The sequence below is a fragment of the Lytechinus pictus genome, chromosome 3 (genome assembly GCF_037042905.1).
Source record: "Lytechinus pictus isolate F3 Inbred chromosome 3, Lp3.0, whole genome shotgun sequence".
Lineage (NCBI taxonomy): Eukaryota > Metazoa > Echinodermata > Echinoidea > Temnopleuroida > Toxopneustidae > Lytechinus > Lytechinus pictus.
Window position 1 is genome coordinate 78,260,558 of NC_087247.1, and position 72,089 is coordinate 78,332,646.

Consider the following 72,089-nt stretch of genomic DNA (forward strand, 5'->3'; position numbering starts at 1 on the left):
TTTTGTAGTTACTGGAGCAATATCATAAGCTTGACAACCATAATCGAAAATTGATCTAATAATTGCCCTGTAAACCATAAGTAAGGACTGAGATGAACTTCCCCATTTATTTCCTGTCAGACTTCGCAATATATTTAATTTCCTTTTACTTCTTGAAACTACATTCTCTATATGGGGATGCCAAGACAATTTACTATCAAATATCATCCCTAGAAAACGGTGATTATTTTTATACGTGAGTATACTTCCTTCCAATTTAACTGTTGGAGGGATAACGTTTGTAAGCTTAGTGAAAAACACCGGAACAGTCTTCTCAATAGAAAAATTGAAACCCCAGTCTTTAAACCAGGTACATAATACATCTAGATAAGTTTGTATCCTTAATCTAATATTCTCTACATTTTTTCCAGACAACCATATTGCACAATCATCAGCATATATAGGTATTGTCACTTCAGGATCAATTGGAATATCTCTCATCATGACATTATATAAAAGGGGACTCAGAACACTCCCCTGGGGGAGTCCATTATGGATTTGGAAAGTTCTGGATTCAGTATTTGTAACTCTTACCTGAAAGGTACGTTCTGTTAGACAATTTTCTAAAAAATGTAACATATTTCCTCCTATACCACATTGAGTGAGTTTGTACAGTAACCCATCAATCCAAAGACTGTCATAAGCCTTTACGACATCCAAAAATACTGCAAGAGTGTGCTCTCTGCAATTAATAGATTTTTGAATGTCATTTTCTAATAAAACAATATTGTCAGTAGTACTACGACCTTTTCTAAAACCGCTAATGAAATTAGGCAATAAGTTATTTTTATCTATGTACCATTGTAATCTATCTTTTATCATACGCTCTATAACTTTGGCAAAACAAGATGTAAGTGATATTGGTCTGTAGGAGATAACATTTTTTTAGTCCTTACCAGATTTCAAGATTGGCACTAAAATTGAGTGTTTTAGAGGACTCGGGATATCCCCCGAATCCCATATTCTATTAATAATGTTCAACATAATTTCTTTTGTACTTTTTGGCATATTTTCATATACAATGTATGGAATGTTATCTTTTCCCGGAGCAGCAAATTTAGTAGATTTAACTGATTTCTCAAATTCATTCATCGAGAAAGGTTCATTAATAACATGTTCATTTTGGTAGAAAGAATTTTGTACTTCCTTAGTTAATGTTTTATTAAAATCTTTATTTTTCTGTCCTACGGATTGGAAATAAGTTCCAAAAATCTCTACTCTCTCTGGTTAGGACGTAATGGCTTTACCTTTCTCAATCAAAATAGGCATATTTTGTGATTTTTTTTGACAGGTACGCCATTTAAACGTTTTATACATGACCATATCTTTGTCTGTGGCATGAATCTGTCTAATCTTCTGCAAAAAGTTTGCCAATATTGCTATACGTGTATATGGTACGGTACGGTATATGCAAATTAACCGGCCGCCAAACCGCCATCAATTTGAAAAATCTTCGCCGTTAGCACTGCACAGACTTTTATCGAGTGAGATAAAGAAGGCCGTTATAATAATTTAACAACTGAAATTGAAAACACATGGATCAGGTTTGGATAAAGACTTGAAAGCTAAGACATTCGCAGTAGGCTCAACAAGTAAGTTAACAATTTTCTATGATTTTCTTTTCGTACTTCTTTAAATGGCGGGGCTGGCAGGTAGCTGGAGAGTTCGTCGTCCTGCCTCATGCAGCCGGGAACACGGCGTGGTTGTGCGGCTGCCGTAGGCGTAGACGGCTGGCTATGCCGGTCCCTAAGTCTGCATGCGCACATATTGACCTTACGATTTGTGTTAAGATTAAAAATGAATTTCTTTTTATTTCACAAAATATTTCAGTTGATAATGATCCATATATTCTTATAAGTAAGTGTGCAAAGTAAATCTATTTAAGAAATAAGAGAGATACGTGATTGTGATCGAATGTGAAAATGATTTTCTTGGAAAAAATCTCGACCAGTCATGATTTTCAATTTCAGATTTAACAAAATTATATATATTGCCTTATTGGCAGTGGCCAGTGCCCCATGTCTGCCAACCAGTCACTTTACACACGATTGAGGATTTTGATGAGAATCACATGAAATGCAGAAAATCGAAATTCATTATTTTTTCCACCATTTTAAGAGTCAGATTTTTTCATGAATACATGTAAGTTAGCTGTTTATCACTTTGTGATTGTATTTCAGGAGAGAGGGAGACCCAAAACCACCTGGAGTCATACTGAGCCTCGAGGAGGAAATGAAGTCAGTGAACATGACCCGGGGTACCGGTAGTTTCCAGAATAAGGCCCAGCTCAGAACCGCCAGGAGTGGAGATCCGAATCCTTCGTTGCTGCCCTCCATGCAAGGAGGCAGTTATGGCGCGCTGTTTGACCAATAATTCAGATAAACACTGTTTATCGCCGATAAACAGTGTTTATCGCCGAAAAACACTGTTTATCGAGCGATAAACACTGTTTATCAAGCGATAAACACTGTTTATCGAGAGAAACTATGTTTATCGACTGAAAAACACAGTTTCTCTCGATAAACAGTGTTTATCGCCGAAAAACACTGTTTATCGCCGATAAACACTGTTTATCGAGAGAAACTGTGTTTATCGCTTGATAAACACTGTTTATCGCCGATAAACACTGTTTATCGCCGATAAACACTGTTTATCGAGAGAAACTGTGTTTATCGATAGAAACTGTGTTTTTCAGTCGATAAACATAGTTTCTCTCGATAAACAGTGTTTATCGGCGATAAACAGTGTTTTTCGGCGATAAACACTGTTTATCGAGAGAAACTGTGTTTTTCAGTCGATAAACATAGTTTCTCTCGATAAACAGTGTTTATTGCTTGATAAACACTGTTTATCGGCGATAAACAGTGTTTATCTGAATTATTGGTCAAACGGCGCGCCATAGGCAGTAGGTAATTTCGATGTCAAGTTTTCTTTGGGGTCCGTCCTTGCGTATCTTCTATTATGAGAATTATGGAAAATAGATTGCCATTTCATGGTTTTAAAGATGTAAAATATGAAATTCTAGCATTTTTTAGGCCTAATTATTAAAAAACAATTTTTTTTGAGGAGCGCGATATTTTTTAAACGTATTCCTCGGGCAAAGTTCGTGCAGGCTCCACTCCACTTCACTACCGCTACACTACACTCCACCTACCCGAACTTCGGGACGGTGAACTCGATCGGATATTCCGAGTCACAAAGGTGGGATGGAAATCATGTTTATTGTAAAATTAAAGAAAAAAATATAACAAGAAAGATAAATAACTTAATATCTTACTCTACACCCGTATTTCACTCCGTGTCCATCCTCCGGTTATCCTCAAAATAGGTGATTTTTGGCCAGTATCAATTTCCTCACATGTATTACGGCCGATTTCAAAACATCGCAATCATACTCACGGCCGATTTCAAAACATTGCATGCGATCGGTCGCCCCGATCGCATGCGATGTTTTGAAATCGGCTGTGAGTAATACGTGTGAGGAAATTGATACTGGCCCAAAATCACCAATTTTGAGGATAACCGGAGAATGGACACGGAGTGAAATACAAGTATAGAGTAAGATATTAAGTTATTCATCTTTCTCGTTATATATTTTTTCTTGAATTTTTACATTAAACATGATTTCCATTCCACCTTTGTGACTCGGAATATCCGATCGAGTTCACCGTCCCGAAGTTCGGGTAGGTGGTCAGAGCGTAGTGTAGCGGTAGTGAAGTGGAGTGGATTATGTACGAACTTCGCCCGAGGTAGTAAACGTAATGACCCAAGCCAAGCCAAGTTTCACCACAGATTAATTAATAGCTACACAGCACGTAGAAAAGTCTACAACAATTTAGCATTGTATAAAATTGAGTGTGTCTAGGAAAGCAAATTCTCAGGAGCTTGATTAAGCTCCTCAAAAAAATAAGGAGAGTCATTTATTGAGCTCCATGAAATTATAAACATCAAGTACTGATCTCTGTGACATCAATTTCAGAAGTATTCCCAAGACCAAGTGACCCGGGGGGGGCACTTCCATTGACGAGTGGATACCATGCGCGACCATGGGGTCTCAAGCACCCTAAACACGTATTTTCCTTATTCTGAAAATGCACCCCTTAACAAGTATTGGCGTGTGAAACCCTACCCTTAACAAAACGATACTCTTCGCAAGTATTCCCTGAAATGAACCCCTAAACAAGTACAGCGATATTTTATGTCACGGGTCCGTCGGTCGACGGTTTTACCTAATTTACACACCACTTGGTTTAGTAGGGCCCCACCTTCTACACCTCGCGCAAACCGGACTCTAAACACGTAGTGTTGGGGCAAAAAGGACATCCTTTCCTTTATTTTAATTTTGTTTTATAGTCCCCGCAAATTTGACCCTAAACACGTAGCTTTCCTAGCAAAATAGATACTCTTTTTCCATAATTTTAGTGTTTTGTAGTGAAAAAGACATCCTTTTTACGTGTTTTTTGGTCGCGCATGGTATCCACTCGTCGATGTAAGTGCCCCCCCCCCCCCCCGGGGGGGGGGGGCCCGGGCCAAGTGAACTTCACATTTTTTAAGAAATACATGTATGATAATGTGCTGTTTATCATTTATAGTTGAATCATTGATTCAATATCCCATGTATTTTTCTTCATGTGCAAATATAATTTTACAACACTCTGTAGTAACCCTTGCCCGCCTTAGGTATAGACATGTATTGTTATTCACTGTATAGACATGTATTTGTTATTCACTGTTGTTCACTGTACTGAATATTTTTCTCTCCATTGTTGTTTTAAAAAAAATATTCAGATACATCGCATCTACCAGCAAAGAACGTGTCCCAGTACAGGAAAATAATGTACCTGTCACACGTGAACTCTTCAGAGGCAGTGAGGACAACAAGATCTGCAAGCAAGTGATCCTTTTTGTAAGAAAATGTCCAAATTGTACATTTTATAATCATATTTTGTTAAGCCTTTGTACACATGTAGAGTATCAAGGCTTACAAAATGGAAAAATTTAATGTTTGCCCCAAAATCATTGTGGGAAAGATGGATTTCCTAGGGACATCCATCTTTGTTTACACAGTTGTATGGCCAACAATAAAGGAGGCTTGTCTAGGCTCCGTGATGAAAATACAATGTAAAAATTATAAAATTATCTTCATGGAGTCCTCTAGGCTAGCCAGTGAAATGGGCCCATGCCCATTAATTTTAATTCATGCTTTTGCATAACCAAATGGGGTGGAATGGGAACTGGAAGTATATTTCAGATTGACCTCAGAAATGAAACATGCACAATTACTAGTAGTCTGAACTACAATAACATTTCCTGATTTTTTTCTTAAATCTGGAGGCTGAGGTAAATTTTTTTGTCTTTGAAATTGAATTGGTTCTCGGACAATTTATTTTACCTCTGACTTACCAGTATGTGTGGGGGTACCGTAGGCATAGAATTAAAGGGATGCTCCAGGCTGGAAATATTTATATCTCAATAAATAGAGTAAAATTCACAGAGCAAAATGCTGAAAATTTGATCAAAATCGGATAACAAATAAAGTTATTGAATTTTAAAGATTTGCATTATTCCGGTGAAACAGTTCTAGGCATGTCTTTATGAATATTCATTAGGTGGGCTGATGATGTCATATCCCCGCTTGTCCTTTTGTATTTTATTATATGAGATTAGGTTTATTAAAAAATTTTCAACCAAGAACTAAGACAATTGGATTGACAACTGATTAGGTGCATTAGTTAGTTATTGACGCAACTTATTTCATTACAATGGAGACGTATCATTTACACATGTATGGAAAAAAAAATTCATGATTTCATCTAATAACATGAGAAAAACGAAAGTGGAGATGTGGCATCATCAGCCCACCTAATGGATATTCATGACGAAGTGCATACAACTGTTTTCACAAAATATTGATAAACTTTGAAATTCAATAACTTCGTTATTTATTATCCGATTGTGATGAAATTTTCAGTATTTTGCTCTGTGAATTTTACTCTATTTATTTAGATGTAAATATTTTCGGCCCGGACCATCCCTTTAACTCTCGGGTAGAATTTTGTATTTCAATTCTTTTTATAGCTTTTTCTTACGTATCTAAACATGTTCTGGGAACTGTTTCTTGAAAGTTGTCATCATTAACAAGTTGTCTTTTTCCGACAGTTACCATAGTAACAGTCAGAGGCCAGTGCTTCTCAGCCATCAAAAGCAATGATTTCTTCACTAAAATAGTCAGCACTGAAAATTTAGTCAGTTCTGACAACTTTAATGAAATACCCATCACATGTTAGCAGATAATGTGCAACATAGACTCCTAGATACATATATGCAAACATACTTAGTCTAAGTCTTTATTATTAAAATAAATATATAGGTATAAGGTCAGGGCAATTTTATAATTCTCTACGATGTCAATTTTAGAAGTATTCTCAAGACCATGTGAACTTACTCCACTTGTAATTAAAAATGATGATGTGCTGCCTATCATTTATAATTGAATCATTGAAATATGGAACTTGGAAGAAGTTTTACCATCCCATGTATTTTCTTTATGTGCAAATATAATTTTACACCACTGAAATTTAGTATTATTCACTGTACTTCCATTGTTTTTTTTTTCTTTCTTATCTTAGATACATAGCATCTACCAGCAAAGATCAAGTGCCACTACAGGAAAGGAAGGTACCTGTCTCACGTTGACTCTTCAGAGCCAGTGAGGGCCCCAAGATCTCAATAAATAATAAATCAAAACAGACTCCTTTATCATTTATATGAAAATAGTACATATTATTTATTGAAGGTAAATAATAGATGCATTATATTCAAATGTTGTCCCCAAGCTAGCTTGTAAAAATTGGATTGACGACATATTTACTGTGTAAGTTAATAATCGTAGTTGACACATGATACAAGAATAATACACAACATGTACAATAGTTAGTAACAATTTTGTTCATTAAATTCCTAGTTTTAATACCATACAGATATGTTTTTTGTGACTTTTGTCATTCTCTGATGTTATTTTTGTACACATTTCAAGAGACTGGGGGATTGAATTACTAGAGCAAGTTTACAGTCCAATCCTGTTATATTGTGCATGTGGAAATTAACAAGGTTTCAACACAATTCGACAAATTTTCCTTGATTCATTTCATCAGTCCAATGTGCAAGGATAATTATTTCACTTGTCCATGCACATTGTTACAACAGGAGTGGACATTCAATGTAAAGATAAATAATTCAAATAACAGGAGGGGGGTGTTGGTACCAATATTCTAATGTGTGTGTGCAAGGAAAACGAAAGAATGATTATACGAGAAGAGTTATACAAAAAGAGTGGAAGATCAGGAATGTACTTGTCCATGTGAATATGATTCATTTTTGTTTATGCTATACATTGCAGGGTGTTTCTAACTGGTACCACTTGACAATTTGTGTTTCCAACTGGTCCTTACTGGTGTTTCCAACTTGTCCTAACTGGCACCAGTTGACAAATGGTGTTTCCAACTGGTTCTAACTGGCACCAGTTGACAACTCATGTTTCCAACTGGTCCTAACTGGTACCAGTTGACAATTGGTATTCCTACTGGTACCAGTTGCCAACTGGTACCAGTTAGGACCAGTTGCCAACTGGTACCAGTTGCCAACTGGTACCAGTTGCCAACTGGTACCAGTTGCTAACTGGTACCAGTTAGGACCAGTTGCCAACTGGTATTTCAAACTGGTACCAGTTACAATTTGACAACTGGAATCAACTGGATTCCAGTATTGGAATCAACTGGATTCCAGTTGATTCCAGTATTCCAATTTCCATATTGAATCCAGTTCGCTTACTGGAATCAACTGGTACCAGTACCAGTTGGATGAACTGGTCCTTAACTGTTTTTTTTTGACCTGGGCTTGACTCCCACCTGCGGAAGAGCACTTCATTTTATATTTTCAGACTCCAATATACATTGAAAGTTAAAACTAAAAGTCTAACCTTGAACATTTATCGTTGCTCAACTGCCTAAGTGCCAGAACAATAACAAACCAAGCCCATTATCATTCAGGTCCATTTCTAGCTAGGTCGAGTCGCGTCAAGATAATCCTGCCAGTGCAGTGCGGCCAGCTGTACGCGCACTGTTATTTGACCCCGGCCCGGGGAAGTTTCGGCGCGGCCAGGCAGAAGATCAAGGTCTTGACTCTGGTGTTGGCTGGTATACATTTGTTATGGGCAGCAAAATTTAGCAGAAGAACGATAATACAATGTCACCAGACTATGTATTTTTATTGATGTGCAAGCTACAAGAATTATGATTACATCTTGTCTTACTTTTTATTACAAAATACATTAAGATTCAGAAAATAATATTTAACATTCATTCTTGGAGTTTTCATCATCCATAAAAAATAGTAAAATTGAACAAACGAAAAAAATATATATATATTGCCCTCTACGTTCGTCGGTGAAAAGGAAGGTGCAATACGCTGTGCTGGCTAAATTCGCAATGCAATTATGTGCGCTTGTGGGGTTTTTTTTTTCGCTTTCAATATTTTTGCTCCCTTTTCATAGATTACTGCAGGGAAAAACTATTGTTTTTTCGTATTTTCGCTAGATTCCAAGGCGTTGTACAACACAAATAGCGAATATTCTTATTCGTGCACTAGTGCGAGATTTCGCATTCGGTGAATGAAAGAGACGTTCTATTTAATTTGTGCCTGCTGTTAGAATCCGTTCCATGATGATTCAGCGTAGATCTGAGTCTATCAAGATCTAGAGACTAGACTAGATCTAAGATGAATTTAATTAGATCTAGGACTAGTTCTGTATACGGACTAGACCTATTACACCAAGGCTACTAAGCAAATTGGTATAACCTAAATTAACGTAAAGTTCTGAATTAACCAGTTCGAAGTTAACCATGACATTAGTCGGCATTAAATTAGACAGGTCCAGATTTGAGACAAAGTTAATGCGCTAGCATAAACTAGCCATAGCCTAGCATTTTGTCTTGTCATTAATGACAATTTGATAAGTGTTTAAGAATAAGATTTAGGTATAGATCTAAGCCTATAAGGCCTACGTAACTAATGTTTTTAAGGGTACCGGTAATTTGAGGGTGCTGATTCATTCGTGGCAACGTGAATGCTATACCACTGATGGGTTTAACTGCAGAACCTTTCAGACTGGCTGCCAGATATTCCATTGCCTCAGATTCTCCCCAGCGATTTACCACAATGCACGCCTGAAAATGGTTCAGGTAGTCTTCAACCGGAGTGCGGCCGTCGAACTGGTCTGGTACAATATTTGGATCATTTGATCGAACTTCGGGATAAACCGTATGATTTAACAGTATATTTCCTGATTCAGCTCTCATCTCAGGTGCTCGTCTATGTTGTGTACCTCAAGGCCAGTCCTGAAAAATTCCTGTTTCGGTTCGGTAGGTTGCGGTATTTGTGCTGCTCTGAAGTTGTCATTTAGTAAAGATCGGAAATGAACTCTCGGCCAATGACTACCGCACGCCTAACCGGTCCCCCATGATGGCGTCATCCCCATACTGGTCCGTATCTCCGCCATACTGCTCTCCAACTTCTCCATCACCACAGCCGGCGATACCGCACGCCCTCTTTGTCCTCGAACATCCATTTCTGCTGAACTTCTACAACAATCCCACTTCAGACACCACGTGCAACCGAACTGACTTTCTTTCCGGAGTCCTGACGAACTACTTCGCTTCGGCTGCAATATACAACCAGTTGGTGTAAAGTCCGTCTTTTTCAATTCTGATTCTTTGGCCCTTCTCAGTAAATTAGATTACATCTCATAGGTTTTAACATCTTCGTTATTCCGTACCTCCATTATCTCAGTCATTCCAGCATTCAGTATCTCCCTAATCTTAGTATTTAGGTATCTCAGTAATTTCAGTACATTAAGTATTCTCACTCATCTCGGTATTTTCAGTATTCTCAGTAATCTCATTATTTTCATTATCTCGGTAAATTCGGTATTTTCCGTATCTAAGTAAAGTCAGTATTCTCACTCCTTCTCGTCAGTATTTCCAACACTTTCGTACTTCTGCTTTTCCGACCATGCATTCTTGCAGCTCCGTACAACGAAATAAACGACAAGCATAAAAGCAAAGTATTAATTTCTTATAACTTTACTGAGGAAATCATGCTCATCCTGTCGCAGCAGGTTCCAATAAGAATTGGACAGTATTTCGTGCAGAAACCTCTTACAGCCAAGCATATTGCATGGCTCACAATCGAGCATAAAGCCCGATTGGGTGTGTGTGTGTGTGTGTATTTGAGTTTTGTCAGACGTGTATCAATCAGATATGATTATTTACGTCTGGGACCGACCTTTAACGTCACCATCCGAAAGCTGTGACCAGGGCTCGAACTTCGAACCTCTGCATCAATTTGTAACTTCCCCACAGCTTGGATTACAGGCGCACGCCACAGCGCCCAGTTGTGCTCAACGATTCGGGTCTCAATTTAATATTGTTTTAAAAACAGTTAAAGTCATTAAAAAAACATTTTAAGTAACGACATTGGTAACTGTCACTTCTTTTTATACCCTAACAGTGAAGAACAAGTACGGGTAATTTATAACATTATCATACAGTTGTAAACATCGTTATTTCTCAGCAAATAGTGCTTAAATACATTTTAAAGAAAATTCCTACATAATCGATTACAAACGATTACTGAATTTCGCTATACATCGATATACAATGGATTAAAAATTATTATACGCTCTTCAGCGCTCAAAAACCATGCTGATCATTAAATAAACCTTTCATTTTGTTACAATATATACATACATATGACTATATAAACACATATATATGGCTATCATAAAGTCTAATAATAGTACATCATAATAGTACTACCATATATTGATTATTGCTGCATCCCATGGTCCAATTTGAGCTCTTCGGCATTCGGGATACCTTGCATAAACTACACAAACAAATGACAAGAGTAGTTCTACAGAACGATATATTCACCTCAAGTACTAATTTTTTTCTAAGCTTAAGTGGGTGGATATGGAAAATTAAACGATGGCTATTTCAGAGAGCCAAAGTAATGTTTGACATCTTGAATGGTAATTTCTCACCCTATCTCCGTGATAACTATGTTTACTCAGTCTGCAAAGACACATCGGTATAGCACAAGAATATCTCGTAATTTTGGACTACAAGTTCCTAAAGTAAGAACTGAACATGGCAGAAGGGCCTTCTCTTTTGAAGGTGCCTTAGTCTGGAACAACCTACCAGCTGAAGTTCGGAACTCCCAAACCAAACAATCCTTCTGCTCTAGGTACATTAAGTTAATGTAAACACAAATAATAAGAAGAACACACTTAGTACTAGCATCAATTGTGGGTCGATACTTCTGTGCTCAATAAATGCCCTCTACTATCGATATTATTTTTTTTTTATTCCCCCTTTCTACCACGTAAATGTCTCTTATATCTAGTATTTGATCTCTGTCTTAACGTCAATAAAATTTTATCTGTCTCTCTCTCTCTCTCAACCTCTCTAAATATACTGTATATATTTTTACCGACTATGCTAGAAATGATAAAATTGATGACGACGTATTTTATGTTTTGACACTCTGTTGATAACTACTTTCCGAAATAGGATTACTTTACACTCCATTTAACCCTATCTAGGCCGGGGTATTATGGTAGTTATTATGGCCGGGGGGTGGGGGGGACACAAATAATAAGAAGAACACACTTAGTACTAGCATCAATTGTGGGTCGATACTCTGTGCTCAATAAATGCCCTCTACTATCGATATTTTTTTTTCATATTTAATTCCCCCTTTCTACCATTTGATCTCTGTCTTAAAGTCAATAAAATTGTATCTGTCTCTCTCTCTCTCTCTCTCTCTCTCCCTCTCTAAATATACTGTATATATTTTTACCGACTATGCTAGAAATGATAAAATTGATGACGACGTATTTTATGTTTTGACACTCTGTTTCCGAAATAGGATTAGTTTACACTCCATTTAACCCTATCTATTTCACATAATCATTTCATGGCTAAGCATAAAAAAAGTCATGACTGATCAAAATTTACAACGAGATGCAGAACAAAGACTACGCTTTTCTCCCGGGGGAGGAGGGGGGGCAGTCAAATATATTTCTGTACACACGCGTGACCAAAAAAAAAACGCGTTTAAAGGGGTGGTTTTTTTTTCACTTTTGGACGCGGTCCGCGCGTGGACTCGTTAAGGGTATCAAAAACACCGATTTTCAAGAAACAGGGTGGTTTTGAAAGACTGGTCAATGGTCAATCACGGGGTCAAACGTATTTAGGGTATGTTTTTTTCTCCCAAAGCTTTTTTTTTTAAAGACTAGCCAAACGTGTTTAAGGTATGTTTTTCCCCCAAACTTTTTCCCTGGGGTCATATTTTGGCGACAATTTGTTTAGGGGCCAAATTGTGTTAATAAAGCCTGCGAAAACCTTATTTAGGGGGTTATTTTGCACACAGAGAAAAACTCGTTTAGGGGTTGTTTGGAAATTCCTTGGTCACACGTGTGTACAGCAATATATTTGACTGCCCCCCCCCCCCCGGGGCTTTTCTTTATATATGATATACAACTCATGGGATTAATGACAACCAAGTTGGGAGTTTGACATTTCTAACATAGTTCACCTTCTCCTTTTTCAGTGCTGTTAATTTAGAATGTACAACAGGGGGGTGTGTGAGGGTGTGCGTTGCGTATTTACGTATTTTGCCTCCTACCTCAAATGATAACAAAATAGAGGTGAACTCGTGAGCGTTTTTCGCCAAAAAAGCATTTATTGAACTCGAATTTTCGACGGTCCTGTCACCGTCGGGAGTTTATGTGAGAAAATTTAACAAATGTACAACATCTCTAGCAATATTTGTTGTGCAATAAAGTTCCAGTTATTCCCATTTATTCCCAATAATTCTACAATTCATGTGGTGAGTCAGTAAAAATGACACCTAAAAAATCACCAATTTAAGTGTGTCATGAAGACATAATCATTTGATATGGGAAGGATAATATGGAATCATGATATAAAAAGGTAAACAAATTAATAAGTCTCATACACACTAGAAATCGATTTCATTTTTCATCATAGCTTAATTTTCAAATCGTTGCATTCAAATATATTTTCAGGATGGAATATCCAGTTTTAATGTTATTTTGATCTCTAAGTCCCATTTTCTGTTATATTGAATTTTCTGTTTAAAAAATTTACGGTATTTTTATTATTATTACAATTATTGCTCCAGACAACGTCACGGCATTGACCGATACAAGAGCGATTTAGTCGGCTTTATTATATGACAATAAATACAATCATTTTGAGGAGGTTTCTTTGTAAAAAAAAAAATGCAGGAAAAAACATACAGAATGTTAAGCAATGTGACGAAAATAAAACACGGATATACAATAAAAATATTGTCCCAGTATACAAAGGTCTTTCCAGATCTCAGGAAGTGAGCCTGAAATGTATAATCCAATCAGTTCGAAACTTATTGGTGTTTCTATTATTGATTTTTTTTTAAATATGAATAGTATTCGTCTTTTGGCGACCCTTTTCAACTTTCTTCTCTGTACTGTCAGATCAACTTGAAAATTTCACGCCCATTTATTCATATTTCCTTCATGGCATAAGGCAACCGCTTTTTGAAGCTGTTTCGTCTCTGATTTTCTCCACTGCCTGTGCGACTTTGAAGATAGTGATCTCATCATAGTGTCTACCAACCAACATGAGTCCGACTGGTAAGTTTCTTAGATACCCTGCGTTAACGCTAAGGGCAGGATGACCAGTTAAGTTAAATGGATGTGTGTTAATATTCACCTCAGAAGCTCGTCTGTGATATTCTACAAAGAAGAAATGTAGGTTGATACTGTTATTAATTTCTTTATATTTTATCCATGTAGGGAAAATATGATTGAAGATCACTTCAGCCTACTGATGATGATTATTTTACATGGAGACTTCTCCACCCATGGAAATATTAAAACCGATATCTCGATGCTGCACCTAAAACATAAGTATGAACTCAGCGAGGATAACCCGCTAAATGTGGTCGATTTATGTCTACCTCTTCACACTTTTGAATAGAACCGGGGAGCGTTTAATGAAAGGACTTGTCGGACGTTTTATCCGATCCATTTTATCCAACAGTTTCCATAGGAACATAGCTCCTTAGCTAGAAAGTCAAAATCATGGAAAGTTGTCAGATCTGACAACTTGTCGGACACGCTCCCCAGATCTGCATTATAGATATACACACCTACACCCACCATGCAGTAACTTTCATATTGTAGTCCATGATATAAGGGGTTCTCACAATAGGTCTTGCGACCGTTCGCGATCATTTGGTCACAATATAATGTATGTTGCACACAATCGCAACGGTTATAAGCAATCGCACCAATTGTGGAAGGAGCTTTAATGAGCACCGAAGGCGATAATAATGCTTATGATTTCCTGCTAAAACATATGTTCTTTGATTTTTATTTATAATCATTCGCAATTTTATATATCATCAAACTACAAGAAAGTGTACCTATATGAATAAAGATTATTAAATTCCTAACAATGGCGCATAGTTACCTGGAAGAGAATCATCTTTAGTTAAGAGTTTTGTCGGAGTAAACGGTATGGTTGGCATGGCAATGATGTTAACCTCTTCAAGAGATCTATCATAGGCCTTACGAAGCGTGATGGTTAGATTGCGCCCCTTAGCATACACTCGCCCATCATAATTTCTTTTCAAATATTCAGCTTTCATCAAGGCGAGCTGTAAAAGAATGTAACAAATGTTAATCTACCAGCTTGATTACCGGGCCTTTAACGTATCAACGACTGCGGATAAAATAAATTTATGACAGAACTTTGATGTTACACCGTAGATGAAACAAGACATTTGTGAGAAGGAAAAAAATAGGAAACAAAGAAAAAACGAGTTTTAAAATTTTTGGACAAGGAATACAACAGTTTTTTACGTTAAGAAATTTTGACCCTGAGCCTATGCAAAACTTAAGTCAGCAATCTGTTGACTCAATTGTGGCAAGTGGTAGCGACAACTCTTTCTTTCGTCAAGCTCGTCATCTATCCAATTATCAGAAATGTGTGTTTTTTCCGAAACATAACTTCGCTTGGGGCATCAATCAAAATATTGAAATATCTATAGGATATTGTTGTAGGTCATGATTAAATATATACATAAGCACAAAATATAAGATAATTATATATAGGGGTAATTGTCGAGAATGAATTAGGTATGAAATCCCATGTTAACAATATTTGTAGGGCTGCTGCAATTGGGTTACACAAAATTGGGAAAATTAGAAAATATCTTGATAGGAAAACAACAGAAAAGTTAGTACATGCCTTCATATAAGTCACTTAGATAATAATAATAGTTTACTATTCGGAATACAGGAATCGCTTCTTGATAAATTGCAACACATCCAAAATTCTGCTGCAAGACTTATAACTCGAAAAGGAAAATTTGAACACATCACCCCTATCTTATCTGACCTTCACTGGCTACCCATTCGATCAAGGATCAAATATAAACTTCTCATATTAACATTAAAATGTATTCATGGTATTGCCCCTGCTTATCTTCAAGAACTTGTCCAGATTCATAAACCCAAGCGTAATCTCCGTTCTGGCTCACAAAATCTTCTCTCTGAAATTACTGTCAAGACCAAATCATATGGGGATCGGGCTTTCCAGAAAGCTGCACCAGCACTATGAAATTCTCTACCACCGACAATAAGAAATATTACCCAGCTTGAGAAATTCAAAGTTCAATTAAAAACCCACCTCTTAGTCGATTTGTCATTTTCCGAACCTAGAAATGTTCTTTCCGATTAAGTTTTTTTCTTGATTCGTGTTCCTATGGGATCCTAGAACAAATTCAGCTTGGTTGCCCAAAGTTGCCGTTTGGGCAATTTTGCTAATTTGCATAAATCCAAAATGGCCGCCAGATGCCATCTTAAAAACTTAACTTTTGAACCCCTTGCCCTAAAATGATGATTAATGACTCTTTTTAGGGGTTTAGGAGTGTGTAGAATCCATTTCTATAATCATTGTTGCAATATAACGTCATCTTCAGGTCAAATCCAAGATGGCCGCCAGATGCCGTCTTGAAAAATTGACTTTTGATCCCCTTGCCCCAGAATGACGAGTAATACCTCTGTTTAGGGGTTTTGGGGTGTGTAGAATCTCTTTCTGCTATCTATTTTGCAATATACGGTCATCTTCAGGTCAAATCCAAGATGGCCGCCAGATGACGCCATCTTGAAATATTAACTTTTGAACCCTTTGCCCCAGAATCATGAATAATAACTTTATTCGTGAGTCATTTGGTATGTTGATTAAATTTCTGATGTAATTTTGCTATAAAGGATAATCTTCAGATCAAATCCAAGCTGGCCGCAAAGCGCCATCTTGAAAAATTACTTTTCGAGGCTTACAGTGTAAGAGCTTATGTAAGGGGATTTCAGTAAGAATACTAATTTCTTTTATTACTTCTCAATTTTTTGTTCAAGGGGAAGTCAGATCTGAGATGTCAGGCGTTCGACATTTACTGCTCACCTAAAAGAGATCCTCTTTAGGTTTCGGCTATGATCAATTTTGTATTTGTATTTCTTTAAATGTCCATCCGTACTTTTGTACTGAAGAGGGTTTAAAGTTTTATTTGAATTTGAAAGTGTTTTTCCATATTTTTTATAAATCAAAGTGTCCAATGATAGGTAGGCATCAGTACGTCTCAAAAGACGATGGTGTAGCGCGCTAGGTATTACATCTTCGAGAGTGGCTGTAGAGCTCCGCTCTAGAGTGGCAGTCTCTAAAGCAAATTGTGTACAGATGGAGGAGGATGGCGCTGAGACAGGTTCAGATAGAGATGCTGCCCTAGCCTTCCTCCTTGGTCTTTGGCCTGCCAATGTAGCATTCCGATTATTTTCTGACGTCTTGACCCCTGTACTTAGTAGCTCTCCATAGATGGCGACTATCATCTACATCTTCACAAGTGTTAGTGTTTATGCCGGCAAGTTTTATGTCACGTTTGCAGGTGTGTTTATAACGGAGGTGATCTATCTGGGGACTAATCACACAGCTCACCTTAAATTGGCGAATCCCTTCTAGGATTTGCCAAAGTTTCATCCGGCGAACATGAATCACCTAAGGAGCAAAAATAAGCTGGGGATGCCAGCATGCACGTACGCTGAAGGGCTTATTATAATCACTCGGGTCGCGTTCGCGTTCGAAATCACTCGGGTTTTGGATTTTTGGCGATTTTTTTTATTTTGATGCGATTTTTTTTCTAACGGTGTCTTCAATGGGACAAACACGCTGGGCAAATAAAATGAAATTGAAATTCTAGTTTCGTTTTAAGCCAGCAAATGCCTTAAATAAAATGCATCATCTTAAAGGCGCAAGTGCAATTATAATGTAATAGAAGTCGCAGGCACGCGCGATGATTCGGAACATGTTATTAAAATGCTGTGGGGAGGTAACGTTTTCAAATCAATTTATTACTATCTTCAGAAATTAACTTTTGATAACCAAGAACAAATATAAAAGAAGCGGGTCCGCTATCACCACGAGGTTGAAGAGAAGTGTCTATCATCATAAAGGAGGTAAGAGAGTAGTGCAGTGATGTCCGTCGGTAATACGACCTTTAAAAGTTCACGGCGGCGTCCGCTATCACCACGAGGTTGAAGAGAAGATATCTATCCTCGTAAACATCGTCAGAGATAATACTGCGTCTTTCTCCCTGATTAATGCGACCTCTAAATAGCTAGCACCTCAAAAAAATCTTGAAATATGTTCTGAACGTTCACGCACTGTAACTAGATCTACGCCGATATTTTATATCCGATTTTTCCTTCAAGGGGCATGATCGAAGATTGGCAGGTGATCGCGCCGATTGTGGTAAAATCGGGTAAAATCGGGAGCCGATTTTAAAATCGGTAGCCGATTTTAAAATCGGTTAATTAGAACAAATACAATTACGATTTTAAAATTAATTTAAAATCGATTTCCAAAATCAATTTTAAAATCGATCTAAGATCAATTTTAGTATTAGTTTTTAAAAGCCCATTCACATTTTTACTGATGCTGACGAAAAGTTAGTTTGGTTGTCAGAGCATTATTTGTCCTGCGTCTAAATAACTATGTCCGATCGAAGGACCGTTTTAATTTCGGAAAGGTAGGAGAGACAGAGAGAGAGACTGATCCCCGTTCAGCTCAACGTATACGTTTGGCACGCGAGCACAAAGAAGATCAATTAAGCACATCACCTAATGCAATGTTTCGAGAATTTAGGTAGGGAAGTTTTTAGGTCTCCAGTTACTTAAAACATGATATGGCCATTTTATCTATAAAATAAGACAAATTTTATGAGAAATGGACAATAGTTAAGAGCAGAATTTTAAAACGCCTATCGGAAAGATCGTCCTCAAAGCTCATTACGTATTAGACAGCTGGCAGCCGTCTGTTTCGAGTTTTTTAACATTTTTATTTCTCCTCGTACACAGACGGCTCGCTATGGTGCAACCATCATTACGGGGTTAACAATGCAAAATCCCCCAGACGGCGCTCATCGATTTTTGTCTTTATTTCATAAAAATATATGGAAAGAACTGTATCAAATAAATATTATTATTCCGTTTTGTCCTAAAATGCACCAAAAAAAGAGAAAATAAACTTAAAAGGGGAAAAACAGTAACTAATTGCTTCGGCTGTCGCGCAACTTCACTTCCCCGTTTTATTGGAACTTAATGCATAAACATATGGCCATTGAGTCCCTGTACAGATCGAGCAAGAACTTCGGTCTCTATATTGGTGAGTGGAGCTAATGGAGTTCAGCGGAACAACGAACATTACAGACTGGAGACCGAAGCTTTTGGTCTAATTACGTATATATGCATTAAACCACGGATGGCTGGCTATGCATACCGCTGAATAAAATACTTTCGGACGAGCTGCAGACTGACTGGCACTGTAACGTGGGATCTAACTCGGCTGGACTCACGTTACCTTGCTCCATGCTACCGATGCACGCCGTGTCCGACCGTGGCCGGGTCCCGCCTTGGGGCCATTGCATGCAGGCATACATGTCCGTACATGGGAATGACGATAATATCGATGTGGCAGATATGGCAAGTTCCGACTCGGAGTCCTCGTATAAAAACAGTATAAGTCTGGATGTATTCTAGGATAGTTGAGCCACATGGCTAATTTGCTTGTTTGTTATGTTAAGCAGTAGGCGAGTGCCTTTTATTTAAGGCACTTGCCGGCTTAAAACGAAACTAGAATTTGAATTTCATTTTATTTTCCCAGCGTGTTTGTCCCATTGAAGACACCGTTAGAAAAAAAAATCGCATCGAAATAAAAAAAAAAATCGCCAAAAATCCAAAACCCGAGTGATTTCGAACGCGAACGCGACCCGAGTGATTATAACAAGCCCGCTGAAGGGCCTTATATTTTCACTCTGTCCTGCCATTTAATGTGTAGTATACGTCCGAGGCATCTGACATGGAAGGTGTTTAGTCGCTTTTCTTGATCGGCGTACGTTTTCCATGACTTATTTCCGTTCAGGGGCTTGGCCATGGCTGTGACAGAGTTTCCTATCCTGGTGCTTATCTCCTTGTCCAGTGAAAGGGAATTAGAGACAGATAGTCAATGCAAGGTAGGTGAGGAGTCCACCACAACCAAACGAGTGCGTGCTGTTGATATAGATATCTGGAGGACAGTCAGTGTCTTGAGCCGATCAGGTTTTCTGTCTTACAGGGTCATCCAAACTCCTTACAACATGTACATGCAAAAAAACAGGCGGCTGTATGACTAGGTCTTGTAGGCCTACTCCAGCTTCTTTATGAAAGGCAGGGGCGACATCTCACGAATGAGAACCATCCTGACCATTGTTTTGGCACGTAGCCGGTCGATGTTGAAGACTTTCCCATCTGCTCTGGTACGGATATGTAGATGCATTATGTGCATTCGCCAAGTGCATACTGGGGAAGCATGGAGAAGAAGATCCTGAGTGTCAGGGCCAGGCCCAGCCTAATTGCTTCACACCACTGCTCACAGGAACTGAGGGAAGGTACCAGATGTTCCAGCATAGCAAACTGTTCACATAGAATGATATGACCATGGGTCAGTCTTGGGGAGCCTATCTTCTACAGGAGGCTAAAAAGTGCACTCGTGCTGACCAAGTCAAAGGCTTTTTTCAGGACGAAAAGTCCAATGATAATTATAAAGGAAGGTAATAAGTTAACAAATTCTTGAAAAATACGGAGAACTCACTTTTGAGTTAAAAAGTAATACTTTGAAGTCCTTTCACTAGAAAAATATGGCTGGACATAGAAAAAAATTATGAGCACTCCCGAAATAGGTCATAGCCCAAACCTTAATTTTTTTAATTCCAAGGTGAGCGGTTAATGACGAAATATATCAACTGACCATCTGAGACCTTACTTGACCACTAAAAATTGAGAAATTAAAAGAAATGAATCATTCTTACTGAAATACCCTTACATGAGCTCCTACACATAATAGTAAATCTCTTCAGGACAGCGTGTACGATTTTTGGAAGAGTACTTCTTCAAGGTTCAAGGTTCAATAGTCTCGGGGGTAGTTTTTTTCTAATATGGCGTTTACTGGCCATCTTTTTTTCTTTATCTGAATGATCCTATATTGCAAAATTATCAACAGAAATGGAATCAACATATCAAATAACTCACGAAAAGAGGTATTATTCATGATTCTTGGACAAAGGGTTCAGAAGTAAATTTTTCAAAATGGTATCATCGTGGTATCATCTGGCGGCCATCTTGGAGTTGACCTAAAGATGACATTATATTGCAAAATAGATAGCAGAAAGAGATTCTACACACCATAAAACCCCTAAACAGAGGTATTACTCGTCATTCTGGGGCAAGGGGATCAAAAGTCAATTTTTCAAGATGGCATCTGGCAGTCATTTGGATTTGACCTGAAGATGACGTTATATTGCAAAAATGATTATAGAAATGGATTCTACACACTCCTAAACCCCTAAAAAGAGTCATTACTCATCATTTTAGGGCAAGGGGTTCAAAAGTTAAGTTTTTAAGATGGCATCTGGCGGCCATTTTGGATTTATGCAAATTAGCAAAATTGCCCAAACGGCAACTTTGGGCAACCAAGCTGAATTTGTTCTAGGATCCCATAGGAACACGAATCAAGAAAAAAACTTAATCGGAAAGAACATTTCTAGGTTGGTGTATTGAGCCTATGGCACTGTCAAATCGACTATCTTTCAGAATGTTTGATTTAGTCACTCGCGCATAGAGACCTGTACATGTAGGTGTTATGCGTATTTAAGAAATGTACTATTATTATTATTTATTATTACCTGTTCGATAAATTCAAAGATTCAGTGTGGTAATTTCATATTTATAAGATCATAAGAGAACGTCCACAAGGATGGACGAGAGGTTGCCTCTAAAGAAATAGGTTGGTACATTTTTTTTACCTTCGCTAACAGATGAAAGTTTTCTGTATATACACAAACGAAATATTACTTTGGGTTTTGAAAGTCAAAAGGAAATTGAATTATTGAGACCAGATTACAATATTTTATAATTGTTATCGTACATAATTCTGAGAAAGTATTACCTTAGTTTGATCCGATATGTCATTTGGGTGAGATTTAATCATTTTGGCACACTCGTTGATGAACCCAGATGGATAGAAACCAGTATGCCCACTTCCAACACCTTTTAGATTTAATAAAGTATTAGCGGAAAAAAATACTTTAATCACTTTAAGTGATTATACATGTAGTGTAATAATAGTTTAATGATATAATAATGTAACAATATAATGACTGAAATAATGGCATTTATGGTGTGCATGATGTTGATGTGCAGTATAATCTATGTAAATAATGAATTATACTTTGTAATGCCAACAGAATGAATTTCCATTGAGGACAATAAATTAATGAATCTGAATCTGAATCTAATATGTTCCTTAATGCAGTGGTTATAATTTGCCTACAATGTTCACTACAATGTATAATTTATATTTTCAACAATTTATTCCAATGTATTGTGTAAGAAGTAATTGTAATCCATCTATATGATTTCATAATTGTACTTTAAGTATCATTTTGTTACTGTAAATTGTACAAATGTTTTTAATTCAGACTTTGGCTGTGAGGCATGTTTTAATACACCATTTTTTAGTTGAATTGAATTGAAAATTATCTAAAGAACACTGGATAACCCATTTAGATAAATATGCCCCAAAGAATGCCGTAGTAGAATAGGTAATTCAAATATACCGAGCTACGACACGCCATCCCCCCCCCCCCCCCCAAAAAAAAAAAAAAAAAAAAAAAAAAACGAGAGAGAGAGAGAGATAATATTTCGGTACATTTCGGTACCTAATAAATCAAATGTGGAACTGCTGTAAGAAGACGATCAACTAATATTGAATATCTTCAATTATCACAAAGGCATCACAGTAGTACTGAATTTGGTAAAATGATTATAACATGAATTCATTACGGAGAAGAACTGGTTGTTATTCTCAATCAGTGTACTTTTCATGATTACATTGAATAGCTGGTTTTGTTTATCAACGCGTGTCGCCCCCTGTCAGTATTACAAGTAAGTATGGTGTGTAGTGTGAGAGGGAAGGTGTGTGTGCGTTTGTATTTGTTTGTTTGTATGGAGGTGCCGTGGCCGAGTGGTCTAAGGCGCCTGGCTATACATTAAAAAGTCCGGGGTTCGATCCCCGGCCGCGGCACCTATGCCCGTGAGCAAGGCATTTAATCTACAATGCTCTTTTATCCTGCTTTCAAATAAATGGAAATGCTATATGCATTATTGGTAACTAGGTGTGCACTTGTTTGTTTAAAAAAAAAAAAAAAAAAAAAAATCAGATTCAGAAAATATAATCTCGCCGAAATTCGGATAAATCTCACCTCCATGTCGCACAGCTGTTTCATAAATCCCTTCTGAAAGACAGTTCCATATATCAGGAGCTATGTAAAGAATGGGCATAAAATCATTGTCCTTGATGACTTTTCTACTGATCGAATAGTCATATAATTTTCTTTAAACTAAAGTCCACCAGTCCACCCCAATAAAAAGTTGATTTGAATAAAATAAGAAAAATCCAAGGAGCATAACACTTAAAATTTCATCAAAATCGGATGTAAAAAATTACATTTCAAAGTTTCGCTTAATTTCACAAAACATTTATATGCTCAACCGGGGTCGGTATGCAAGTGAGCGGATTGATGACTTCACCCATTCACTATTTCTTTTGTTTTTTATGATATGAAATATGAAAAATTATATTTTTTTCCTATTGTCATGTGAAACAAAATTGTATTCCTCCTTGAACATGTGGAATTACCGTTATTTAAACAGTTCACTGTTAAGTCGGGTTCTTGAAGTCAAAATCGTTTAGGGTTAAGTTGGTCCTTGATGTAAAATCTGTAAAAAAAAATGAAATATTGTATAATTCAAACTATGAAAAACACAAGAAATAGAATGTGAGGGATATCATCGTCTCTCTCATTTGCATGTCAATGAGTTGTGCATATAACTGTTTTGTGAAAAATAAGCGAAACTTGAAAATTACATAACTTTCTTATTTTACACCCGATTTTGATGAGATTTTCAGCGTTATGCTTGTTCATTTTTTTCTAACGATTCAATTCAACATTTTTCTGGGGTAGACTTGACCTTTAAATAGTTATACAGCGTCTACATGGTATATCCTGAGTACGTAGGGTTGCAAAGGGCTAGAAACTTTTCGGAAACTTTGGAAAAATTTTCCATGGAAAGTTTCAGGAATTTTCAGCTGCCGGGAATTTTCGGATTTTTCATTTTTTCACTAAGAGGGATGAATTTTGTTTTTAAATACAAAATTATACATTGATATCCTCAAATATTATACTTTCCATTTTTATTTAAACTATTCTCATTCTTTAAATTACCCAGGTTATAAAATATTCATCAAACTACTGTACGTACAGGTTAATACATTATAGTACACAGCGGCGTAACAGGGGTCGGTGGCCAGGGGGGGCAAGAGCCAAAAATTTCCCGGTCATATCATGGAACAGGCAATGGCGTCATAAGGCAAACATTTTGAGGGGGCGATATGGCGTATCGGGCAAATATATATATATATACATATATAAGCGAGCGAGCGAAGCGAGCGAGCAAATTTTTTTGACATTTTTATTGCAAAAATCAAATTTTGTGATAGATTTTGACATACTGTTAAAAAGATGATATCATATTTCACCCTCCTCTCTTTCCTTTTTTCTCTCTTTTTTTTGTACGCCACGGTGAACAGGATTTTTGTTATGATTGTGAGAATCAGAGCGAAGCTCTATATGCTCGAGGGGGCCGAGTATGGCGCTTCTGGCAAGAAGTAGCTTAATATAGGTCCCGAGCGAGCGAAGCGAGCGAGATAAAAAAAATCACATTTTCATGAGAATCTAACATAAAGATAGATTTTGACGTGATATTCAGAAAAATATAATACACTTTCCTTTCTTTCCTCTTTTTTTTTGTTTGGTTGTAAAACTTTTGGGGCCGTGGTCCAACTCATCCATGTAACAGTGCTTTATGGGTGGGGTCCAGGGCAGAGCCCCGGAACCTCTTGATATCAAAGCCATTTTAAACCTTGCAGATGGCCACTTGTTTTAATCAAATTGCGTGTATATTTATATAGTTTTAACACAACACATAAATTCAATGCAGTTGTGTATCGTAATCATCCAAATATTGTGAGGGGCACACCATAGCAAATGTGGGAAAATTTGTAAAAAGTCGCCAGCGAGCGAAGCGAGCCAGAAAAAAAAAGGCCTGTTAAAATGAAATTCTAATTATGTGATAGATTTTTACATCATTATAGCAAATATCATGTCATATATATTTTTTTTTCATTCATCTCATTTCGCTGCCTCCTTTATTTTCTTTTATTTCCCCTTGGCTGTGGAACCACCCCCGGTACGCCAGTGCTTCAACGTAAAGCTTAATGCAGGAAGGGTCCATATAGGGGCCCGTTATAGAACCCATTAAAGGTTACAGATGAAGAGCCCCCACTGCACGGGGTCTTGACTCTAGGACAGAGCCTTTGGAGATTTAGCAAGTTTATGATAGACTTTCATACGACATTATGCTATATACCATCCATTTTTCTTCCCGCTCAATCCTCGGCGGCCCGGTAGTGTACGTTATCTTGTCCCTATTCTTTATTTTCCAATTTAGATTTTGGCTAATTCCATTGCCTTTATTTCCCGCTTTTGTTTGCCTTTTTGCCATCTTTAATTTATTTCCCTGTCTTACTAAACATGCTAATGTATTATATCGAGGCGAATTGTTTTTTCTCACTTGTTCTTTTTTCCTTCCTTTTCCCGTTATCTTTCCGTTTTCCCTTTTTTATGTTTTTTCTTAGTTTTCTTTTCCCTTTTCCTTTCCCCTTCCCTTTCCCCTTTTTTCTTTCCTTTCCTTTCCCCTTTTTTATTTTCTTTCCTTTCCCTTTCTTCCTCCCTTTTTTTCTTTTTCCCGTTTTTTTTTATTTTCCCGGTGAGCTCCGCCAGGGGGGGCAGCTTGCCCCCCCTGCCCCCCCGCCTGTTACGCCACTGATAGTACATGTATCCAGTAACATGATGTTTATGTGCTAGTCTTTGTGGAGACCCACTTGTTGATCAAGGAATCAGGGTCTGTGCCTGCAGACTAGGATTGCACAGCAGACTAATCCCACCAGCAGCTATGGCACTGGCTTGAGTCTTTAAATGGGAAAAATCAGGTCCAGAAACGAAAAAAAATGTCATATTGCTAATTTATTTCTGAGATGCCCCTCTCCACACCCAAAATGGGGGGGGCAAGAAATAACAATATAATGACTGACTTTGAAAACAATCAAGATGAATAATTTTTCACAAAGGGTACAAAACATGCACTAAGTTTGTTGACCTCAAATGACCTTTGACCTTGACTGAGATTGATAAACTTGTTATTAATTTCATATATTCTGTGATAACAAGTGACAATCTCTTATCAGTTTCATTTAATTTGATCTAGTATTTTGAAAATAATGAACAAAATGTTTATTTCTAAGAAGTTAATTGCACTGAAATAAACTTTATTCTTGAACCAGCAATCTGTATTTATACTCGTCAAATGAATGCTGCAAACAGCACCAAGTTTTCACTTCTATTCTGCAGAAATAAATGAGAAATAAAGTAATGATAATAAAATAATAATAATAAAGCTAATGACAACAATAATGTTATAATTATTATTAATAATGATTCTCATTATCTGTGAAAAGATCAGAATATATATCCAATAAGCATCATTCAATGAACAATGTATATCTCTTGTGTAAAGCGTACATGTACTGCCATCGCACATACCATTCAGCCACTAACAGTAATCAACTTTTACATTCCCGAAATTCCCATCAAATCCCCGTTTATTCCCATGGAAAGTTTCCACCGCGAAAATTCCCGGGAATTGTGCAACCCTAGGAGTAACACAATTCATTTCTAATTGTACTGAAATTTGTTTATCAGGTATCAAATCACATTCCACTTTGCAAACAATCTGAACAGTTTCAACAAGATGTTTTAAAAGAGGTCTGGTATAATATATCATCTACATTTGCTCAAAATCTGATGACGAATACATAATTGATTGCAATGCTCATATTCATGTATGAATAATAATAGTAATAATAGACATTTATATAGCGTCATCTATCTAGAAATAATATATTCCGAGGCGCATTGTTTATCATTATTATTACCCCGGGTTTAGATCTAGCTGCCTCTCAGCGCTCAGTGCATTCAAGGAATTAATCCTGCCGGGTACCCATTCACCTCACCTGGGTTGAGTGCAGCACAATATGGATAAATTTCTTGCTGAAGGAAATTACGCCATGGCTGGGATTCGAACCCACGACCCTCTGTTTCAAAGTCAGAAGACTAATCCACTGGTCCACAACGCTCCATATTGGCCTCGTAAACTTCTTCGGGTAATGTTTTTATCTGCTGAAACAAGCTTCGGGTGTTGAGGGAAAATGCACCTCTTAAATAAAATAAAAAGCTACACGTGAAAAATATCGAAGATAGTGGAATTTAAAGTATTTTCAAGGACTTAAAAGTTAGGAGAACTGTGTAACACCCTTTTCATTCCCAACCATGTCAACATATCGTGACATCTTCCTGTAGATCAAGACTTGTAGAGATAAGAGAAAAAATACCGTTGATATTTCAAGGACCTAACTAAAATGCATAACTTCATAATCGTGGCTGTCAAATGAATGGAGGTGAATTAATACATGGAATATGAGGACCAAAGAGTGTCAAGGCACATTTCTGTAAATTGAACATTTTGGTATTTAATTTGCAGTTGACAAAATGTGCCGTAAAGTTGTGTAGGGCGTTATATAGATATTATTATAGATATAGATATAGATATTATTTAGTTTTGAATTAAATTTTTGTCAAAATATGAAGATAATCTCAGTTATTGATGAATACATAGTGATATATGCTATTTAATCATTTTGTTTTATTTCAATCTCTGCTATTTCTAAACATTTGCAATACTTTCTCAAATTCACATTATAATTATTAGGCCTACCATTTTAAAAATATTATTTCATTATTACTGTTATTCCACATGTTGTTGTATACACTTAATTACTTTTCACAATCAATGTTTTTTCCCCCTAAAACAGAGGCAACGGAACCGAGGGGGCAGAGGAGCAAGTGCCCCCCCCCCCCCGAAATTCCGCGTAGGAAAAAAATAACCCTTTTTCAAAATAAAATGTGCCCTAATTCAAAATGAAATACTCTTTTTGAAGTAAAACAATACATTTTAGGTTAGAAAATCACATTTTTTGGCTCGCGCTTTGCGTTTGCCTCAATTATTGTTTTGTATACGTCCTGTTCATGGCTACAAAATGCATAGAATGTCCAGTTTTCAGGTTGGAATATCACAATTTTTTGCCTCGTTTTTCGCGATCGCTTCAATTATTGTTTATTAAGGCACTAATTCTGTTCCTGGTTACAAACAGTGCTTAGAATATCAAGTTTTCAGGTGAGAAAATCACTATTTTCTGGCTCGCGCTCGCATCTATTATTATTTATTATAAGGTATACGTCGTATTTGTGGTTACAAATTTGGATAGAACGTCCAGTTTCTGGTTAGAATATCACAAATTTAAAATGTTAATGGTTCCTGTGTTACAAATATTTTAATGACTCCAATTTTGCATGCCTTTCTGTGTTCTAATATGTATAATGTTTTTACTTTGTATATTTGTTTATCGCTTGTATTTACATGTTCTGTTTTAATGCTTTTAGGGCCCCTTTTGATACCAGCTTTTGCTGAAAGGGCACCCTATTGAAATATTGTTTAATTCGCGCTCGCGTTAATTCTTTAATTAGATTCATATCCTTTTTTCATGATTACAAGAACTGCTCGGAATGTTTACTTTTCATGTCTCATTACATGAAATTTCCAAAAGTTTGAGCTCGTGATCCGCGCTCGCAACATCTCGCAAGGGAGCCCTTGTAACAGTAAGTAGGTCCATAATTGACCAAAAACCGAATTTTACATCTTTTGATTTGAAAATTTCCAAACCGCTCGTTCGCGAAAAATAAAACCTAAATACAAATGTTATCAATCAGCAATCACTTTAAAAGAAAAACTTTGCTCAACTTAATTACTACAAAACACACACCTTCTTCACACAGATGATAATCTCATGGTGAAAATATATGTTTGTGCCAAAATGCCCTTTTTAGCATATAGGTGCCCTTTTTTGGATTACCCCCCCCCCCCAAAAAAAAAAAAAAAAAATACGAAAAAAATACGCACCCCTCCTGCCCTAAAATATGGAGCTAATGAAGTTATTCATCAATGAATTCATAATATTATATTTATTACTTAATTTATACTTCAATCTATCTATCTAAATTCTGGAACCATTCCCTTAGTTGTCTCTTTTCATTCTTCGCACTGAAAAATAACAAGCGGGTTATATCAGCTGGCCTCTTATTTCTAAAATCATATCGGCGTAAACCCATAATATTTTTCCATTAATTTTGTCGAATCACCGGTTGGTCTAAGATCTACATGGTCTAATACCCACTAGGTCGGTTTATGTCCAGTACGTCGTCTAATACCGTTTGCTCCAATATCATTTCGTATAATAGCCGTTTTAACCAATAGCCAGTTAGTTTAAGAGCCACTTCGTCTAATAAATACTTCGTCCATTAGCCATAACATAGTTGGGACACATTTTGTTAAATTGCAATTTTTGGTACTTTAGCCAAAAGTGCCGAAACAAAGAGGGCAGTGGCGTAATTACGGGGGACGTGCCCCCCCCCCCCCCCCCCAATCGGCTGGCCCAAAACAGGGGGAAGGAGAAAAAGAGGGAGAAAGGAAGAGATACGTAGTGGGAAAGAATATATTATTGTACATTGTAAAGTTGTATGATATATATTATGTCATACTACATTTTTTTCACAACTTTATGAAATATAATTTGCTCATCGTTCCTTGTGCTCGCATTGTCTGTTTAACGAGATATATAATCCTGTTGTACTAAAACATCCCGTTTTCAATAGTCAATATACACCAAATATACTTCTTCACACTTCGATATATTATTGTTTTATGTAGTGACATATGATTCTTTTCATGAATACTTAAAGTGATTACCCCATTTCATGGTCTGAATATAAAACATTTCCTGTCCGTGCTTACGTTCGCATTAGTGGATTGGTGAGATATGTTTGCTCGTCCAGTTGTCGTCATGAATTCCTAAAATCAGTCCTTAAAATGTCCCTTTTTTCTGATCTGAATATCAAAAGAATTAGCTCGTGCTCGCATCATTTGGTAAGTAGAATACGTATGGTCTTCGTGAATTCCTGCAAACAAGCCTTAAAATGCACCTCTTCGGGTCTGAATTTCCTATTTTTTTTAGCTCACGCTTCGCGCTTGCAATATTTGATTAGTGAGATGCGTATTGATCATGACTACTATGCCTACAAAAAGTGTTTAATATTGCATATAATTCTAACACATTCAGCAAGCGCTTGACATTCGCATTAGCAGGGGCCTGGGAACTATTTTTTAGCTTGGGTGCTGAACATTGGTGTCGATCCATTTTTCAGATTGGGGGGGGGGGGCAAAATCATAATTCCACTTTCTAAAGGTGCTCGATTACACACAAAAAAAACTTTCACACACGCACACACATATTCAGGGGCGGATCCAGCTTTCGCCAATAAGACGGGCCGGCTCCCAAAAAAATTTCACACATATTTTCCCCGATCGACTGCCCAAAGTTTTTGTTTGTTTCCTATAAGGGGTATAATCCTGACGCTCACTTTTTAGCTTTATTCTTATAAAACAACATACATATGTAATAATCTCATGAGCCCTATTTCAATAGTGCGAGCACGAAGCTAAATTCTTTAAAAAAATTTATGCATTTGTCCAGAAAGTTCTGGGCAATGTTTGAGATCCTAAGCAAGATTCGTATAACTAGATAATTACTGGGGGCGCGAAGCGCGAGCAAAAATTTTTGATAATGCATTTGGCCTGATCTTAAAGGGACCTCTTAAGGACTGTTAGACGATGCATATTTCAACAATTAAACAATGCGAGTGCAGGGCGCGAGCTGAACATTTTTGACATTCCGACCTGAAAAGAATGACATTCTAAGGACTTTTTGTTATCATGAACGGGATAAGTATGTTACTGAAAAAAAATTTCAGACCAAAAAACGAGACACTCTTTTCTTGTTTTGTGAATCATGAAAACAATGTGTTAATGGGTATCTTCCTTCATTAATTATGCGATTGCGAAGCGCGAGCAGAAAATTTTTGATATTCTGATTTGACACTTTATAATTTAAGCACGTTATAAATAAGAACAAGCTTCGTATCTCGATGAACATGCGTGTGCGTGTTTTAGATTTAGATCTAGAATCTGGTCATTCTAAATACATTTCTGTTATTATGAAAATTACTAATGCGAGAGCGAAAAATATTGATACTCCGATCTGAAGAAGGGTCAATTTAAGAATTATTTTATGTACTGTGTAGGAATATTGTGAAGTGGGTGTGGATCGCACTCAATAAATAATGCGAGCGCGAACCCCGATTTTTTAATCATTATTTTTACCTAGGACCGAGACATTTTAAGGACATTTTGTCATCATATGAAAATTATTATCTTCTTATTCCTCTTTCTAAGCTCGAGATGAAACTTGTTGACATTCCATTCTGAAAAAAAAAAATTTTAATATTAGCAATTCATGAACATGTTATCTTATTAATCGAATAAGCCTAATGAGAAAGCGAGTTTTCTTGAAATTAAGGCCTAAAAACTGGACATTTTAAGCACCTTTGTAATTATAAATAGGATGCAAGGGTTAATATATCTTAAGCAGTTAATGCAAGCGCACAATTCACTCGCTAGCCGGCTTTTTTTTTTTATAAACTGTCATGAAAAGGGGATTTTAAGTGTAGTTTGTTGGAATTAATATAGAGGTATTATAACTGGATACGCCTGCATCCGCCTATGAAAAAATGGTTTGCCAATTTCTTGTTTATTCATGGGCAGAAAATTTGTTTATGCCTATACATATATAAATTCCCGTGTAAATGTAAGAAAAGTTCCAATGATAGATGGAATCATTTCTCGCGGTGTGAGCGAAGAGAAATCATAATTTTGTACTGTGCTATAGAGATAGAAACCAAATTTTGTATTGTATTTGCTTAATTTGCCGATTTGTGTGTAAAATTACATTTTTCTTTTTTGCACATCCGGATTTATTGGGGGAGCTAAGCAGGGATCGACTACTATGGTGCTGAAGTAAATTTGACAAGTAAAAAAGGGGAGGTTCGTTTTGGTCCAAAGAAACTTGACAAGCAAAACAAAAAAGAAAGAAAAAGGGGTTTCAACTCGAAATGTTGGTCATATACACCAGGACCAAGATGCAAAACAGCAATTTTATCTCTGATCTTGTGAACCTGTTTAAATATGTGTGAATAAATAAATAAAATAAATAAACATTTTACATACATTTATCTAATTTGACACACATAATTCCAGAGGGTGCTGCCTATGGAAAATAATACACGCAGCACCCCCTGGGAAAATCTTGGGGGCGCTTCCTAGGTCGATGCGCATTAGATGACTATGGTAAGATATGTACACTCTTAATTGAATCTTATATAAAAAAAAAAAAAAAAAGGCCTTTAAAATATCCCTGTTCGGAGCCAATATATACAAAAATTTCTGCTCGCGCTTCGCGCTGGCATCACTTGGTTAGTAAAATACCGATGGTCTCCGTGAATTCCTACAAACAAGCCTTATAGTCCGGCAGCCCAGGAGATTCATTCAACCGAAAGCCGGACAAGCAAATGACCCCATAGCTGAATGGCATGGGCCTTGAAGTAAAAAAAAAATGCATTGCTGCCTGGTTTTATCCGTGGTCTTCCCGCCGAAATGAAGTAATATATGACGTCATTACAAAATGGCCATATTTCACCATTATTTAGACATTCTACACATATCATGGAGTCAAGGGAGAATATCTCAGCCAAACCATGCTTGTTTTTTATGAAAATTTTCAAAATATGTTGTTCAAGTAGTGCACAAGAGACATGCAAAATTTCAGGAACAGAAATTAGTGTTTACATATGCAAATTGGGTCATGAAATTTGCATATCATTAGTTCGGGAGATTTTTTGCTTCATAAATTGTCGAAAATCGATTCGAAAATGTATTTTCTATTTTTGTTTGTGTACTTTTTATATACACTTATGTCAAGCATAATATCGTTCTCTTAAATCTCTACTTTTAGAAAATATATAGCAGTAATTTGAAATGACATTAAAGACTGGTTTCAGCACCTTTTTTAATACATAGAAATCATACGTTTTTGGCCTGTTTTTCACCATAATATAGCTGTGTTGTGTGAACGATATGCCACGGTACGCCTGTTAAGGTCTTAAACTGATGCTATAGAGTAACTCGCTCCCCCGGCTAGCTTATTGAAAATGTGCCCAGTGTCCCGGGGGGGGGGGGGGGCCACTTCCATTCACGAGTGGATACCATGCGCGACCGTGGGGTCTTGAAAAACACCCTAAACACGTAATTTCCATATTCTGAAAATGCGCCCCTTAACAAGTATTGGCGTGTGAAACCCTACCCTTAACAAGTATTGGTAACAAAACGATACTCTTGGCAAATGTTCCCTGAAATGAACCCCTAAACAAGTACAGGAATGTTTTATTGTTACGGTTCCTTCCGTCGTCGGCTTTAACTTATTTGGTTAAGTACGACCCCACCTACACCTCGCGCAAATCGGACTCTAAACACGAAGTGTTGGGGCAAAAAGGACATCCTTTATAAAACATTTTAATTTTGTTTTATCATGCCCGCGAATTCGACCCTAAACACGTAATTTTACTAGCGAAATAGATACCCTTTTTTCATTATTTTTGTGTTTTTGACACCCTTATCACGTTACGTACGTAACGTGCCCTATCGTGAAAAAGACATCATTTTTACGTGTTTTTTTGGTCGCGCATGGTATCCACTCGTCAATGTAAGTGCCATCCCCCCCCCCCCCCGGGCCCAGTGTGTGCGTGCACTGCCTCTGTGTTGTTTGGTACCATTTGTTTGTACACCAACGCACCGGATGCACGTATAGGATCCACTGCATGCACACGTACACTGAAAGAGGGATAGAGTTGGCCATGTAGGTTGTGCACCAAGATTATTTAAGGTCTCCATTGATCATGTTGATATTATAAGCGTGATTGTCGATTACATGCTTATTTTCTAGGCTTTGATGAATTAGAGAATGAAGTGATTGAAGGACAAGTGAGTTGTTGTTGTTGCTGCTGCTGTTGTTGCTTTAACAAAAAAAAAGACAATTGGGGTAAGGGTTCAAATTTAAAATTAGTTAATTTATCCAATAAAACACATTTTCATTTTATAGCCAAGAAAGGCTTTAAGAGGAAGGAGTTGGTCTCCAGATTTTACCACCACGAGGGTAATTATGTGTCCAACCAAATTTGGGCAGTATTTTACCCAATGTGGGAAGCATATGGTCCAATAAGGTTAAAAATAAGCAGCAATTACTTTAGAATGGGCAAAAGTTTCATCACACTGGATAAATAAAAATGACCAAAGGAAATACCCAATGTTGGTTGAGCATATAATAACCCTCATGGAGCACTTTTACCCCAATATTTTTAGAATGTAGCTGCAAGTGTGAGATGTATTCACACTGTGAACCACATGCCCTTCACCGACAAACCGGATTGCTTGCCTACCAGACAAGTTATTCAATATACTCTTTACCTTTCGAATGAATGGGGATCGATATTCTCTTTATAGAAGCTCCTAAACATGCTAACTGGTTGACAACACTTTCAACGACACAACAGAGACCGGGATCTGCTTTAGGGTTACTAAGTCCTTCTTCTAATATACCAATAGATATACCAGATATACTAGAACCTTCAAGCTAAATAAATGCAAGAAAGAAAACAAAATCGCAAATTAGTATTAAAAACAAACTTCATACTGGGGCGTAACAGGGTTTGGTGGCCAGGGGGGAAAGTGCCAAAAAATTCCCTGTCATCATAATGTGAACATAATTTTTTTTTTAATGACTGTGCGCGATCGTTAGCGCGACGCTATATGCAGAAGTAGCCTGGTGAGTTTAAAAAAACAATAATAACGGGCACAGAATTGCAAGTGTCGAGCGAGCGAAGCCAGCTAGCAAAATTTTCCAAAGGTAATGAAATGCATCATGACCTTGATTGGAATACCTTAAAGGGAGACATCAATTTTTGCAAATCTGCATGTGTACATTACTAATGAAATCACCATAACTTATATTTCATACAAAGAAATGTTAAAAAGGCCACCTATGAATTCATACAACATGCGCTTGTGTCCGATACACCAACAACCTTAAATGTATGCACGTAACATCTCATCAATTTTTTGGTATCTCTTCAATAATTTTAAAACTCTAACTAGTCTCATTATCCATGATATGCTCACTGTTTAAATGATTAATAAGTGTTTCTTATGGTTTCGGCCATGATTGAATTTATAATTTCATGGTATTTTCTTTTCATATCAAATTCGTATTAAGAATAATTCTGATAATAATTATTGTTAGCCTACTCCTACCTCTTTGAGATACTCAGGTACTTGTATGTGTTTGCACTGTCTATGGTCGTTACCGTTGTCGTATCCGGCAATCACCTGAAATTGTATTTCAAATGGAGATAAATTAAGAGCAGCCAAAATCAAATCGGAATTTCAAAATAATTTTACTTATCACCACATCTCACACTGACTTTATTAGAATTCTGTAAGCACTCTACTATGCAGAATGATTATCAGGTCTTAATTAGCTGTTACCTGCGTTTCAGGGAATAAACTCATGCAAGGTTTCCCTTTGCATCATCTGGGTTGAAAGCAGTAAAGTCATATAATTTGAACCCACGTTAATTCTTAAGGTTAAGGTCCACTGGCGTAAATCCCGGGGGGGATGGGGGGATATATCCCCCCACTTTTCGAGGAGGGGGGATGGCCTGTACAAACATCCCCCCCCCCCCAGTTTTTACGAAAGAAATGAAAAAAACAAAACAAGAGATAATTGTTTTATTAGTGAAAATTCTTCCTGAAATACCGCTTAACAAATAAAACAATATTATTGAATCATAAAATGCAAATAAAGAGCCAGTTCACCATTTCCAAACGAAATACTTATGTCCTTATTATAACATTGAAGAGAAACTCCCGTTTCTTCCAATTCATCAATGTTGGGGTCTTTGGGAAGGGATTAAGATGGAATGTCAATTCTTTTTTGATGTAATCTCTAATAAAACCATTAAACCATTATGGGGTAAAAAAGATAATAATATTGGAGGGGTATTTGCCATATGGACATACAGTGGCGTAACTACAGGGGGGGGGCATGTGCCCCCCATCGGCTGACCAAAAAAAACGGGGAAAAGGGGAAAAGGGGAAAAGGGGAAAAGAGGGAGAAAGGAAGAGAAGCGTATAGTGGGAAAGAAGAAAATATTATTCATTATAATGTTATATTATAATTATGTTATGTTACATTGCATAAGAAACATTTTTATCATAACTTCATGAAACATAATTTGCCCAGGGCCTACGTCTTCATTGTTCCTGGTGCTTGCATTGTCTGTTAATGAGATATATAATCCTGTTGTACTGAAACATCCCATTTTCAAGTCAATATAAACCAAATATATTTCCTAGCACTTGAGTTATCATTGTTTTATGTAGTGACATATGCTTCTTTTTCATGACTCAAAAAGTGATTGCCCCATGTTAAGGTCTTCGTATATATGGAACATTTCCTGTCCGTGATTACGTTCGCATTAGTGGATTGGTGAGATATGTCTGCTCTTCATGAATTCCTAAAATCAGTCCTTAAAATGTCCCTTCTTCTGATCTGAATATCAAAAATTTTCAGCTCGCGCTTCGCGCTCGCATCATTTGGATATTGAAATACGTATGGTCCTAGTTAATTCCTACAAAGAAACCTTAGAATTCCCCACTTCAAGTCTGAATTATCTAAATTTTCAGCTCGCGCTTCGCGCTCGCAATATTTGATTAGTGAGATGCTTATGATAATCATGATTACAATGACTACAAAAAGTGTTTCATGTGTTCAGATGTAATTCTTATAAACCAGCAAGCGCTTGGCACTCGCATTAGATGACTATGGTGAGATATGCATACTCTTAATGGATTCCTAAAATATATTCCTCAAAATCTCGCTGTTTGGGGTCAAAATATACGAAAACTTCAGCTCGCGCTTCGCGCTCGTATTGTTTAGCGAGACAGGTACCTATCATGATTACACAAATTTGATTATATGTCTCTTTTTAGGTGTGAATATAAAAAAATTAGCTCGCGCTTCGCGCTCGCATTATTTGATCAGTGAGATGCATATCCATTTAATGACATTGTCCAGAAAATGTCTCTATTAGGTCAGTATAACTGGCAACTGAGCGCGCTCACTCAGTGATTCAAACATTTTGCTGGTGCCCCCCTCCCCAATGTCGTGACCCACGGTACGCCACTGTGGACATATCAATGACAATTCCTTGTATATCTACAAACATGATTGCAATAAAAAAATTAAAAAAAAATTTCAGTCATCCCCCCCACCCATCAACACGGATTTACGCCAGTGTTAAGGTCACAACTCCAAGATTTAGCCTGCTCAGCGACCGAGTTTTTAGCCAATTTCGCCCGGCACCGACCGACGGCCGTCCGGGCACCACTGGTTTTGGGGGCATCGCTCAGTCGCCGCTCAAGATTTAGCGTTAAAATTCTGGCGGTGCCTGCTCACTTTTCACTCGCCGCCCGAAATACGCTCTGCGCCCGGTAGGTCGCCGTCCGGGCGCCGACGTAATCGAGCGGTCGCCGTCGAACGATTTAGGTCGAAAATTGAACTCGTTGGATCAACAGCTGTCGAGCGGTCATCGGTCGGTGGCCGATGGGGGACGGCCCGGGATACGGTGGGTCGTCAGCCGATCACTGCTCGGACGCCAAACAGATAAGTTCCCCGATTTGACCCAGATTTGGCCTTGATCAATGGGTAATCGACCGGGCACTGCTCGGCCACCGCTAAGAATTTTTACAGCCCGCTCGACTTCAACAAAAATCGTTCGGCGATGCCTAAATTCCAGCGGCGCCCGAGCAGGCTACTAATCGGTCGGTCGCCGCTCTGAGTTACAGACGGAAGTCCGGGACGGAAGTCAGAACCATATGCACCAGGAAACTTCTTTTTTCGTATAGGGCGGATATAAATCGAGGGGGGGTAAGAAAAAGGAAGGGACGTAAGGCTAAAAGAAAGAAATAATGTATTTACAAATGTTAATTTAAGAAAACAAAGAAAATGCAACCTTTGTTGCTCTCAGAAACGACTTAAAGTTGCACTTAACATTTCAGTTGGTTGCGGTCAATTTGTAATGTTTCTAAAACATACCTCAAGGAGCTTAGCACAGTCCCGAACAGTTCTCGCCATGGGTCCAAGATGGTCAGTGGAAGGTTCAAGAGACCAAGCCCCAGTATAAGGGACTAGTCCATATGTTGGCTTCAAACCAACAATACCAGTCCAAGCTGCAGGAAGACGAACAGATCCACCTTGGTCACTTCCAATGGCCATATCAACGTCACCAACTAAAACCTATATTGGGAAAAATAGTATTTCTTCTTTACATCAGCATATGCGGGTTTGCTTTCCAGGTTTACGATATATTGATTTTCTGATGCTGAAAATTTACTTTTCATAGGTACCGTTAAAGGAATACTCCAGGCTAAGAATGATATGATTCGAACATATTTTTTTTTTAATCAGACAAACAAAACACAGAAAATTTGATCATAATTGGACAAGGAATAACAAAGTAATGACATTTTAAAGTTTTGCATTATTCCGGTGAAAAAGTCTTGTCTTCATGAATATTCAATTAGCATATTGATGATGTCATATCCCCACTTGTTCTTTAGTGTTTTATTATAGAAAATTAGGTTTATTCATTTTTTCCTTCAAAACGATAAAACCATTGGATTGAAAACTGATTAAGTGCATTAGATATTTATTGCTGCAACTTATTTAATTATAAGCGAGACATATCATTCACACATGTTTGAAATAATGAAACAATTAAGATTTCATGTAATAACATAAGAAAAGGGAAGGTGGGGATGTGATATTATCAGCCCACCTGATGAACATTCATAACGATGTGCACATGGCCGTTTTCACAAAATATTGATTTTTAACTTTGAAATTCAATAACCTCGCTATTTGTTATCAGAGTTTGATGGAATTTTCAGCATTCGGCTCTGTGATGTAAATATTTCAGCCTGGAGCATTCCTTTACGTGTTACGGCAGAAAATAAGACTGCATGATAACCGACAAATTTTGTAATGAATAAACTATGATCGTCTTATCATGAATCAATGTGGATACAAAGGACAGTTAGCACATAGCTAGGGGTCAATATATCATAATCGATCTTTCGGTTCTATTATCGTTTGGCGTTCTCTTCATGCGATTTTACTCTGATGAGTGCATGTCGGAAAGCTTAAGTATGTCAAAATTCAGTCCGACCGAAGCGTTGTCGACGTCTTATAATATGAGACGCACCATTAGCCGTCAATCGACACTGACAATACGCGGTGATTTCTCAAGATTTTTGGTCCATCGAGGGGGTGGAGGGGTGAGACGGCCCTTCCCCATAGGCTAGCTGCTGTACAAAATTCGAAAACCCTTCCGTCCCCCTCCCCCAGTCGCCGCCAATGCCATTGATGCTAACATTTTCTCATTTATTGCGCCATTCAGTTTCGCTATATTTGTATGTAGATAATCATTCAACGTTTATTAATTAGGAAATTTATTGATTAATCACCAAGTGGGGGGCTCTTTTGGGGTTTTGCTTTGTAAAGGGGCTTTTACAATTGCTCGTGCGACCCAGGCGCGGATCCAAAGGGGGGGTGAGCCTTAATATTAACAGATTTCGATCTCTAATAAATATTAGATTGAAAAATAAGGTAACATTTTCACGAATTCCTAATAATTAAATTGTCCCTTTTTCAGAATGGAATATCGATATCGAAAAGTTTCATCTCGCGATTAGGAAGAGGTATAGGTAAAATAGTCATTTTCATAATTATGATGACAAAATGTCCTTACAATTTCCCCGGGTAATTGGTCTAAATAATATTTTTTTTTTCAAATCGGCTCGCGCTTCGCGCTCGGATCATTCAAGTACGATCAATATCCACTTCACAATTTTCCTACGATGTTTGAAATAGTGCTTAAAATTACCCTCTTCAGAACTTCTTCAATTTTTTTAAGCTCGCGCTTTATTGATTTTCATAATAAAAGAAATGTATCTAGAATGCAGATTCTAGGTCTAAATCTCAAAAACACGCAGTTTGTTCTTTATTCAAAACGTGCTTGAATTATCCAGTTTCATATCAGAATATCAAAAAATTTATGGGAAACTGCAAACAGTTCTTACGGTCTGTTTTCCTTCAGGCCAGAACGTATATTAAAACTTTCTGCTAGCGATTCGCGCTCGCAGTAATTATTTAGTTACATACACAGTTTGCTCACGATCACAATCATTGCTGTTCAATTTTCACGACAAATACATGAAATTTCCGTAAAAAATTAGCTCGCGCTCTTACTATTCAATTAGGACTTATATGACATTATTTATTTATGTTTTGTGAGAATAAAGCTAAGAAGTGACTGTTAGGACTCCCCCTTCAAATAAACAAATAAAAATAAACTTTGAGCGGCCGATAGGGGAAAAAATGGGTACAAAAAAATTCGCCCCCCCCCCCTTATTGGCGAAAGCTGGATCCGCCCTTGCGGCCGTTGGCGATCATTTTGGTCACAATACGTAAATGTTGCACACAATCAAAACGGTTGGAAGTAGTCGCGCCACCAATTGTAAAAGGGGCTTAAAACCTACCTGATTTACCGTTTCAGATACAAAGGACACACTGGTATCAAGTCAATATCAATCACTATTTACTGCGCTCGGGTATTTTATATAATGGGTGAATTTCCTGTTCATCCAGTGTGGGTGGCTTTACATTTTGTTTTGTAGGTTTCACTATTTAAAGGCCTGGTCACACCGCCCGAGCGTTGTTGGAGCGGTCGTGGAGAGGAGAGAAAAAATCATCACCGCTCGCTACCGTTCACCACCGTTTTACCAAAGTTGGCCTCCGTTAAGGCAACGCCGAATACACTCGGCCACCGCTGATGGTCCCTCCTACCGATCCGAAGGTTTTGAGCTGCTCAAAATATTGCGAGCGGTGAGGAGCGGGCAATTTTCCGCTCCAGCAAAGTTGACTACCGCTCTAACAACGCCCAGTCAAAGTTTGGCACCGCTAGACGAAAGTTCGTGAACGCTTGGGTCCGCTAGGCCAACGCAGAAATCTTGAACGCTGGACAACCGCTGCTTCGCCAGCGTTGCTCGGCCGGTGATTAAACGGTTCTCAAACTTTGGTGGAGCGGTTGTAAACGTTTTCCGAGCGGACATGGGATTGCTGGAACGGTGCATTCATCCATTCATTGTTAAATAATAGCAATGAAGGGATGTAGCTTTGTCTACCAGAGTAATTGTGGCGAGTACAATGAGTAGCTGCATAAATAGTACACTCTCTTTGTCATCATGATCATAGGGTTAAAGGGATGGTCCGGGCTGAAAATATTTATATCTTAATACATAGAGTAGAATTCACTGAGCAACATGCCGGAAGTTTTATCAAAATCGGATAACAAATAATAAAGTTATTGAAGTTTAAAGTTTAGCAATATTTTGTAAAAACAGTCGTCATGAATATTCATTGGGTGGGCTGATGATGTCACATCTCCACTTTCCGTTTTGTTATCTTATTACATAAAATCATAATTTTTTCATTATTTCATATTTGTGTGAATAATATGTCTCCTTTATAATGAGATAAGTTGCAGCATTAAATATCTAATGCACTAAATCAGTTGTCAATCAAGGAAAAATTTTGAATAAACCTCATTTCATATAATGAAATACACCACTGGTTTTGGGGGCATCGCTCAGTCGCCGCTCAAGATTTAGCGTTAAAATTCTGGCGGTGCCTGCTCACTTTTCACTCGCCGCCCGAAATACGCTCTGCGCCCGGTAGGTCGCCGTCCGGGCGCCGACGTAATCGAGCGGTCGCCGTCGAACGATTTAGGTCGAAAATTGAACTCGTTGGATCAACAGCTGTCGAGCGGTCATCGGTCGGTGGCCGATGGGGGACGGCCCGGGATACGGTGGGTCGTCAGCCGATCACTGCTCGGACGCCAAACAGATAAGTTCCCCGATTTGACCCAGATTTGGCCTTGATCAATGGGTAATCGACCGGGCACTGCTCGGCCACCGCTAAGAATTTTTACAGCCCGCTCGACTTCAACAAAAATCGTTCGGCGATGCCTAAATTCCAGCGGCGCCCGAGCAGGCTACTAATCGGTCGGTCGCCGCTCTGAGTGGAAGGTTCAAGAGACCAAGCCCCAGTATAAGGGACTAGTCCATATGTTGGCTTCCAACAATACCAGTCCAAGCTGCAGGAAGACGAACAGATCCACCTTGGTCACTTCCAATGGCCATATCAACGTCACCAACTAAAACCTATATTGGGAAAAATAGTATTTCTTCTTTACATCAGCATATGCGGGTTTGCTTTCCAGGTTTACGATATATTGATTTTCTGATGCTGAAAATTTACTTTTCATAGGTACCGTTAAAGGAATACTCCAGGCTAAGAATGATATGATTCGAACATATTTTTTTTTTAATCAGACAAACAAAACACAGAAAATTTGATCATAATTGGACAAGGAATAACAAAGTAATGACATTTTAAAGTTTTGCATTATTCCGGTGAAAAAGTCTTGTCTTCATGAATATTCAATTAGCATATTGATGATGTCATATCCCCACTTGTTCTTTAGTGTTTTATTATAGAAAATTAGGTTTATTCATTTTTTCCTTCAAAACGATAAAACCATTGGATTGAAAACTGATTAAGTGCATTAGATATTTATTGCTGCAACTTATTTAATTATAAGCGAGACATATCATTCACACATGTTTGAAATAATAAAACAATTAAGATTTCATGTAATAACATAAGAAAAGGGAAGGTGGGGATGTGATATTATCAGCCCACCTGATGAACATTCATAACGATGTGCACATGGCCGTTTTCACAAAATATTGATTTTTAACTTTGAAATTCAATAACCTCGCTATTTGTTATCAGAGTTTGATGGAATTTTCAGCATTCGGCTCTGTGATGTAAATATTTCAGCCTGGAGCATTCCTTTACGTGTTACGGCAGAAAATAAGACTGCATGATAACCGACAAATTTTGTAATGAATAAACTATGATCGTCTTATCATGAATCAATGTGGATACAAAGGACAGTTAGCACATAGCTAGGGGTCAATATATCATAATCGATCTTTCGGTTCTATTATCGTTTGGCGTTCTCTTCATGCGATTTTACTCTGATGAGTGCATGTCGGAAAGCTTAAGTATGTCAAAATTCAGTCCGACCGAAGCGTTGTCGACGTCTTATAATATGAGACGCACCATTAGCCGTCAATCGACACTGACAATACGCGGTGATTTCTCAAGATTTTTGGTCCATCGAGGGGGTGGAGGGGTGAGACGGCCCTTCCCCATAGGCTAGCTGCTGTACAAAATTCGAAAACCCTTCCGTCCCCCTCCCCCAGTCGCCGCCAATGCCATTGATGCTAACATTTTCTCATTTATTGCGCCATTCAGTTTCGCTATATTTGTATGTAGATAATCATTCAACGTTTATTAATTAGGAAATTTATTGATTAATCACCAAGTGGGGGGCTCTTTTGGGGTTTTGCTTTGTAAAGGGGCTTTTACAATTGCTCGTGCGACCCAGGCGCGGATCCAAAGGGGGGGTGAGCCTTAATATTAACAGATTTCGATCTCTAATAAATATTAGATTGAAAAATAAGGTAACATTTTCACGAATTCCTAATAATTAAATTGTCCCTTTTTCAGAATGGAATATCGATATCGAAAAGTTTCATCTCGCGATTAGGAAGAGGTATAGGTAAAATAGTCATTTTCATAATTATGATGACAAAATGTCCTTACAATTTCCCCGGGTAATTGGTCTAAATAATATTTTTTTTTTCAAATCGGCTCGCGCTTCGCGCTCGGATCATTCAAGTACGATCAATATCCACTTCACAATTTTCCTACGATGTTTGAAATAGTGCTTAAAATTACCCTCTTCAGAACTTCTTCAATTTTTTTAAGCTCGCGCTTTATTGATTTTCATAATAAAAGAAATGTATCTAGAATGCAGATTCTAGGTCTAAATCTCAAAAACACGCAGTTTGTTCTTTATTCAAAACGTGCTTGAATTATCCAGTTTCATATCAGAATATCAAAAAATTTATGGGAAACTGCAAACAGTTCTTACGGTCTGTTTTCCTTCAGGCCAGAACGTATATTAAAACTTTCTGCTAGCGATTCGCGCTCGCAGTAATTATTTAGTTAAGCCCCTTTCACAATTGACGTACGACCTGTTTACGACCACCTGCAACAGTTTTTTCTTGTTGTTGCACGATCGATCCCTTGGTGTCTTGCGAGCACTCGCAGTCGTTGTAGACGATCGCACAAACTCGAAGTGGTCGGAGGTGATCGTGACTGGTCGCATCTGAACTTTGAACATGTTCAAAATCCAAACGCGATCAAATACGATTGATTCACTCGCAACAGGTCGTACCATCGGTCGGGCGATCATCGTGTGAGTGTTGTTCAACGTTGTACGACTTGGTGCGAGAGGTGGCACAACTAAGTATAGTTGCATTTAGTCGACTGGAGGTCGTACAACACTTGAAAATGTGTTGGAGACCTACAGAGACCAGTCTTGCGACTGGGTGCGATAATATGAGACTGTTGCAAGACCGATCGAAATTACGGCTGACTACATTCCACTACAGTTGCATTCGCATGTATGCGACCGTTCAGCCCCTTTCACAATTGACGTCCGACCAGTTTACGACCGCCTGCAACAGTTTTTTCTTGTTGTTGCACGATCGATCTCTTGGTGTCTTGCGAGCACTCGCAGTCGTTGTAGACGGTCGCACGAACTCGAGGTGGTCGTGACTGGTCACATCTGAACTTTGAACATGTTCAAAATCCGAACGCGATCAAATACGATCGATTCACTCGCATCAGGCCGTACCCGGGGTCGTACCATCGGTCGGGCGATCCTCGTGCGAGTGTTGTTCAACGTTGTACGACTTGGTGCGAGAGGTGGCACAACTAAGTAGTCGCATTTACTTGACTGGAGGTCGTGCAACACTTGCACATGTGCAAGCGACCTACATATACAGAGACCTGTCTTGCGACTGGTTGCGATAATAATATGGGCCATAAGACTGTTGCAAGACCGATCGCAACGGCTTACAACATTGCACTACCGTTTCATTCGCATGTATGCGACCGTTCCACTCGCAATCCCTCGTGCAACACTCGCATGTGATCCCACGAGCACAATAAGAGCATATGCGACTTACTCGTGCAACGGGGTTTACTGGTTGTTTTTGTTGTACGACAGCTGTTGCAACTGTGAAAGCCTCTGTGCGATCTTATGAGATGACTAGCGATTGATGCCTGTTGCAGCCTGTCGCACGACCAAAATGTCGCAAATGGTCGTACGTCAATTGTGAAAGGGGCTTTACATACACAGTTTGCTCACGATCACAATCATTGCTGTTCAATTTTCACGACAAATACATGAAATTTCCGTAAAAAATTAGCTCGCGCTCTTACTATTCAATTAGGACTTATATGACATTATTTATTTATGTTTTGTGAGAATAAAGCTAAGAAGTGACTGTTAGGACTCCCCCTTCAAATAAACAAATAAAAATAAACTTTGAGCGGCCGATAGGGGAAAAAATGGGTACAAAAAAATTCGCCCCCCCCCCTTATTGGCGAAAGCTGGATCCGCCCTTGCGGCCGTTGGCGATCATTTTGGTCACAATACGTAAATGTTGCACACAATCAAAACGGTTGGAAGTAGTCGCGCCACCAATTGTAAAAGGGGCTTAAAACCTACCTGATTTACCGTTTCAGATACAAAGGACACACTGGTATCAAGTCAATATCAATCACTATTTACTGCGCTCGGGTATTTTATATAATGGGTGAATTTCCTGTTCATCCAGTGTGGGTGGCTTTACATTTTGTTTTGTAGGTTTCACTATTTAAAGGCCTGGTCACACCGCCCGAGCGTTGTTGGAGCGGTCGTGGAGAGGAGAGAAAAAATCATCACCGCTCGCTACCGTTCACCACCGTTTTACCAAAGTTGGCCTCCGTTAAGGCAACGCCGAATACACTCGGCCACCGCTGATGGTCCCTCCTACCGATCCGAAGGTTTTGAGCTGCTCAAAATATTGCGAGCGGTGAGGAGCGGGCAATTTTCCGCTCCAGCAAAGTTGACTACCGCTCTAACAACGCCCAGTCAAAGTTTGGCACCGCTAGACGAAAGTTCGTGAACGCTTGGGTCCGCTAGGCCAACGCAGAAATCTTGAACGCTGGACAACCGCTGCTTCGCCAGCGTTGCTCGGCCGGTGATTAAACGGTTCTCAAACTTTGGTGGAGCGGTTGTAAACGTTTTCCGAGCGGACATGGGATTGCTGGAACGGTGCATTCATCCATTCATTGTTAAATAATAGCAATGAAGGGATGTAGCTTTGTCTACCAGAGTAATTGTGGCGAGTACAATGAGTAGCTGCATAAATAGTACACTCTCTTTGTCATCATGATCATAGGGTTAAAGGGATGGTCCGGGCTGAAAATATTTATATCTTAATACATAGAGTAGAATTCACTGAGCAACATGCCGGAAGTTTTATCAAAATCGGATAACAAATAATAAAGTTATTGAAGTTTAAAGTTTAGCAATATTTTGTAAAAACAGTCGTCATGAATATTCATTGGGTGGGCTGATGATGTCACATCTCCACTTTCCGTTTTGTTATCTTATTACATAAAATCATAATTTTTTCATTATTTCATATTTGTGTGAATAATATGTCTCCTTTATAATGAGATAAGTTGCAGCATTAAATATCTAATGCACTAAATCAGTTGTCAATCAAGGAAAAATTTTGAATAAACCTCATTTCATATAATGAAATACAAAAGAACAAGTGGAGATGTGACATCATCAGTCCACCAAATGAATATTCATGACGAATGTTTTCACAAAATATTGATAAACGTTAAAATTCAATAACTTTGTTATCCGATTTTGTTGAAATTTTTGGCATTTTGCATAATGAATTCTACTCTATTTATCAAGCTATACATACTTTCAGCCCGGACCATCCCTTTAAACCCCGTCGAGCCGACGCCCGCATGCGCAGAACTCCACTCTATCAACGCTCGAGTCACCGCTAAACCAACGCTCGCGACCGCTTGCCACCGTTAAACCAACGCTAAAGCTACACTGGCTTCAGCGGTGCAACGCTAAGGCAACGCCCATGTTTTCGATTTTTTTCCAATTTTGTGAGCGGCGACGAGCGTTGTCGAAATTCGACCCTCTCTCCCTACCGCTCCACGACCGCTCCAACAACGCTCGGGCGGTGTGACCAGGCCTTAAGGTGATTTTCTGAAGTTAGCAGAACATTTACTACATGATTGGGGTTTTTATAGATATCGAGAGATGGAGACATACTGCAACAGCACTACCAGAGCTTGATCCTCCACATGATATTGTGGTATCATGAGGGTTAAAAACTGGTCCTTTAGCTGCTGTGTAACTGCTCCCAGATAAACACAGATTTTCACAGGTTGTCTTGCCGGCAATAAATCCTCCTGGTGGTGAGAATTCAACGAAACAAAAAAGGTAATGTCAAGTTTCCTTTAGTTTGAAGATTTACTTATTGACACTATTCACAAAAAATACAGATCACATACAAAAAAATCCACATATTTATAGAAACAAAGACAGACCACTCGATTGCAAAATATCGTACAACCAATTAGGCAATGAGAGGGGATGAGAAGAAAGTAAAGTGAACTATTATAAGAGTTCTTCTCTGATTTATGATATTAATTTCATATGTCTTACTCTTGATGGGAGTTTAAAAAAAAGGAATCATCATTAGACTTGTATTTGCATTAATTCAAGTGTTGAGTTGTCGAAGCAGTTTTCTTCTCCAACATGCCCTATTGCAATTTAAAATGAAAATTCGGCTAGTATTCGCTCGCATTAATTGTATAGTTATATACCTACATGTATCCTGTTCATAGTTACAAAGAGTTCCTAGAATGTCCAGTTTTAGGTCGGAAATTTTTAGGACATAATACATGAAATTGTCAAAAGAAATTGCTCGCGCTTCGCGCTCGCACTATTTATACATTCTAATTATATACACATGTACATGTTCTTTCATAAGCCTAAAGCTAATAACTGACTGTCCTATATTTATTTATATTCATTATATATGTGTGTATGAGTGTGAGAGTGTGTGTGTATGTATAAAAGAACAATGGAAAACGCAATTGTGCCCCCCCCCACACACACACACACCTTTGAGGACAGATTTCAGCCCATGTCAGCACCACCACTGAAAAATCGTTCCCAGGACCCTGTACGATTATCATGTCTTATTCATGTATATTAAGATTGCGTGCCTTTTACTTTCTATATTTTATTCATGGCACGGCCCCAATGCAAATCAGACTCTGTATCTGTTTGGAGTTTATACCGCGTAAACATAAAATCTATCTATCCATCATTTAGCGCGTAAAAAAGGATCACCAGTCGTTCTTAAAGTCGGTCTTAATTTACGAACAGCTTCATGAAACACCCACCAGGGTACCTGGAAAATCCAAGATGGCGCCCAAATTGACTGCCGTAGGCTAAAAATTCACAATTTAGCTATTACCACATCAAGTGGCTTTTATTTGGTTGTTTTTCAATAATTTGAAAAACATCAAAGGGTGAAGTGGTACATTGGGACAAGTTACAAGGACAGTCAGTGGTTTAGTGTGTCCAAAAATCCAAGATGGCTTCCAAAATGGAGTTTAAATGGCTATTGATACTTAAAATGGACATAGTTCATTTCATATCCGCCTGGGAGATATAATTTTGGTGTCTAGACCATGGTTTTAATGGTCAAAATATGGACAGGTTACAAGGACAGCCAGTGGTCCAGTATGTTCGAAAATCCAAGATGGCTTCCAAAAATGGAGCATGAAATTGTTTTTGCTACTGAAAAAACGACATAGTTTGCTCAATATCCAGTAATATGATTTTTTGTCTATACCATGGTTACCAAGTTACAAGGAAAGTCAGTAGTCTGGTATATCCAAAAATCCACGATTGCTTCCAAAAATTAATTCTGAAATGGCTGCTAATACTTAAAGCAGACATAGCCCATTTCATATCGGCCTGAGAGATGTACTTTCGATGTCTAATCCATGTTTTTTTTTAAGTCAGAAAATTAGTTACAAGGACAGTCAGTGGTCAAACCATACATTGACCCGTCTTAAACTTGTTGAGAGTCAACCAATTAAAATTATAATAGGTGTCGAGACGATAATATATTTTGTACGAATTATAACCTTCTTCCAGAATTCTATTGACAACCGTTGCATCAAAGTCTGGTGTGTATCCTTCAAGCGCGAAGCATCCATTCATCATCGGAACCCCTGCTACTGCTACATTATCCTTGATTGCTATCCGTTTTCCCGCCAATTTACCACATCTAGATCCCTGGATCTCGCATTTCCAGTACCTGTAAGGGGGTATAGCATCGGATTGAGGGGGGGGGGGCAACGGGCCTTGTCCATTATTTCGACACAAATTACCAGCATTCATTTGCGTATGTGTGTGTGTGCGTGTTTCCTTGTAAAAATAAATGTATATGTCTTTAATTAACAGCTGAATCAAGGTGTTAGAGGTAAATATACTCATTGATTGAAATCTCACACAATGTTCTGAATTGACAACAAACGAAAGACTGATATACTTAATAGATATAATGGAATTTATGAAATACAGCGAAAGCTTATACCGAAGGTAATCAAACGTCGTTTAACTTCTCTTATGAAATAAAGACCTCGAATACACACATAGTATTACCGGGTCCCCCCCCCCCCTCCATAACGTTGATAACCATTATGATCATACCATGCATTATAAGGATTTTCTTGTTGGTTTGGTCTATACCCAGGCAGTCTGGGATATTTGGTTGGTAATCTTGGCTCCATCAACCGCTCTGCATTGTTTATACTTTCGATGCTTTCTCCGATTATCTCTTTGTATTTCTAAAATTATCAAAGATAAAAATGGAAGACATGAATTTCAATTCAATCCAGCATTCACTTCCAGTATTATTTCATTAAAGAGAAAATAATATGAGAACAACAATAAAAAACCTTTTAAAAGTAATGGATATCAACAGAGCATCATTTAAAACAAAGAAACAATAATAAAATAAGAGTTGTCACATAGTTATGACAACAGAGATGAAACAAATGAGTAGAAACAGTAAAAACAAAATACAAAAATAGCTTGTTGAAACGCACACACCCAAGAGAAGTTGATCATTAAAACAATATTCAGGGTACCATAGTTGATAATACAACATAAAATCCGCATAAATGGGAGATGAAGTGAATGAATCTATTAATTTATTTATTTCTTTGATGAATTCATAATGATTTATTGATCGGATATTGTTCAGATATTCATTTGCAGATAAATTTGAGTTCATTTTAATGATTTGCCAAAATGAACGGTGTGGGAGGAAGGTCCCGATATGGCCGGCGGAGAAAATCCTCTGAATTTTTAAAATATATTATTGTATGTGGTTAATCATAATGATACAGACACGTGAAAAAACTTTATGTCTTATGTAACGTTAAAATTGATATGTTTGTGTACGAGGTATATATATATGTGTGTGTTTATCTGAGGGAGTTTTTGGCAGGGGCGGATCCGGGATTTCATAGGGAAGCAAATTTGGAACCATAAGAGCATATGTAAATATACAAATACATACCCTCACCCATTTGCAAAAAAATTTCTTTTTAAGCAATGTTTGAATTTAAGCATATCAATAAACAGTTAATGCAAGTGCTAAACGCGCATTTCTCAATTCTCAGAATACATTTATATCAACATTTTCTGTTTGAATCCTATTTGATTGGTGGTTCTCTTTTTCTTATCATGTTATGTAGGCCTTATTGGGGTTTTTTTCTATATTTTATTTTATTTTAGATGCGATGGCCTATAGACAAGCTATTCAATAAATAATATCAAAATATTTTTTCATCAAACCTGAATGTCTTCGTCTTCATAGTGAAATCCAAGATCATGTGCAATATCTTTCAACTGGCCACTGGTGGGTTTTCTCACCGCAGGACATACGTACAGATCTAAAGGAATGAATTAAAAATGATTCATGAATTGGATGGTATCTTCCTGGAGATCACTTAATGATTGTTCTCCACACTGTAAAAATATTGGGTATTGGGTAACCAGCACAAGGGTAATTATGTGTCCAACCACTTTAAGGCAGTATTTTACCCGATGCGGGTAGCATATTGTCTAGTAATGGGCAACATTTTCATCACACTGGATAGATAAAAATGCTTAAAAGAAATGCCCAATGTTGGCTGGACACATAATTACCCTCATGGGGCATTTTTACCCAATATTTTTTAGAGTTCATACAAATTACAACATTAGAAATCGATGTCAAAATTGAAGCATTGAATATCCGCCTGTCCAAAGGTCTGAATTATGGAGTTGAAATTGTAGTTATCGCAGACCAAAAACCGAATTCATTTCAATTGTATTGGCGTCATAGAAATCTGAATAAATGACATCAATATGAAAAATTCAAATTTGTTTTTTTTTCTCATTTCACGTTGCTGATGATTCCAATATCTTTTACACACAACATTATCCACATTCACTAGTGCACACAATAAATAAAGAATTTTAAAAGGTAACAAACTGGATTAAGGCGAATAAACTGTCATCGCAAATGCAAAAGAAGACATGCTTTTTAGTCATGCGACGGAACATCTGCCTCATCCACTACTTATACAGATAATACTGAAATGAATGAAATGTGAACCACAAAATTCGTTTGTCTTACTATAGCAAACTTACGTGGAATGATTGTATCAACTAATAAGTTTCTTCCTGTTTAGGCACTATCCATGTTGTATTGTGTAATAACTCTACCTTATATTGATTACGGAATTATGGCCTAAGGCCTGGGAGAAATGCTTCTCAAACGAGATTCAACCAAATATTTATAATTCAGAAAAAGGTGCTATAACTTTTGCTCCTGCCACAGAACCATCAGACAATTAGATTTCAAAGCAATCCGAAAACCTGAGGCAAAGTAAAAAATAAAAATAAAAATCTAGTCGTCCTCATAGTGTTAACAGTATGGTTAATTCGGTAAGTGGTTATGTATACATGAGTGGGTGTGGGTGTATGGACTATATGAGTGTACTATATGTGTATATGCAATATACCGGTATGTATTTTGATTTTATTTTATTTTATTTTATTTACCAATATAAAAACATTACATATAGCATTACAACAAAATATAATACATGATAAAATAACATTGGATGGATCGCCCTATTAAGCTGAGCCATTACAGCACAACTGTCCAGCTATAACATGATATTCATATTACAAAAATAAATTCAATAACAAATTTGTGTAACATAAAAGCAACATCAGTTAAAGGGCTAAAGAACAACAATCCCACCCCACCCTACAGTAAAAACCGAGTACCTAACCCACCCACCCCAAAAAGTGCCCCCAAGTTATATGTTTGAACTTTGGTTTAAAGGGAAATAGTTTTCAGGTTTACAATGTATTATGATCATATCAGTGTAAGTTTTTGTATGGAGGTGTGAAAGAACAATATATGACCAAAGCAAAGAGTATTTAGGGTCCCTATGAAATATTTGGCCGTTGCCACCAAATAATATCACAATATTTGGCCATGCCTGGCCTTTTCCTGGTTCTCCGGCCTCGACCGGCCTTGTATTGGAATATTCGGCCATGGTCTGGCCTCGGCCCTTTCTGCCTTGCCTTGTCCTTGTCCTCGGGCAATTAAGCCTTGGCCTTATACATGTCCTTGGCTTCGGGCAATCCGGCCTTGGCCTTTTCCTTGGCCTCAGACAAGCCGGCCTCGGAAACAACACTGCTGGTTAATGATAAACTGGTATTGTGAGGTAATTGACCTTTCAATTTTCTCAGCAGTCAAAGGTTGAGATCTGCAATCTTTAACCAATATGATATATTGAAAATGAACAAAACTGTATCATTAGTATACGATAGCCTCGTTTTTATGAACCAATGATGCCACGTATAAAAATTTCTTTCATTTTTAAGTCATTGACATTTGAAGGCCCTCAGATGTCAAAGGTAAAAACATGTAATACTCAGCAATGCTCTCTTCATTAGTGTGAGTATACCAATGTTAATCGTTTGTGTCCTTCATCTACATTTACAAATGAATGTCAGATATTTGGTTAGAATTGGCTTATAGCACAGCCTTCCATTTTTGAAGTCATCAGGTCTTTTTTGGCTAGTACATTATTCAATAGGGCGTTGGGGAGGTGTGACATGATTTGTGGAATGCCTCAAATATTTTCTGTCATCATGAATGCATACCCTATAATCAGTCGCAACATCGACAGGGTGACTTTTGCGAACGACATCACTGAATGTGACATCATTGCTCCTAGGACAGAGAGTGCAGACTTTTGTGTCGACACCGCCGTACATCGCTATAACTCTGAACTGGGAAGGATTCTCGATATTCATGCACCCCCGAAAGAAAGGAAAGTCCGGATTTATGTTGACTCTCCATGGTATAATGACAACATCCGCTCTCAGAAGAAAAAACGAAGAAGGCTGGAGAGGCAATGGCGGCAGTCTTCACTTCATATCCACCGGGAACTTTTCTCTGCCCAGCGTGACCTTGTCAATTCCCTTGTGAAGAGGGCAAAGCGTTCCTATTATGTGGCTATCATTGAAGACTGTCACGACGACTCTAAAAAACTCTTCTCTGTGGCTAATCGGCTACTGAACCGTCGACAGTCATCACCTCTTCCTTCTCACTCAGACAGCTCGCAAATGGCGTCTACTTTCCTTCACTTCTTCCAGACCAAAGTCAAGATGATCTGCGATAGTTTAGCACCAGATGAGTCTCCACACAGCCAGCTCACTTCCTCTTCCTTTGAAACTATCCAACCTACCACTCCTGACGAGATCATCTCACTCTTACGTAAACTTCCTCCCAAGTCATGTCAGTCAGATCCCATTCCCACTAAATTACTTAAGGATTGTTCCCCTTCTGTTGCTCCAATTCTCTCACATCTAATTAATATGAGTATAGAACAGGCATACGTTCCTCCCTCTCTGAAAGTTGCTCTCATTACCCCACTGTTAAAAAAACCCTCCCTGGACCAAAACTCCCTCCAAAACTACCGCCCAGTTTCCTACTTACCATTTTTGTTCAAGATTCTTGAAAGGATTGTGTTCTCTCAATTGTCTGAATACCTTTCGGATAGTGATTTGCTCGATCCTTTCCAGTCAGGTTATAGGTCTAATCATAGTGTAGAAACACTACTTCTTGACGCGTCTAATTATATCCTACAAGGCATGGATAAAGGGAACACCACAGCTCTTTTGCTGTTAGACTTGTCCTCCGCCTTTGACACGGTAAATCACACTATCCTTTTGAACATTCTTAGTTCACTCGGTGTTAAGGGTGAGGCTTACAAGTGGTTTGAGTCTTATCTCTTATCTCTCATTCCACTCTCAGATTGTTTGTATTAACGGTTATAAATCTGATGATTTGCCTCTCTCTTGTGGAGTACCACAGTGTTCTGTGGGCGGGCCAACTCTCTTTTCGATTTATTTATCTGGATTGCGACAAGTTTTGTTGAAACACGACATAAAATACCATATTTATGCAGACGACATCCAACTCATGATTTCCTTTAATTCGGATCAACTAGCTGCAGAAAGTTCCATCCATCGTCTTGAATGTTGCATGGATGATGTTCACAATTGGCTGACTTCTCACTCTCTTAAGTTGATTCCAGCCAAATGTGAATTTCTTCTTTTTGGCTCCAAAGTACAGCTTAGTAAAATCCACATCGTCTCCATCTCATTTTCTGGCCTCACTGTAAATTTGTCAAGTTCTTGTCGCAATCTCTGTATAGTTTTTGATTCTCACATGACAATTTCGAATCACATTTCTTTTATTTGTAGATCAGTTCGCTACCAATTGCAAAATATTGGTTTTATTAGGAAACACTTGTCTCGACCGGCCACAGAAAAATTGGTTCACGCTTTAATTTCGTCCCGTCTCGATTTTGGAAACTCCCTTTTGTTTAATCTACCCCGGAATCAGTTAGTCAAAATTCAGAAACTTCAAAATGCTGCCGCTCGCATCGTTTCTCTATCCACCAGGCGCACTCACATTACTCCTATTTTAAGATCCTTACATTGGCTCCCTGTAAAACAGCGTATTATGTTCAAGATTTTGTTGTTAACTTTCCATTGTGTTCATGGCTCATCTCCCCAGTACCTTATTTCACTGATCAAAAGTTATTCCCCTTCAAGATCCTTACGTTCCTCCTTTTCCAATTCTCTTGTTACCCCCACAGTTTCCAAAACCTGGGGTGAAAGATCATTTGTTTACTCATCCTCTAAGCTATGGAATAGCCTCCCTCAAAACATCAAACAGTGCTTGACTTCTGAAACTTTCAAACATTACCTCAAAACATTTCTGTTCAATTCCTCTTAATTTTTTTTATAATTTCCTAAATAGCGCCTTGAGCACTCTACACAGTGGCGTAACAGGCGGGGGGGCAGGGGGGCAAGCTGCCCCCCCTGGCGGAGCTCACCGGGAAAATAAAAAAAAAACGGGAAAAAGAAAAAAAGGGAGGAAGAAAGGGAAAGGAAAGAAAATAAAAAAGGGGAAAGGAAAGGAAAGAAAAAAGGGGAAAGGGAAGGGGAAAGGAAAAGGGAAAAGAAAACTAAGAAAAAACATAAAAAAGGGAAAACGGAAAGATAACGGGAAAAGGAAGGAAAAAAGAACAAGTGAGAAAAAACAATTCGCCTCGATATAATACATTAGCATGTTTAGTAAGACAGGGAAATAAATTAAAGATGGCAAAAAGGCAAACAAAAGCGGGAAATAAAGGCAATGGAATTAGCCAAAATCTAAATTGGAAAATAAAGAATAGGGACAAGATAACGTACACTACCGGGCCGCCGAGGATTGAGCGGGAAGAAAAATGGATGGTATATAGCATAATGTCGTATGAAAGTCTATCATAAACTTGCTAAATCTCCAAAGGCTCTGTCCTAGAGTCAAGACCCCGTGCAGTGGGGGCTCTTCATCTGTAACCTTTAATGGGTTCTATAACGGGCCCCTATATGGACCCTTCCTGCATTAAGCTTTACGTTGAAGCACTGGCGTACCGGGGGTGGTTCCACAGCCAAGGGGAAATAAAAGAAAATAAAGGAGGCAGCGAAATGAGATGAATGAAAAAAAAATATATATGACATGATATTTGCTATAATGATGTAAAAATCTATCACATAATTAGAATTTCATTTTAACAGGCCTTTTTTTTTCTGGCTCGCTTCGCTCGCTGGCGACTTTTTACAAATTTTCCCACATTTGCTATGGTGTGCCCCTCACAATATTTGGATGATTACGATACACAACTGCATTGAATTTATGTGTTGTGTTAAAACTATATAAATATACACGCAATTTGATTAAAACAAGTGGCCATCTGCAAGGTTTAAAATGGCTTTGATATCAAGAGGTTCCGGGGCTCTGCCCTGGACCCCACCCATAAAGCACTGTTACATGGATGAGTTGGACCACGGCCCCAAAAGTTTTACAACCAAACAAAAAAAAAGAGGAAAGAAAGGAAAGTGTATTATATTTTTCTGAATATCACGTCAAAATCTATCTTCATGTTAGATTCTCATGAAAATGTGATTTTTTTTATCTCGCTCGCTTCGCTCGCTCGGGACCTATATTAAGCTACTTCTTGCCAGAAGCGCCATACTCGGCCCCCTCGAGCATATAGAGCTTCGCTCTGATTCTCACAATCATAACAAAAATCCTGTTCACCGTGGCGTACAAAAAAAAGAGAGAAAAAAGGAAAGAGAGGAGGGTGAAATATGATATCATCTTTTTAACAGTATGTCAAAATCTATCACAAAATTTGATTTTTGCAATAAAAATGTCAAAAAAATTTGCTCGCTCGCTTCGCTCGCTCGCTTATATATGTATATATATATATTTGCCCGATACGCCATATCGCCCCCTCAAAATGTTTGCCTTATGACGCCATTGCCTGTTCCATGATATGACCGGGAAATTTTTGGCTCTTGCCCCCCCTGGCCACCGACCCCTGTTACGCCGCTGACTCTACAGAGTGGATTTGACGCGATATAAGTCTAATTATTAGGTGATCTGTCAATCGACAGATCAACTATTAATTTCGTACGAATTTTCTTTTTAGGTGGTCTGTCATGAATATGACAGATCACCTTTTATATTCGTCAGATTTTACTTTATTTATTTTTATTGCCAAATTTTGTTCCCACTTTATCTCAAAATCGGGCTTGTCAAATTTCTTGATTTTCATGTCATGTATGGAAATTATTATGGAATCGCGAAACGAAACTTTTCAAGGTTATCTAATCATGTTGACGTCATCTAGGCGCCATTTTGTAAAATTGAATTATTGATCATATCATCGCAACTAATCATAAAAAATCATCCATATTTGCATCATATCAAGTTCAGGTGACAGGTCATCAGGACATGTCATCAGAGGTCATGCAAAGGTCACGACGCGCACATATGCGCGCGTCAAAATTTTAAAATTCCCCAAATCAAACGGTGTCAAGTTTGGGTACGTTTCAGACCTTTTTGAGCATGTCAAGAATTTGTGCGCGCACAGGTATGCGTGCGCGTTCTTCCACCTACCATCGGTATGCATCTTCGAGTCGTCATTTATGTTATGTCTGTCCATTGTCCATTATCTTCTGATTAATTTGATACCTCATTCAGCCTCTTACGACCAATAATACGGGAATGCGCGTCCATTCAAATTTGCATTACACGCGCGTGCAAACTCGCAAAATAAGTCATAAGTGGGCAAAAATATGCCTATATAAAATTCACTGTAGCTCTTCAGGGAGTCCGTTGACCCCCAATTTTTCTCACTCTTGGATATAGTCAAAATCTCATCTGGAGATTGCATAATTACGTCAAAAATACGTTAGAAGTGAAAATTACACATTTTCGCACTTACTTCAACGTTTTTATGCATATTTGACCGTATCTTCGTTATAACTGGTCAATTTTCTCTCAAATTTTGATATGATGTAGTGAAGACATTTTTTTACAAATAATGTGGAATGATTTTCACTTTCAACCACAGCATCAGTGTGTTATGACCTGTTTAAGTTTTTTCAAATTTTTTCTGGACCTAATTTTTGAGAATTTTTTGAAGAAAATGCTTTATTAATCAATTGTACGGTCTTGCTGAAAATTTCAAGCCCACTTGCCTTGCGTTTTTTTTATGTAGGACATTTTTTTTATTTTGCCGTAACTTTTTAAGGGGTAGATTTAACATTGTAAAACATCATTTATGTATTTTTTGGTAAACGCTGCAATATTGAAACGCTATTTGGTTAATAAATTTAATTCCAGACATTTTGCGGAAAATCCTGGATTTTTTCCTATTTGGTTTTTTTCTCTAAATATAACATATAACAAATTTTCAGATGCCTTCTGTAAAATACAAAATTGTGCAATTTAGTTCAATACACATTTTCCCGAAATTTTGCGGACAAATTGCCAGTATTTGAATCTTTTACCTGACTTTTTTCAGTAAAATCATCAAGAAAGAATTTTCAAGTAAATGTTAAAGTCATACACAATTAATAAATGGATATTGAAAATTCTTGACGGAAAATATTATGTGAAATGTTTAGGAATTTGCAGAAATTTTGCAAACTTGTCCCCAAAAAAATTCTACTTAATTCTTTTATCAAATACATCACTGATGACTTTTGAAGTGAATGCTGTGAAATTGTAGCATTGAAAAACTTCTCATTAAAAATAATTGAAATTTAGCAGAAATTTTGAATAAAAATATTTAAGATATTTTAGTTTTCAAAAAGTATCACCTATGAATTTTCAAGCATTCTGTGAAATTGATACCCACTGACATTGTGAAAATTCTTGCTTGAAATCTTAAAAGAGAAATTGCTGACAGTACAAAGAAATTTTAAAAAGATTTTGCATAAAAAACATGAAACTGTCGATTGAAAATTAGCTGCTCTGAAAATGAAGGCGCCTTTCCTTGCGCAATTTTGGAAAGCCAATTTCGGTAAATCGTCTTAAATTTTTGAGGAGTTTTTAAGGCATTTTACGTGCTCCAAACTTCATTTTGTATTTACCGTATTGCATTATCACCACCATCATTATAATCATCACGGTTGTCATCACCACATTAATAATCACATTTAGCAATGGTCAAAATGTATTCCTATGATGTCTATGATCAAGATTATCAATCATATCTAAATGATTCATTTCATACAACATTAGCCGACACTGAATGAAAAATAATGACAGACCACCTAATTCGTCCTCATGACGAATTAAAATCTAGTTTATTTATCATTTTTCTTTATTTTCCGCCCTTTTCTTGTTAGCACAAAATCTCCAAATCTACATCATCAATTATCTTGATATGGGGACTTATCATGTGATGTGTATAAAACAAGTTCAAGGTCAAAAGGTCATCATGACGTCATCTAGACGCCATTTTGTAAAATCACATTATCAATCATATCTTCATTATCAATTATCAAAAATTAACAATATTTACATCACATTAACTTCAAGTCACGGGTCAACTGTCCATGTCATCAAAGGTCATGTAAAGGTCACGCATCAAAATTTTAAAATGCTCAAAATCACTTTTTGACCAAAGTAGAGTACGAATCAGGGGAGTGTTTCATCAACATTTTCATCCGACAAGTTGTCAGATCTGACATCTTTCCCTGATGTTGATTGGCTGAGAGGTACTGTTACTATGGTAACTGTCGGATAAAATGGGACTTGTCGGATAAAACGTCCGACAAGTCCTTTCATGAAACGCCCCCCAGGTCATTTTAAGCATTTCAAAAATTTGCGCGCGCGTAACGGCGCTATACAACATAAGATCGGCATTTTCTTTATATCAATGCATTGATAATATAATTCTGAGTAATTTGATACCTTGATCAACCTTCTACGACAAGTAATAACGGAATTAGCCTCCATCAAAGTTTACAGCACGCACGCGCGCGCGCACTAACCATAGACAACATATGTGCAAAAACATGCCTATACAAAACTCATTATAGCTCTTCAGGTAGTCTGTTGACCCCCAATTTTTTTTTCATATTCGAATAGAGTATGGATGGGAGAAATGATTTCATGTCACATTTGGCCCGAAATTTCATCATGACGTCATCAAAATGGCGTCGAAACTCAAAATTCCCATTTTGCTACTTATGATGTCATCATAGTTATGCAAATTTGACTCTAACTCCATAAATATTGGTCAATTTTTACTCAGTTTTTTATATGTTGTAGCTGAGGACATACTCTTTCTAATGTGATGGCTATATTCACATTTAAGGGAATGGATCATCCTGAAAAATGGCAAGTTATAGAGGCATGTCATTTTCGCTCATTTTATGTGCAATCTCTATGGGAAATGACTTTTTATCAAAACTGGATTTTACATTCTTCTATTTCGCGAGCCATATCTCCATTTCCTTTTGTCGGTTTTCTCTTAGCTTGGAGTATGTCGTAGCTGAGATTGTAAGCTATCGCCACTGTGGTCTCCATTTTCCAATCAGATGCCGGGATCATGCCCGTATTTCTCTTGCAAAATTGGATTTGAGATCCTATGTGTAAAGTCTATGGGAAATAGTGCTTATGTGTAAAGTCTATGGGAAATAGTGTAGCTCAGTTGTTAAGGCATCAGACTTGCTTTCTTAGGGTCGAGGGTTGGAACCCAGGGGTGAACATGATATATATTTTTTTTCTTTCTTTTCAACATTTCACAAATGGTCCATCATGACCATTACAAGGTATATAAGTTAAAACATTGCACAATAAAATAGTTTTAAAAATCCTTTTAATATAACATGTACATGTACCATGTGTATCATTTACACCTATTTTCCAAAATTTCTCATTTCTCTCTTTTCAAGAGTATTCATCATATACATTTTGTAATAAAAGTTTAGTTTTCAATATGATCATCGTATTGATGTCAATAAACATGCTGATTGTCTTCGTGATCATGAAATCAGAGACAGATCACCTAATTTGTCCTCATGACGAATTAAAATTCTAGTTATTATTATTATTATTATTATTACTCCCACTTTGAGAGGAATTCTTGTTTTCCTATCTGGATTGTATTATGTGTTAGTTGCTCTTTATAGAAGGGAGATGAAGCTTAGCATGAAGCTTGTTGACACTGCACTTCTCTTCCAATAACTTATACACTTAGTCTTATAAGGTGATTCTGCCATGGACAGAATGTAAAATACTTTTCCTAGATTTTAGGCTTTTTAGGCCTGTTTGGCATCATAGAATGCGTGGACGCTATATTTTCGCTTTGCTGAGAGCCCCATGATACCAGCTACTGATCTGCGTCTATCAGGTTGTCAATGCCGGGAGGGCGCTCTCCATCAGCTATGCAGTAAACACGTAGTTTCGACTTTATCTTAAACTTTGCCAAAATCCACATGTTATACTAAAGTGATATAAGCTGGAAGTAACATATTTTGATTTGTGACGGTTATAGACTTTGGGGACCAAAGATGGATCAATCAGAACAGTCAATAAGTACAAATTCACCCGCTAGTAAGAAGCAAAAGTTCAAGCAAAAGTTCAGTCAGTGATACACGTGCGCATGGGATGGGTGATAACAACAGTGATGGAGTGGCAGTGCCGCTACCAGGAAGATCTGTCATATTCATCAGAAGAAGCTCCACCTCAGTGGTTTAAAAAAAAAATTCACAGATTTTGAAACCCGAATTGAAGTCCGTTTTGAAAGAATCTTTTCCAAGCAGTTACGTGAACTTTCGTTGAAAGTTGATGATCATGAGGAAAAGCTCAAAAGTTTGGATTTTGATGTTCGTAATATCCAAGACGATGTCAAACGCCTGAAAGAAGAGAATGAGCTACTCGTTGAGAAGTTAAACGATCTCGAAAATCGAAGTCGTAGAAGCAATCTTTGGGTTACCTGAAGCTCCAGTACCAGAGAAGGACTGTCGCAAGACAGTCAGTGAGTTTTTGTGTTTTGTTGGTGCTGAGGAGGATGACACACGGCAAATAGAGAGATGTCACCGAACGCCATACAGATTTTCGGCTAGCTCAGGAGAGAAACATGTTCCCAGAAGGATCCATGTGGCGTTTGCATGCAACTTTCACTGCAAAGGAGAGAATTCGTAAGAAGTGCATAGAGAAGCTGAGAGTCACAAAGTATTAGGTCAGCAACCAGGAAGTCGGAGTTTTTGTAGCCGAGGATCTTTCTTGACGAGTGCAACAACAAGAAACAGGGAAAGTTCCAGCAGCTCAAGGAGGAGGCCAAGAAACCCTTCTTCTCATACCCAGGCAAATTGTGCTACAGAGATTCCTCTGGGAAAGTTATTAAAATCAAGTGAAAACTTTGGGAAAGGAACTTTATCTAAAAGTATGATCATAAAATCTTTCAAGTTGGGAGAGCATAAACTTTAAAGACGCTATAGAGAACATGTGAAAATAAAACTAACTCTGAAAGAAGGCGATTTGTTCCTATCGAAGAAAGCTTTTACATGTATTTATGTTGTACTTCACAAAAAAGGAATCAACAAAAACACTTTACTAGTCTAAAATTGAGCTTTTTTCTACAGTTTAAAGATATAGTAGTGCTTAGTTTGGAAGATTAATCCCCATGTTTCGAAAAAGCTAGAATATGAAAAAGACATCTTACTGAGGTGTATTTCAACTATAATCACATACAACAATTTTTGTTATTGTTTAGATTTTTATCTCATCATCTGTTTTTAGTGATAATATTCCTTTTTAATCAAATTGCAAAGAAAGTTAACAAGATTGGACGTCACAATTCAAATATCTTTTTAAACATGTGAATTTTGGCTGAGTGTCGCACTATTCGCATTTGGCTTTTTGCACTATTTCCCTGGACTGTTTTTTTTTTAAGCGCTGTTTTTTATCTTTTGCACCTGCCCTCTTTTTTTTTGCTTGTTTTATAATTGTTTTTGCATATTTTTAATCATTCTAAGCCCTTTAACCTTGATTGCAGCTACCATTCTTACACAGCCTCTGATTATGTTAACCCTCATTGAAACCTACCTGTGCATCTTGTTAGCAGTCACTTTGTCTTATGTATCGTTGTTACACGTATGTCATCACTGTTTGAGAACACTCTTCAGTGTTAATAATAGCATGTTATTTCCAATCTTTAAGATATGCATATCACATTAGTTACTTTTAACTGCCGTTGGGTTCAAGATTATGTGAAAAGACGCACTTTGTCACTTTGTCTTATGTATCGTTGTTACACGTATGTCATCACTGTTTGAGAACACTCTTCAGTGTTAATAATAGCATGTTATTTCCAATCTTTAAGATATGAATATCACATTAATTACTTTTAACTGCCGTTGGGTTCAAGATTATGTGAAAAGACGCAAAGTATTTCATTACTTAAGATCTATTGAATGTGATGTCACTTTTCTTCAAGAAACCCATTCCTCTAAATCTGATGAAATCTTTTGGAAACAACAATGGGGCGAAAAGGCATGGTATTGTAGCCACGCTTCAAACAGTCGAGGGGTAGCCATCCTAATTCGTAATCGTGTTTCATTGACTGTTCATTCATTGTTTAGTGATCCCAATGGAAGATACTTGATAATTTCTGCTACTATTAATGACGTCCCTTATGGTCCGAATAACGATGATCCTAATTATTTTCCTTGATGTTTTTAGTAAAGTATATCGATCCAATTATACCTCCATTTTATGCGATGGTGATTATAATGTTGTTCTTGGATCTACTGATTATCAGGGGTAAGGGACACCCATTTAAACTTCAGAGCTAGGGATATGTTAATAGCATCGATGGAAGAATTTAATCTCCGTGATATTTAGCACACCCTCCATCCAAATCTTAAACAATATACTAGACATCCAAAAAATCCAAAAGTGTTATCCAGACTTGATTTTATCCTCGTTTCTGAGAATTTTATCACCAACTGCTTGCAGTAAAAATATAATGCCAGGAATTCAGTCTGATCATTCTTTAGTAAGCTTAACCTTTAAAGGTGCTCAACCACTAAGGGGCCCAGGGTTTTGGAAGCTTAACTGTAAATATTTTGTTATATATAAGTAGAAATGTAAGAGCAATTACATTTATTTGTTTAGTTATTTTCGATTTAAGGATATTTACAGCACATAATGATTAAGAATATTCCAGAATGTCTTAGTAAAGCTTTGCTAGGCATGTTATTAAATAGGCTGAGGAATTTTGTTATTTCTCAATTGAGATTACTAGACAATAGGCTGCTAGTGGCAGTGAAAACGACAATAGGAATAGATATGTTGCTTACATTGTTAATTTCACTGAGTTCATTCGAGAATGTACTAATATTAGACTGCTCTAGAAATTGGCAGAATGTTCTTTTTTGTAGACAATACTAGAAGCTTCCAGAAGAGTGAATAATTTGTATATAAGCTGGCAGTTTCTTCAAGGACATCATCACATCAGATCAGAACTCAGAGTTTCACGCCAGACTTTATGTCAGAGCATAGTTTATTCCCAACTGGAAAACAACATTTATCTTCTGTGGAATTGTTTGCACACCATCAATGAACTATTTGCAGTTACTTTGAGAGAAGAATTCTCAGTTCTCATCGAGATCATCAACCTGTTTTAATTAACGCTTTTCAACCCATGGATTGCTGAAATTGACTGTTAATCATCATCAACATCGTCTTCACAGACATTTCAACTCATTACAATGACTCTTGTTATTCATCGTGCGTCAACATCAAAATCATCATCGCCATTATTGTGAACTTTAATTTAAGGGATCTTCGCCAACCGACTTGGATTTTATTAGATTTATATCATAACCTTGGACTGTACATCTGACACTTCAAGAGATAGATGTAAGATCATTGTTTGGTTTTATTTTGTTTAAGTACATGATCTATTTCCTGTAATAAAAAAAGGAAATCAAATTTAAAACTAAATTTTCATTGTTTATTTGTTGCAGTATCGTAACAATCTGCAAACTGACTCAAACTTTGGCAGTTAAGGAGAAAATTGAAGAATTCAAAATAATTCATTCAAAAAGTTATTGTAACTCTAATATTTTATATGGGACTCTCTTAAGTGCAAAATTAGTGGTTCTTGTATAGAATATTGTACACTTAAAAAGAAAGAAAAAAACTTTGTAAAGAAACAACTTTTGAAGATATTGAAAATTTAGATAATAAATTAAGTACTGATTCAGATAATAAGACACTTCTTGAAAATTGATTATTCGCTCTCGAATTCAGTGGACTGAAGAAGGCGAAAGGAGTTCCAGATATTTCTGTAACTTAGAAAAAAGGGTTGGAGAGAAGATGAGTATCTTTAGATGAAAGGATGATAGTAATGACACCATTGTTAATCAGCAAATGATATTGGGAAAAAATGACTTATTCTATCAAGCCCTGTATAAGAGGCGTACTGATGATACATGTAATTTAGACAATATGAATCGTTTTTTAAAATTCTATTGAAACTCCTCGATTAAATGAAGTTGACGAAGCATTTCTTGAAAACTCCATTACTAAGCAAGAATTGTTTGAGACACTTCGATGAGTCACAACAAATCTCCAGGTCTCGATGGCTTACCTGTGGAATTTTATATTATGTTTTGGAAGGATTTTTCTGATACGCTTTTGAAATCATTTAATTTTTCTCTGCAAAGTGGGCTGATGTCTACTTCGCAAAGGAATGGGGTTATTACTCTCATCCCTAAAAAAGACAGTAGATTATCAGATTTTAGCCAAAACTCTAGCAAATCGTTTGCTCCCCAAAAAAAATACTGAGAGTGATTTGCAATGTGCTTTTTAAAGCTCATACAGATGAATGATTTCGTCAAAAATATATTCTGAAAGTCAGAGACCTGTCCCGCTTAAAGTTATTCCAATTCATGTTATGTTTCAGCTTGATAGAAATAGTATACGTAATGTGCATAATGCCCTACAAAAAAAAAAGAAATAATTATTTTTATTCATTTCAAAGACAGCAGGGTCCGTTGGGAGGCAGTTTTCGGAACTGAGGTGGTTATCCTTGGTAAATATGCCGTTGTTATTATAACCATTACCATTATCATTAGTAGTAGTAGTAGTAGTAGTAGTAGTAGTAGTAGTAGTAGCATTATCACAGGTAGTAGTAGTAGTAGTAGTAGTAGTAGTAGTAGTAGTAGAAGTAGCAGTAGTAGCAATACTAGTAGTAGTAGTAGTAGTAGTAGTAGTAATAGAAGTAGTAGTAATAGAAGTAGCAGTAGTAGCATTAGTAGTAGTAGTTCTAGTAGTAGTAGTAGTAGTAGTAGAAGTAGTAGTAGTAGCAGTAGTAGTAGTTTTAGTAGTAGAAGTAGAAGTAGTAGTAGTAGTAGTAGTAGTAGTAGTAGTAGTAGTACTAGTAGTAGTAGTAGTTTTATCAATAGACAGTCTAATGACTATCTATTTACAGGAGTGGAATTGCGATTGTCTGGACAGAGCAATAAACGAGGCGGTTAATCTGAACTGGTTTAATTACTCATGAAACAAAATCCATTCTTAATTCTTACTTATTTAATCAAATATCTTATGAACCCATGGTCGTAATGTTTATTATTTTTAAGTTAATATTTATACATGTATAATTTTGTGTCCATTATAGTGTAAATATATTTGTTTTAGTGTTTATTTCTAAATAAAGTTATATAATTTTGCTCATTTTCTCGCGGTTTTTTTTTTCGTACTACTATATATTCATTTTGATAGTGGGCCTACATCTTACAAGCTTTGCTTATTAGCAGACCCGTCCACTTTTTCCATGTAAACGCGTGTCAAAATCTGCTTATTTCATACAGACGAAGTATTTTTTTTTCCAGTTGAAATGATTTGTTATCGATGAAATGTACTTTAAATTTGTGGAATATAACTCTGAATATGAATAAATGAAATCAATGTGCAACACTTACCTGACTTACATGTACACATACTATGTTTAAGCTTTGCTACTTGAATTTAAAAAAAAATGTTAGCATCGTTTATACTAACTATGAAATCCATTACATTAGTCCGTCAATTATGGTCAATATTTTGGAGTCTTTGGTCTTCATTTGGAGTGTGATAATACATGCAGCTATGGCCTGCAGTCGCCATCATTTTATAGAATATATCTAGATATCAGTTCTATATCCACTCACTTGGTAGATGCAAATCAAGCTTTGAATGTTCATCATCAGACACACGGTTGCTTCTTTGTGACGTCATTTCTTCTTATGCTGTGCACACACTCTTGATGATTCTCTGCAGTGCCTTCGTTCATAGAGTGTCATCGATATCTGTAGTCAGTTAAAATTTGAGTTCAAACTAGATTTCAGAATTCAGCTTTCGCCATTAGGGACGAGGTGGAGAAGTATTTTTATTATATTTTTTTCCTGATCTGCCGCTAAAACCCGTTTTCTGTTGTTGGGGGGTTTTTTTAGGGTGTAATTAAATACTGAAGTTTTAAGCACATCTTAGCTTTGTTCCCAAAAAGAGAAGGTAATGTACTTCATAATACCTGAATGATTCGAGTGCGGAACATGAGCTCAAGCATGGTGACAATTCCAACCTGAAAACTCGATCTTTTAGCACTGTTTAACATGTAGTAAAATTGTAAATCGGATATGGACCTAACTAAATCAATGATGCGAGCACGAAGGGCGACTGAACCTTCTATTGACCTAAATTCTTTCTATTTTATCATGATTTAACCCTTCCTTTATTTTTTTTCACTAACGTTTCTTTGCTTCTTCTTTTTTATCCCTTCCTTCATTTATATTTTTTGCGCCGCCAATAGGTGGGTCGTGGGCGTTTCGCCCTCATCCACCGATCCGCGTTTGAATTTGACAGACAGTTTTCATCACATCAGACAGAATATACCAGCATTTATAACGGGTCAGATGCATAAAAAGTAGCCATTGCTGGAAAGTAATTTCTTCAAGCACCAGCAATTGCTTTATTTTTATTTCGCTTTATGCGTACACTTTTTAGCAATAGCTTAATCGTCAAGTAAATGCTACCAGGCAATTAGCAATTGCTTGAGCTTACAAGCAAAATCATTTGGTCGCTCGTTTTTATGCACATGGAATCAAGGAAAAGCAATTGCTACTTTTTATGCATTTGACCCATGGTCATGAAAACAATACGTAAGTGAGAGTACAGTTTTCTGGAGAAAAAAAAAGGAATTAATGGTCCACTTTGCAACAATACAGTAACGCAAGAGATTTAAAATACGTGAGTTGTTTGGTTACCTTTAAAAGGGTATTGAGGGTGGAAAGATGAGCCAGAAATTTTATTTAAAGGACAAGTCCACCCCAACAAAAAGTTGATTTGAAAAAAAGGAGAAAAATTCAACAAGCAAAACATTGAAAATTTCATCAAAATCGGATGTAAAATAAGAAAGTTATGACATTTTAAAGTTTCCCTTATTTTCACAAAACAGTTATATGCACATCCTGGTCGGTATGCAAATTGGCAGACTGATGACGTCACCCACTCACTATTTCTTTTGTATTTTATTATATGAAATATGAAATATTCTAATTTTCTCCTCCTTGTCAAGTGAAACAAAGTTTCATTTCTCCCTGAACATGTGGAATTACCATTGTTTTAACAGTTCATGGTTAAGTTAAGTTGGTCCTTCTTGTCAAATCTGTAAAAATTGAAATATTGTATTATTCAAACAATAAAAAACAAAAGAAATAGTGAGTGATGGACATCATCGACTCTCTCATTTGCATATCACTGAGTTGTGCATTTAACTGTTTTGTGAAAAATAAGCGAAACTTAAAAATGTCATAACTTTCTTATTTTACATCCGATTTCGATGAACTTTGCAGCGTTATGTTTGTTTGATTTTTCTCTATCGATTCAAATCAACAATTTTCTGGGGTGGACTTGACCTTTAAACAGAAGTGTCTAGCAGGACTTCAAGCAGGCTGAAAGAAGGAGAACATTGCATTAAGACGATGGGTCAGATGCATAAAAAGTAACCATTTCTTTTTCTAGGCTTTCGCTTGATTCCGTATGCACGTATGCTAGTGCCTGAACCTCTTTCTTGCCTTTAGAAAGCAATTGCTAGCGGTTTGAACAATAGCGACGTCACGCTGGTGCAAACACGACTCACAGAAAAGGCAGGACTCGAAGCGGTATGGATAGATAACATTTTTTTATTCAATATACAGTGCGTCCCACAAAAAACAAAACCGAGGTTTAGCGATGATTTATCATAACTTAATCACAAATACAATAGACAAATGACCTATCATTGTAAAGCTTAGAATCGGTTCTTTCAGGTGATATAAGATAAAATATTTTTCATCTACGCATGAGTGATTAAAAATAATTTGAAGAAAGGATAGCAAAAAGTCATTTGGCAGGGGGTATCAAAATTTCAAAAAGAACATCACATGCCTGAAACGTTCAATATCCGCTCTTTAATTTAATAGCTTAATCGCAGGAAAATGGTCAAGAAATAACAAAGTTATGTTTCTTCGAAACAATGCTTATATTTCCATACAATAATTTTATGAAACAAACCAGTTTCAACCGGTTTCCCACCTAAGCTATCGCATGGTTAACAAAAGACTGAAAGCTATCCTGTAAACCTCTTCATTTTATGAAATTATTGGAATTTTAAGCCTTATTTCAAATAAACAGAACTTTGTTGTTTCTTGACCGTTTTCTGTAATTGAGGTATCAAATTAAAGAGCAGATATTGAAGTTTTTAAAAATGTGATTTTCATTTGAAACTCGGATACCGCCCGCAAAGTGACTTTTTTTTTTCTTTTATTCAAATTGTTTTTGCTCACTCATGCATGAATGTGGAATAATCCAAGTTATTTCAAATAAAATATAAGACGCTAAGCTTTACAATGATAGGTCATTTGTCTATGGTATTTGCGATTAAGGTATGATAAATCATCAATAAATCTCGGTTTCGTTTTTGTGGGACGAACTGTATATGCAAATTACCGCTTCTTTCCTATAACATCTCTTTATCAGACGTGGTGTCAAACTAATTTGTTTCTTTTTGACAAATTCAGATATTTGGCATTTGAATAGGAAACAAACATATACATAAAGGCTACGGTACATGGGTTCTCTCTCAGGTGCATAAACATGACAAAAATCGCAATCGCCCTGATCAAGCAAACACTAAAGTTGCTCTGTCAGACGGAGCTTGAAAAATCCCAAGCAAGTGCTTAAACCCACAAGCGAAATGTTCGCCTTATGCATACATTTTTTAGCAATGGCTTTATCGTGAAACAAATGCTAGCAGGCAGTTAGTCATTGCTTGAGCTTACAAGCGAAAGCATTTGCTTGCTCATTGTTATGCATACTGAATCAAGCAAAAGCAATTGCATTTTTTTATTCATCTGACCCATTTGCTCCGATGGAAAATGTGTACGTTAAGTTAAACATATTTTTTTTTTTTGCTTGGTTAGCTATTGCTTGTGCTTGAAGCAGTTATGTCTCGCGTGAAATTCACACAAAATTTCTAGTTATTAATCTATATTACTTGAAAATCGTTTACTGCAGATTTGTTTTTCCTATTTGTTTCAATCAAAGTATTGATAATACGCATTGTCCAACATTTTTTTTTAATTTACAGTAGTTTTTGTAGGATATATTTCAGTTTGTTTGCTGTGACGCGACACTATTGAAGATTCATGACCTTACTTTATTTGTCTCTAATTTCCCAAAAAGATACTCACAAGCTTTTGATAAAATTTTCTGAAGAGTATTTTGAAACATCTGGAAATATTACGTTAAACATTCATTGACGCCTTTTGGGTATATAGATTGCAATTTGAAAATGAGACTCGCGTGACACAGGATGTGACTCGCGTGACGAGTATCCTTTTGGACTACAAATTGAACAAATTATTATGATTTTATGATTAAAATTGGCCAAATTTAATTCGAACAGAAAATTTATGGTCATTTGCATCCCCTTTATCTTTAAAACAAAGGAATTTTAAAGTTACGCTCTGAAACATCTACTTACATGAAAGTTTACATGTGGGACGACATATTTTAATCCCATATGCGTTATTATTAGAATTTAACGGGTTTTTTTTCTAAATAAAAGTAATCATTCGGGCCTAAATCATTGACCTCTGCCTGAAAAATCGCAATCACCACCTTTTTCCCAAAATTTTGTTCGTTTTGTGATATGTGACTCGCGTGACATACCCTAAAAAACCTTAATGTGACTCGCGTGACAGCACTTTAAGGTGTGTTTTTTTTTCATAATGACGGGGTCTACAGTTGGCAATCTTCATTGCAGGTTTGATTTAGGATTATAAGCTCCTTACTTTTTATCAACTACAAATTATACTGCCTGATAATTTTTTAAGTAAACTCAACTACGGATGTATTTTTGTGACTCGCGTGACACATTTACGAGGGTGTTTTTAACTTGAAATATTGTCAAGCTCGGTTTAAAAAGTGCAAAAAAGGTGACAAGTTAAAATGACTATAAGATTTGACAGAATAACAAAATCGTAAATTTACAGAAAACAGAACACGTTTTTATTAGTGTCATTCATAAAGTTACAAAGACATACTTTTTTCATGCAAATTTGATATCTCTTTAGGATCGTGTATCTCGGTCATTTGGAGGTGAAAGGCAGTGAAAAATTAAATATACACATGCTGAATATGTACCTAGACCTACCAAAAGTAGATTTTCTTCTTTGATTGGTTTAACTTGAAATTTGAAGCCTAGGTTGTCTAGTTACATGGAATGGCTGATGAATTAATATAAACCCTTCAAAAAAAGTTTGGAAATCTGACTTTGATCGATAATCCCTCCTCGGATTTAGGAAATATTAATGTGTGATTGATATCAATGAACAAATCATTTAATCCCCTTTAAAATGGT

At 37.2% G+C, this 72,089-nt stretch overlaps 2 protein-coding genes across 2 annotated transcripts; both read right to left on the reverse strand.

The window, feature by feature from the left end:
• Positions 1-12,243: 12,243 nt before the first annotated feature.
• Positions 12,244-23,161, reverse strand: LOC129256080 (uncharacterized protein in nthA 5'region-like). Its single transcript, XM_054894375.2, has 4 exons — positions 23,020-23,161; positions 21,705-21,805; positions 14,640-14,826; positions 12,244-13,900 (listed from the first exon to the last, which is right to left on the reverse strand). The coding sequence occupies exons 1-4, from the start codon at positions 23,096-23,098 to the stop codon at positions 13,680-13,682; spliced, it is 588 nt and encodes a 195-aa protein (XP_054750350.2). The 5' UTR covers positions 23,099-23,161; the 3' UTR covers positions 12,244-13,679.
• A 10,735-nt stretch (positions 23,162-33,896) lies between these two features.
• On the reverse strand, positions 33,897-51,433 carry LOC129258028 (amidase-like). The gene is made up of 8 exons (XM_064096103.1): positions 51,421-51,433; positions 51,067-51,164; positions 49,915-50,051; positions 49,347-49,519; positions 47,452-47,591; positions 38,151-38,351; positions 35,306-35,380; positions 33,897-34,628 (listed from the first exon to the last, which is right to left on the reverse strand). Exons 1-8 carry the CDS (start codon positions 51,431-51,433, stop codon positions 34,443-34,445), a joined length of 1,023 nt encoding a protein of 340 aa, XP_063952173.1. The 3' UTR covers positions 33,897-34,442.
• Positions 51,434-72,089: the final 20,656 nt, after the last annotated feature.

Excerpts from the sequence above, each read along its gene's own strand:
- LOC129258028 (XM_064096103.1), bottom strand. Across the intron at positions 38,352-47,451 it reads GCTCTGGTAGTGCTGTTGCA|GTTTTAGTTGGTGACGTTGA; the intron begins GTATGTCTCCAT and ends TTCCCAATATAG. Across the intron at positions 35,381-38,150 it reads ACTGTGCTAAGCTCCTTGAG|GTGATTGCCGGATACGACAA; the intron begins GTATGTTTTAGA and ends ATACAATTTCAG.
- LOC129256080 (XM_054894375.2), bottom strand. The coding sequence starts at position 23,098 with ATGCCCATTCTTTACATAGCTCCTGATATATGGAACTGTCTTTCAGAA. Across the intron at positions 14,827-21,704 it reads ACATATCGGATCAAACTAAG|CTCGCCTTGATGAAAGCTGA; the intron begins GTAATACTTTCT and ends ATTCTTTTACAG. Across the intron at positions 13,901-14,639 it reads TAAAGATGATTCTCTTCCAG|AATATCACAGACGAGCTTCT; the intron begins GTAACTATGCGC and ends TCTTCTTTGTAG.